Consider the following 72,089-nt stretch of genomic DNA (forward strand, 5'->3'; position numbering starts at 1 on the left):
TATGAAAAAATTATTAAATTATGATTATTTTACATATATAATAAAAATATTAATCAATATTAATATATTATAATCGGGTTGTCGTGTCGGGTTCGAGTTGAAAGCCTCAACCCTAACCCGACCCATCGTGTGAGGTTCGTGTCAACCCGTATACATAATCGGGTTATACTATTTGACCCAAACCTAATTATTTTGTGTCGGATCGTGTCGGGTTGTCGTGTCGAATTGTCGTGTAGGGTCAGTTTTTGTCGGCTCTAATATAAACATTGTGATACCAGGGGGATGATGGGTCTAATAGTTTTCCGGATAAATTAGTGTAGAACTCTCAAACATGTTTAGGGCAAAAACATTGCAAACTAGTTTCCCAAATCAATAAACATTTTTCCTCAAGATATGAATTAAATCCAACTTTAGTATAAGTGGGAATGTCAAACCTGGCTTCCCGGATAAAGTCCTTATTTGCGACGATTTTGTTACGGATTTTTGCTGGTAAGTTTACTCAAGTAACAAAAAATATATGTTGTAACAACTCTTGTAACAAAAAATTAGTGGTCAACGCGTGTGGGGAGACTTTTTGTTACATTTTTTTTTTTTTATGTGACAGAAAATAGAATTGTTCTTGTAACAAAATATAGCTGTAACAAATAATGCGGTGCAAATGTTTTCTGACAATCACATTATCTTTTTGTAACGGTTTTTGTTACGATTTTTTGTTCGAAACAAAAAAATAAAAGTATGCTTATGATGAAGCATAACCGTAAGAAATGATGTAGTGCAAAATTTTTATGATATTCACAACCTGTTTTTATATATTTCCTATGAAAATTATCATAAAACCTATCAAACAAAAACGATCCAACCAAATTCTAAGGTCTCCTATAATCTGTCGGAAGCTAATGACCGTCTCACCTAAAAGCTCGAACTTGTTAGGGAAACTAAGCCATTAGTTACATATCCCGCAAACGGGAGTCCTCAACACGCCCCCTCAGGTGCAAGTGGGTCTGCGAAACTTGCACATGCATATGCCACAAATGGGGACGGGCGGGACTCGAACTCGAGACCTAGCCTAGGCTTTGATACCATGTCGGAAGCTAATGACCGTCTCACCTAAAAGCTCGAACTTGTTAGGGAAACTAAGCCATTAGTTACATATCCCGCAAACGGGAGTCCTCAACATAATCAATTACACTAACAATCGTGTCAACTACACATAAAAGGACAACATAAAGTGCAAAAAAGCCAATATTATATACTTATTCCCGAAATGATAAATCTAGTAAGCCCAAAAGAGGTAATTATACTACACAATGTTCAACCAATATAGAAAACATGCAAGGCATCAGTCCAAATTCGTATATACGGTGGTACGCGGATGCTCATGCAGCTACAAAAGTACGGAGAGGAACTCAGGTGTGGTGAACCAATTGCACTAAGTAAGTATATTATATAAGAATTCAATTGTGAAATGAATAGTACAGACATATAAACAAAACAATCTTAGAAAACAAGCATAAAATAAACACGCGAACAAAAGGATAACTACAAAAATCAAAATACATTGTTGAATATATTGAATTGAAAAATCAAAATATATTGAACTCGACGTTAGGGGGGAGGGGGTGTTTTTAATTTGGATTCTATTGAATTTTTTAAGACTTAAAAATGTAAACGGATTAGTTTGACTGATTTTATTTTTATTTTTTAATTGATTTACAGGGATTTTAAAAGACTTAAGAGATAATTTATTCATTCACATTAATTTTCATAACTTGATAAGATTGTTGAATACATTTTTCTTTTGAAATTGATTTATACGATTTAAATAAACTATGGTGCTGAGACTATTGATGCAAATATATATGAAACACACTTGTGTATGAATAAATTATTCAAATTATTTAAAAAAAAATACCAAAAATACATTAGTTTCCATAAAAAATACTCTTCAAATTATTAGTATTTTCCATAAAAAAATTATAATTATAAAAATTAAATAATTTTAATAAAGAAGGTGGTAGTAATGGACATTTGTTATATATATATATATATATTTATCAAATAAAAATACTATTTAAATAAAAATTTAAATCAATATTCTATTTCAAATAACAACCCAAACAAACCAAAAAATGTATGGATTGTTGAATACATAATAATTTCTAAGACTTTTTCAAATATGTGTTAATAACTCGTGATTTTAAATGATTTTTGAAAATTTGGATTAAATACCTTGAGATTTCTAAATAATTTTAAAAATATGGATAGAATACACAAAATTTTAATAATAATAATAATAATAATAATAATAATAATAAAAAAATCTATAGATTTTTGAATAAATACATCCCCTAAAGTAGAAAACCAAAGCCGAGAATCCAATCGATGCTTCATATTTAAACCAATCTCATCAAAGCAGCGATTGTCTTATTTTTGTCAATCTACAACATAGATGTTAGGAAGAACCAAATCAAAATCACTATAATTTGTATGTTAACCTTAAAAGTTAACAATATATATTGTGACTTTAGAATTTTATGATTGATATATTTCGAATATCAATGGCACCAATAGATTTTCAAGAATTCAAAGAGAAAAAATATGTGACATGAACCTTATGGGCAAGACAAAATATTGGCCTAATTATTGGATGGGTTTAGAAAAGCCCGTTACAAATCCAAATTGGTTATATATTAATTATATTATTATATCTTTTTTAGGTGTAATTAACAAATATTTAACAGTGTAATAGTTATCCTTCATTTGTTACTATATTAAATTCCACCTAAATTTAGATAAATTGTAATATTAGTTACGATTTGAATGATAAATGGGTAATAATTATTATATTAGTAAATAACTAGTACACCTAATAACATTAATTAGGATGGTAACAACAATAATAATCCGAGTCGACAAAATCCATGAACACACATAATAAACCTTTTAAATATTGATAAAATATTTCCAAGAACCTAAATATTTTAGGTTTCTTCAATCCTGCCTTCATTTTTTTCGCATTTACTATTATTCCGATCACCTATCATGGCTAACAACAATTCATCCAATCCTAAGCGCTCAAACAACGAAAGAGATATAGATGTTTTGAATATGCTTGCAGCCTTTGGCAAAGAATCGGTCACTGATGGCCGAATAAAAAGGAGGATACGGAGGCTCGAGGATGAGTACTATGAAATGGTACAATCCAAATCAGCAAATACGAGTGAGAATGATATAAAAAAAAAAAAAATGAAATTGGGAAAAAACTTTGGGGAGATCCAAACCAAAGAATGTCAATAACTAAAAACAATCAAGCCTCCCCCGAAAGATTGGAGTAATCTCCCTCGAATGGCGGCTGAGGTTTCTAGTTTTTTTTTTTCAGAACAATGAGGATTTGTATAAAGAAGGGCTACGAGGATTAGGCATCGCTATTCTTCAAGGCTTGGAAGAAAAATGGGAAGAGCTAGAAATTGAGCAAGCAGCCATTGAAGCCAAGCAAGCTCAAATAAGCTATGATTTCATTAAATCCAAGTCTAGTTTGAGAATTAAAGACAATTAAATGAAAAAAAAAAAATATTTATTTTGATATTATTGCTTTTTAATCAATATGTTTTCTTGTTGTTAAGATGTTACAAGTGGAATAAATATTTTGATTCATATATGCGTGACAATTACCATATGTTAAATTAGTAAATGCAATTTTTCTTTTTTTTTTTTTTTTTTTTTTGTTTTGACTTATAATTTTATTCATGTAAGAACGAAATACTAATTTTGACATTATTATATTAATATGTTTATCCATAACCGGTAAAAATATTGGTACTTCATTTCTCGAATGCTAGATGATTAAGAAATGTCCGGAAGTTAAGTCGTATAATAAGTCTAATAGGAACTACACATTCACAAGAACATTACTTTATTTCCATTTTCATAGTCTATCAAATCGATCTTCTTCGATCAACTTTTTACTTAAATATCCTGACGATTTTCTTGATCTGTTTCTATATTGCATTTAATATGTATTTGTACCGGGATCACAAAAAACATACCATATCGTCAATTCGATGGTTGGATACAAATTCATGCCAAGCTACAAACTAGGATATAGTTTATGTAAATTTTTACTAATTATTCATAAGATACACATCATAAATTATTTAGTAAAGATATAGTGTTAAACAATATGTACGCTTTTATATGTATTGAAATCATGCACCTATTTCTTTATATTTGTATTTGTGTTTTGTTTTGTTATATATATTATGCTTTTGATATCAAAGTAAATATTGGATGTTATGTTTGTAAAAGAAATTTAGTACATGTAATAATGAATATATATATATATACATATAAGAATATTCCAAGTTTTTTCTAGTTTTTTCTTCTTTTTTTTTTGAAAATTTTAAAATTCAATCTCTTCAATTCCCTTACAAAAAAAAAAAAAAACACTGAAAGACAATTAATATAGTTACCAATAAAAAAACTTTCTATCTATATATATTTTCAATAATTTTTTTTATTTTATCTCATATTATATTTTAAAAATAATAAAAAAATTACACTACTCAAACAATGTGATAATAATAAAAATTTCACTATTTTTAAAATTGATTGTTTTTAACCCTCGTATACAATTCTCTTGTATCTAATATACACTTGATGTATCAACTAAATGCCACCATTATTTTGAAAAACTAAAAATAAAAAAAGAAAATTATTTGTTATATGTTTCAAAATTAAACTATATTCGATATATACATTCTAAATTATTAAAATACATTCTCATGTATGTAAATTTAATTGCCTTCTAGCAGTATATACATATATAACAAAATTATAATATCTTCCATGTATACTTCTTTGGTTGAAGTCAGGGCTTTACTGATGCAATATCAATCTTATGATCAAACATGTGTACAATTTAAAATCATGGTTTAGTAAGGGTACGTTTGTAATGTCGTACTCCCTCCGTCTGATGCTATGGAATGGATTTGGATGATCAAAAGTTGTTTAGGATTGATTAATGAGTCTTGTATCTATATATTTGTGCAACTCTATATAATAATTATCATAAAGTGATTTAAGGAAAATATATAATAATTATCATAAAGTGATGTAAGGAAAATAATGTAGACTGTGGGCATTTAACCATATTCTCTAAATCAAATTGTTTATATTCTCCCTTACTGTTTTGATTTCTTTGATCAAGCTTCCTCTAATAAAGTGGTATCAGAGCCTCTCCAACATCCATCCATTGTGACATGATGAATGGCATGCTGCCTATCCACTTTCCGAAACTATCCAAAGAAAACTATGACAATTGGAGCCTTCGGATGAAAGCAATATTGGGTTCCCAGGATGTTTGGGATATAGTTGAAAAGGGGTACGACGTACCTGAAAATGAAGCTGCACTAACCGCTGTGCAAAAGAAAGCTTTACAGAAAACCAAGATGAGAGATCAAAAGGCTCTCAGTCTTATCTATATGTGTTTGGATGCTAGTATATTCGAGAAGATATCCACAGCAGCAACCGCAAAAGCGGCCTGGGAGGTTCTCCGCAATACTTGTCAAGGAAATGACAAAGTTATCAAGGTGCGTTTACAAACCTTGAGAGGTGTGTTTGAATCACTCAATATGAAAGATGCCGAGTCCATTGAAGAATATGTGAGTAGAGTGTTATCGGTGACAAACCAATTGAAGATATATGGTGAAACACTAGATGATGCTCGGGAGAACAAAAAAATCTTGAGATCTTTAGATTCAAGGTTTGATTATGTAGTCACAACCATTTTAGAATCATAAGATGTAGACAACATGACTGTTGATCATCTCTTGGGATCTTTGCAAGCACATGCAAAACTAATAAAAAAACGAGAAGCACATGTGGCCCAAGTTCTTCAAACAAAACTCAACTTACAAGATGGTGAGAAGTCAAAGCCTGCTGAAGGTAGAGGTCGTTACCAAGGACGTGGAAATGGCTACCAAGGACGAGGGAGAGGAAGGATGGATCGAGATGGCGAAGTCAAAACACGTTACCAAAACAATAGAGGACGAAGTGGTTGTGGCTATGTTCAAAGAGGCCGTGGACGAAAAGCAGGTGTGCAATGTTACAATTGCTGCAAGTTTGGGCATTATGCAAATGAATGCAGATCAAACAAAAACGAAGTTCTAAATCAAATGGAGGTCAATGAAGAAGAAAATACCACGATGTTGCTCACATGCAATAAAGAGAAGTATGATGACTTGGAGGCATGGTATCTTGACTCTGGTGCGAGTAGCCATATGACAGGTAACATAAAATTATTCACCCACCTTGAGGAGACAATTAGAGGTAATATTTCCTTTGGTGATAGTTCGAAGGTTTCCATGATGGGAAAAGGGAATATACTCATTTCATTAAAGAATAGTGATCATGAGTTTATTTCAAATGTATATTATGTGTTTGCATTGAAATCAAATATTCTAAGCATTGGACAGTTGGTGGAGAAAGGCTATGTATTTGACATACGGAATAGAGTTATGAGCATGCAAAATGGCTTAGGAAGACTCATTACAAAGGTTCTAATGGCTTTACAAAATGTCCACGTGAATTTGCTCTGTATGTATTGAGAAAACAAAATGGTGGGATCATGTTTGTATGCTTGTACGTTGATGATTTGATTTTTACAGGCAATGACCCAACCATGTTCCAAGAGTTCAAAAGATGCATGAAAGAGGAATTTGAGATGACAGATTTAGGGATTATGTCTTACTACTTAGGCATTGAGGTTAAGCAAAGTGATAGAGGTATTTTTATTTGCCAAAAAGCATATGCTGAGAAAGTGTTAAAGGCCTTTGGGATGATGAAATCAAATCCTATCAATACACCTGTTGAATGTGGGGTGAAATTATCGAAGAATGATGGTGCTGAAAAAAAATTGATCCTACCGTGTTTAGAAGGACTGGTCAGCCGTTTTATGGAATCACCAAGCTGAATTCACCTAAAGGAAGCCAAAAGGGTATTGAGATACATCAAAGGTACACTGGATTATGGCTTGTTTTATTCTGTTTCTGACGATTTCAAGTTGATTGCCTAAAGTGACAATGATTGGGGAGGCAACATTGATGATCAGAAAAGTACGTTTGGTTATGTGTTTTACATAGGTAATATTGTTTTCACTTGGAGTTCCAAGAAACAATCCATTGTGGCGTTATCGACGTGTGAAGCTGAATATGTTAGAGTAGCTTCATGTATATGTCATGCAACTTGGCTGAGAAAATTACTAGAAGATCTGGGATATTCTCAAATTGAAGCTATAGTTGTTCCTGTTGATAATAGATCTGCGATTTCCTTAACCAAGAACCCTGTTATTCATGAACGGAGCAAGCATATAGATACAAAGTTCCATTTCATCCAGAAGAGTGTGAACAAGAAAGAAACACAGTTGAAGTATGTCAAGTCCCAATAACAGATAGCTGACATATTCACAAAGGCACTAAAGACACAAGATTTTTGTCGACTGAGAGAATACCTGGGTTTGCGAATGTTACAAGTTTAAAGAGGGGTGCTGAGATACTAAACTTGTAATAATTAAATAATATATCAAAATAATTATAATAATTGGCATATTAAGATTAGTCAGAGTTATGGCTAGAATTATGGTGCCAATTATATGCAATCACTCAATGACTGATTTTGTGGCTTATGTTTAGGGTTGATTAATGAGTCTTATATCTATATATCTGTGCAACTCTATGTAATAATCATCAGAGAATAATGTAAGGAAAATAATATGGAGCTGTGGACATCCAACCATATTCTCTTAATCAAATCGTTTATATTCTTCCTTACTGTTTTGATTTCTTTGATCAAGCTTCCTTCTAATACTTATATCTTATGCATGTGGAAATATTTTTATGTGTGAGCCTTTTGGATTCTATTGTTATTTGTGTGGTGCGGTCATGCTAGGAAAGGGCACCATTATACGTATGCATGTTAATATATCGTTACACTTCACAATAATAGTAGTTAGTTGGACAACCGATTGAATTATATTGCACAGTCCTTCAGGGATTAGAGTTGGCTATTATAGCCCTATAATTATCATAAAGATTTTGGTCTACTCATTTGACTAATCACTAGTAGGGAATACTAGTAGTTCAAGATCATTGGTCAACTCCAAATACGATACCAAATGGGTGCACAAAAAACAATAGCGTTTTTAAGTTCCGTTTGGGTGATTCCTACAGTGCACGAATTCCACTACTATACATAGGATAGATCATTCCGATAGGTCTATCTTCTCTACCATAAACTCTCATGATGTAGTTATGTGGTGAATCACGATACTTGATTGATTGACAGATTTCTATAATTCAAATGTTGATGGTTATGCCGTTGATGTTACAGCTGGATGTTTGTATTGTTGTATCAGACTTTCTATATTGTTTACTGAGGGATATTATCCTTGATTCATTCGTCTTGGACTAGTATTAAGTCCATTGTTCTTATCTTATAGCATTGGGTGTTGGTTACTTTTGATACCACAATCTTAGGGAGTTACACCAACTAAGTGCCTTTTTGTCTCCAATGACATTAGAAGCATCATCGATGAGATGACATCTAAAGCTTTGTAGATAAATTTGAAGGGAAATGTCGATAACTTCTTAAATGACCTGTTGGAGTTTCAATACTGATTTTGGTGCAAATACTTCGAACATTAGTTTCTCGTCACGTTCACCAGAGACTGGACCTGAGCAACCATCTTTTGAGAAAATTGAGTTAGAAAAAACCTTCTTTCAAGGATGAGAAGATAATTGTATAAGCTTAAACAAAATGGACTCATATATATGTTATGGCGTCTTTCGCCAATTTATTCTAAACTTCTATCTTTATAAATTCTTTTATTCGTGGAATATAACCTGTATGTTTTTAAATGATAATGGACTCAACATTAAAAATAAAAAACCAAATCAAAGACACCACACTTGTATTTTAGCCAATCTCATTTAAGCCGTGAGTTTCTTATGTGTTTTGCAAGTCTTGAACATATATTGTAGGAAGATCGAAGTCAAAATCGCTATACTCAGTATGTTAAATGGTCTTTTGCAAAGTATTATCCTCCCATAGTTTAACATAGACCTTATGAGATAGAAAAAATATTGACCCAATAAAATTTTGGGTTTTTAGAAGCCCATTAGCAATACAAATTGCGTTGTATTGATTATGTTTTTATCTAATTTTAGGTGTAATTATTATTTATCAATATAATAATTGTTACCCATTTATTACGATAGTAATTTTTACCTAAATTCTACTAAATTTGTATTTATTCTTTGAATGATAAACGAGTAATAATTATGACATTGTTATACCTAAAACTAATTAATACTATAAAATTTATCCGAATCGACATAATTCACGTATAAATATTCATTGAAAAACCTAAATAACTCAGGGTTCATGAATTTTGCAACATTTTTCCAACTTTCACTATTATTCTCTGCTAGCCTCTATATATGAACAACTACAATACATCAAACCATACTATTTCAAGAAGAGAGAGATATTAATCTATTAAACATGCTTGTGGCATTTGGTATAGTTGTGTTCTTTTGTGGATTTTATCACAGATTTTTACTATTCTGATTCTTTTTTCCCTCAAAAAACATCAAATCAAACAATTAGTTTTCTTTTTTTATATTATACTATAAATTTATTTTACATTCAAAACATCACATCAACACCTATTTATATCACATTAAACAACTATTCAAATTCAGTTTTTTACTATTCAAAAATCCAAACCCAAAATCCCAAATCCACAAACAAATTAAATAGAGAATATATAGGCGGGAGGGGAAGTACTATAAAATATTACATTCCAAATCACTGAAAAGGAGTGAGCATAACAAGAGAATATATTTGAGATTAGGCAAAAGCATTGGAGAGATCCAAACAAAAATTGGAGTATGCTTCAAGGTTTGTATTGTTTCTTTCGATGCAATGAAGATAAGTATAAAGAAGGGCTGCAAGGATTAGGTCCAAAAAGAAGGCTTCGAAGAAAAATGGAAAGAGCTTGAAATTGAGCAGGCGGCCATATGCGCAAGAAAGGCTCAAATGTGCTATCCTTTCCTTATCAGTAGTTATACATGGACTATGTGAACTCGGACAATTTTTACAATCTTAATTTATTTTAGGTGTAACCGTGTAATAATTATTGTTCCTTTATCAGTCAAGGCACAGTGTTGTTTGGTTATGGTATGAAATTGATTTGAAATAGTGTGTTGATTTGAGTTTTTATTTAAATAATATTTTGATGTGATATTTTGTGAGAAAAAATAATATATTTTATTAGAAATTGTGTTGGGTGAAGAGTATTGATTTATATTTAAAATAGGAAAAAAACAATTTAGATCTGTAAAATTTAATAGAAAGGATCAGGTGTTGCTGAATTCAATTTGGATTATTGGATTATAGTTTTTGAAGATGATGAGCTGTGTAGGTGGTGGCAGTGATGCTGGGTCTGGTAGTGGTTTTTAACAAAATTTTTTAGTAAGAAACAATAAACTAAATCCAACTACAAAGGATTGAAGGCCACGAATCGATGGATTAACTCCAAAGACTCAATTTGAAATCTAAATGCATGGAAATCACTTCATAACACTAGAAAATATTAAAAGTGAAATATTTATTCAAGATTCAATTGTCTCATTATACGAGTAGGACATTACCTTTAATAGAGGCCTTTGAAGAAGATTAAAGGAAACAAATAATATTAGGAAACAATTTAAAAGGAAAATCTAAACAAGGAAATAAACATAAGGAAACAAATAAAAACCACAACAATGTATAAGGAAACTCCAATAAAGGAATTCTACAACATGGAAACATGTAATAAAAAAGAATCTTTCTTAAATTAATTTTCCATATATAATTGTCGGGTCAATGCCGTGATAGATTTTTTAAACTAGTGAGCTTGTCTACGGTTGATGATGGGTACCACAGGCATTTGGATTCTTTGAGTTGGACATTTGTGTCAATATCTATCTCTTTGCTTGTGTTTTATGGTTGGTAAATAATTAGATCTATATATAATTAATGCAACACAATTTGTATTTCGAAAACGGGGGCTTGTCAAAACCCATCGAGATATGGGCAAGATTTTGTCTTTGCCATAAGGTCCATGTGCAAATAGTTTTTTCTTCCTAAGTTGATTTAAATAAACATATATATAATGAAAATTCAAAATATTAATTAGAATATACCATGTTTATTCAAAAAAGGGAACTTATATTTATGAAATAAATAGCATGCTACAATGAACTATCGAAAAAGAATTTGCATGTATTGACATGAGTAGACTATTCAAATTACTTAATCTCTATTCAATCTCAGATGGCCTAGCATCGGCCCAACTTTGGGGGTATCACAAATACGCCCTCTAAAAATTGGCAAATAAAATCAGTAACCAAATTCAAATCAACAATCACACAAATAATTGAAAATAAGCCAAATGAAAGGAGAATCAAATCTAATTTGTGGAAAAACCCGGCCAAGGCAGCAACATATTGATAAACCATTCTTGGCAATGTCGTCAGCAATGGCTAGCTTCTTGATTGTTTGATCACATGGTTGTGCCCATCTTTATTCATTATATATTATATATATATAGGGTTTAATTTTAGGTATGAGCTTGACGCAAATGGGCTTGATATAGAGCCACAAATTACAAATCTCTATCTTGCTTGAAATGATAAAACTCCAAATGAAAGAACTACACATAATGCTGCAACCTCCAATGCCCCGCTCGGGGCACTCGCGTGTTGCATAAACCGATAAGTCTAAGCAATGCCTAACTTGAATATCATTAATGATTTAGCCTATTTTATTCACTGGATTATCCAAACTATATAACTTTTCAAGATTCTTTGCTGTAAGGAAAGCAAAGGAAATATAATCTACAAGCCTCTGAAGTTGATTTATTTGTCTTATTCATCTATCGGTGGTGATACTCTAATGTTTTTGGTCTTGTGAGATACTCAAGTAAACAACAAGTTTACTTTGAGTGTCACTTGTAATCATTGACTACTAGTAGGCTAGATTAAAGTACATTTTTGTGTTTTCAATTTTTTTGTTTCTTAAACTTGTACATCAAACTCCTCATTCTTCTTGCCACTATGATCATTGAATGCATCAGATATCCCTTCCAACATTTTCCTCAGATGAAGCATGGCTTTCTCCCTAAACCCTTACCGATAACATATTTAGAAGAACCAGGCTCAATGCACCACAATTTTTAGCTTTTTAACCTATCTCCCTAGTAAGGGTATATACACCTTTACAACTGACACTCGAGCGTTACATTGTCTACACGAGCATACACAGGAAAACCAAGTACATACAAATCAGAATAATCACCGAGTGTTTTGGACCATACCTAATAAGAGTCTTCAAGCCAATATGAACAAAGAGAGATCTAATCCACAACTATCAAGTCAAATTAACGGCTTGAGTCCAAAATACTTTTGGTAAACCAGCATTATGAGACATGCAATGACGTCTCTCTAAAAGAGTCATATTCATCCATTCGTCAACTTTATTCTTTTGTGGCATTTCTTACTATGCGATGTCTTGCAGTTCCTTCATATGCACAAAACTTGTTACCCTAACTTTAAAGAAATTCCAATTCATTATATGTTCTAAAATGCTTGATCTATTTTCTTGTTTTATTATCAAGAACTGCTTTGGACTACTTGAACATTGAAAAGGCTTCATCCTTGTGCTTCAGAAAATATTCCCAAGTACATCTGGAATAATAATCGAAAAAAGTCATCATGTACTAGAAACCTCCTTTGGACAATGTAGGAGAAGGACTCCAAACATCATAATAAATATAATCCAATATGTCCAATGTGTTGTGAGGAGCATTTGTAAACCTCACCTACACTGCTTTCCATAGGTACAATGCTCACAAAAGTTAAGCTTTCTAGTATTCTTACTTCCAATAAGCCTCGCCTGCTTTAAAGTAAACATATTTGCCTCACTCATATGCCCAACACACATATGCTACAAAAAAATATTATCTGACTCAGTATTTGATAATGAATCTATAAAAATTGATGGAAAGCCTATAATATTCCTTCCACGAGGTAAACAAAAACATTTATTAATTTTCCACAAATCACACGCAGAGAACCACTATAAACTTGTATAGCTCCACGTGCACATGAGTAATTATAGCCAAGCAAATCAAGACACCCAAGGAAATATGATTTTTCATCAACTCTCGAACATGTCGAACATTAGTCAATGTCCTCACAATAATGTCATGCATCTTAATTCAATCTATCTCAATTCCAACCATCTTATAGTATCATCATTGTCCATCGATACAACTCCACCTTCAATTGGATGGCATGAGGAGAACCAATCTCTATTAGGACACATATGATAGGAACAACCTCAATCAAGTACCCAATTGTTACCAAGTGACCCATTTGATACATAACTTTTGCCTTGCCCAAATTTTCTCCAGACAAGCTAAGAGAATATTAGCATTCGAGAAATTAGTAATAGTTATCTTTCTTTTAAGTTTTGAAATTTTATTTTTCCAGTAACCTTAATCTTTGCAGTAATAGCATTGGTCTCACCGTCTCTAGATTTAGATTTAGATTTTCCTTTATTATTTTTGGAACTTGTTATGTCTCATGCAACCGAACCAAGGAAAGAGTGTCACAACAATATACTATTATAACAACAAAATGCTCAAATGAATGAGGTAAAGAACAAAACAAAATTATTTTCCGATCCTCATCTTTAATCTTGACGTCACGTTCTTCAAAGATATAGTAATCTTGTCAAAGTAATAATGATGATTCATAAAGGGCTTACCTTCCCTCACATGAAGAGTGTAGAGTTGCTAATTTAAATACAGTTGTGTCGCATGTCTTTCGGAAGTTCAATATGGTATGCATTATCGTTTATGCTCTCCAACACATGAAATGAACCAAATCCATGAGGAGAAATTACCGGAACTCCGGAAAGCATTATCTACGAAAATGTATCCAAACCTAATTGCCGGGTTGAAATATTACACATTTTCTTCCGCAATTAGCATAGCGTGCGTATGTTGCAGCCACCTTATCAATTTTCTCCCATACATTGACATGTAATTCCTCGATGAAGCGATATAGCAATTCGGATAATTAATCATATATATAATTTTATGTATTTAATGTAATATTTGTTTTAATTTAGCAATGCATAATTTTTGTAATTAATATAATATTTGTTTTAATATGGCTTGTATAATTTTATGTATTTAACTTTTAAATTCATTTTCTTGAATAATAAATAATATTTATTTATATTACAAACATATTAAGTAATGATAAATAAATGTAAATTATAGTAAAAATTAGGTGTGAATTGTAAATTTAAAAAGTTATTTAAAATAATAATATATAAAATGAAATGTTTGAATAATATTTTTTTAGAGTAAAAATTAATATATAGTTGTGGGTCAAATATTTGTGGTTCCATGTATTGTTGTTGTGCATAAGAGATGGTGAAGAATAATGGTGAAGCAGTAAATACATACTTGAAAAATTATAAATTAATATTAAAATTATTATTTGGAGAATTAGACCAAATTTATTATAAAAAAATATATTAATTTTCAGCCCTAAAATAAGATACATATAAGACATTTTTATATTTTAAATATATATAAAAGACATTTTAATATTTATGTATAGAATGTTTTTTAATATTTAAGAATGTATATATATCAAAGCTATTTTAATTTCGATAGATATATATATATCGAAGTAATTTTATTTTATTTTTCAAAATATTGGTGCCATTTAGTTGTTGCATTAATGGTCTATTAAATAGTTAAGTAAATTGAAAATAAAAAAATTATCACTTGACTGCATTAATTGTCATCTGGTGTTCTTTTTTTTTTTTTTTTTTTTTTTTTTTAGGAAATTGAAATAAGAAGGTTCTAAATATTTGCAAAAAAAAAGATAAAAGAGGACAAACTCCATTTAATCTTCAGTATATATTTTACTATTAAATATATTCCCTTCGTCGTGGTTGGTGTACCTTTTTTTTTGTAAATGAAAAAATAATAATATTTTTTTAGTTCATAAAACTGTGTAAAATTATTTTTACATTTTTGCCTTTGAAAATACAAATGAAATAAATATTTTTATAAAAGTTGGTATGTAAATATGATTATTTTTACTATAATTAAAAATTAATATCCTGATGGGACGACCGAAACGAATAAAAATGGTATATTAAATTGGGATGGGGCGGGGAGTATTAAATTTCTTTTTAAAATATGACATTCAAAACATATTTTTATTTCAAAAGCACAAAAAAATAAATAAAATTAAACAAAACAAACCAAGTTCAAACAACACGCCTACAATTTAAATACACATAAAAGCTTACGTGATGTATAGTTAAATTAACACAATGTATGTACTGAATACTTTATGATGTGTATTTTATGTATAATTAGTAATAATATAATTTAAAGTAGATATATAGTAACAAATTAATTTCAACCTCATAGGACATTGTTTTGATTCACACTTTCAACGCCAAAGAATAAGGGATCATAAAATTATATTCCTCAGTTGTAGCTTGGCATGAATGTTATCCAAGCTCGAATAGACGATATGGTATGTTGTTTGTGATCCCGGTACAAATACACATTAAATACAACGTTTAAATGCATCAACGACCTAAGGATATTTAAGTAAAAAATTAAATACAACATATAAATGTATCAAGATAATCCGTAAGGATCTTTAAATACGAAGCTGATCTGACAAGATCAAATTGAAAGATTATCGTAGTTGAATAAAGTAGTGTTATTGTGAATGTGATTCGTGTTAGACTTTTCATATTAATTACCTACCGGACAATAACATTCTTAATTTTCTAGTATTCGAGAGGTGATATAATAGTACTATTTAACACGTTACCATGTTATGGATAAATTAGTAATCGTTTAAAAACTACTAGTTCATTTTTACCTAAATAAATATCGAATGTTAACAAAAAATTATTTTCACTAATTTAACTCATGGTAATTGTCAGGCGTAGACCAATTAAAATATTCACTCAACTTGTAGCATCTTAACAACAAGAAAAATATATTGATTAAACAGAACTCATATCAAACTATATAAGGTTTTCAACTAATTATTATCTTTAATTTTCAAACTAGACTTGGATTTTAGAAGAGCATATTTCATTTGAGCCTTTCTTGCGTCTATGGCAGCTTGCTCGATCTCAAGCTCTTTCCATTTTTCTTCCAATCCTTCTAGAATTTCGAGGCCTAATCCTTGCAGCCCTTGTTTATAGATGTCTTCATTACCTGGAAAAAAACTACAAACCTCCGACGTGATGGAAGGCAGCGAACTCCAATTTTTGTTAAGGTCTCTCCAAATTTTTTGCCCCATCTCAAATATTTTCATATTATGCTCACTTTTTTCTTGTGATTCGGATTGTACTATTTTATAGTACTTCTTCTTGAGCGTATATATTCTACGTTTAGTTCGGCCATCGGTAATTGATTCTATACCAGAGGCTACAAGCATGTTTAAGAGCCTTGTATCTCTCTCTTTGCGGGAAAGTGTATGGTTTGATGTATTGTACTTGTCCATAGAGGATAGTGAAGAATAATAGTGAAAGTCGAAAAAATGTACATGTAATGAAAAACTTCTAAATTATTTAGATTTTTTAAAATAAATCAGTATTTATGCACATGAACTATGTTGGTTTGGAGGATTTTACAGTTTTAATTGATTTTAGGTGTAACAATATTTTAGGTGTAACAATGTAATAAATATTTTTTATCATTCAAAGCATAAATAAATTTAACCAAATTTAGGTGAAATTTAATATAGTGATAAATGATTAATACTAATAATTATTTTGGTACCTAATAATTGCACCTAACACCTAAAATTAGATAGGAATATAATTAATACAACACAATTTATATCGCTAATGGGCTTTTCAAAACCCATCAATTAATTGGGCCAAGATTTGTTCTATCCAATAACGTCTATATCAAATATTTTCTTTTTAAAATTCTTGAAAATCTATTACCATAATTGGTATTTGCAATATATATACATATCATGACAATTCAAAAGATAACAAAGAAAATATCATATATATAGAAATAAACTTCTATTTATGTAGTAAATAACATACTATACTGCCCTCAATCTTCAATAACTTTTAATATGGTGTTAGTATCAATGAAAGTATTTAACATAAAAGGAATAATAAAATAAGTAAAAATTACTAATTATGAATTAGTCTTATATTTAACATAAAAGGAATAATAAAATAAACTGGAATATATATAATTTTTTAAAATTAAGTATGTTTTGTTTGTGTTTGACTATTTGTGATTTGGATTTTAATTTAATTTATATTTTGCTTTTATTTTTGTGAGATTAAATAATGTATTTGTATTATAAATCGTAGATTAAATAATAGTGATTTTAATTTGATATACAAACCAAACACACAGATTAGTATTGTGATCTTTACGAAAAAAAGCTTATATATACTTGCTTTTGAATAGAGATGACGGATTTGTTTATTTGCATTTTCCCTCTTTATTTTTTTCCACTTATTGTTACTATTTATCTATAATAATTTATTATTTACTGAAACAATAATGTAAACACAATATTGATTAATGTAAAAAAACATATATAGAAAATGATGAATATTTCAAAATAAAACAAACCATACAACATTAAATTATTCACGAACATTAAAGTTCTTACATAAACTAGATACATAATTCAGATGAGATCAAAATACCAAAATAAAATAAAGTTTTCAAGTAAAATAAAATGTTTAATCTTTTATCTTCGCAATCATTTAAAAAAATAAATTATTTTTTCTCCTAAAATATTTTAAAATATAAGAAAAATTGTTTTACCCAAACAATATGGCAATTCCTCAAAACACTTTCTTAATTTTCAATAAGTAACAACAAAAATAAAATTATTCCTAACACATTAAAACAACACAACTAAATAACATTGGAACAAGTAGTATATGGTGTATATATATATGCCACTGTTCCACTAAATGTATAGCAATTAGTTATAGTTGGGTATCGACTCCCACAACTATTTTTTTCCTATGAGGAACGTAACAAAAAAAAATTAGTAGCTAATGCTCAAACAAACTACCTCTAAACTAACAAAGTATTACTCATCATCGAAAGTTCGTTTTGTATCACTATAAACTATTGTATCTATCGAAACACAACAATAAAAAATATAGCAGCCAACTATATATTGAAGAACTTATCAAGTTAATACTTACATAAGAAATGGTTTGAATATCAAATCGTACCAAATTTCCCTTTTGTTTATACATTACTCTGAAAAAGTCTATTCCGTACCGCTGTGCAAGTAGGTATCTCGATCATCTTTCTGAATCTTGTTGATCTCTTGTTGTTAGTATTCTTTCTAAATTCTCACCATTGATATCATCTATGAAATAAGATACCATTAGCCATGAAATTGTCAGTTCATTATATCGAACATATAGACTTCTCATGTTTCAAAACATAATATATTGGATACCGGGGTACTGATCGATTAAGTGGTCCAACTCCTCCGAGTTACATCCACAACGGAACTGTGAAACGTTTAGAGGTAAACACAACTTTACAACATAGTTGTCACACGGTTGAAATTGCAGTGTATATTTGTGCACAAATTGATGGTTGAATGAGTGCAATAAAGAAAAAAAACACACAAGGTTCGTTTACCCAGTTTGGTTTTCCAACCTACGTCTATGGAATTCCAATTTAGGACTCTTTGGCTTTAAGGGGTTTTTGGCTTTTTGCATAATATAACATTATATAAATGCAACATATACTTCTCATTGTTAATCAAAATATTTTGGAGAAATGGATTTTCATTATAAAAAATTCTATGTAACAAGGAATGAATTATTCAAAAAATCTTTGTATCTTGTAAATTACTTTCTAAGAACCATTTAAAAAGCAAATCAAATTAAAAATCGAACCAATGAATTGTAGTTATAACAAATTTTCTATTTTTTTTAAAAGATCAAGAAACTATAACATCTCTCAATAGGTTAGTTCTCATGAAAATAGGTAATCTTTTTAAAAAAATAAAATTTTTGAATTTCCATGTTTAGTAAGAAGGATCATGTATATAGAATAATTCAATCGCAAAATATTTGAAAAAAAAATTGAATATTGAGCGTACTGATGTTTATCAGCCTAATTCTTGATTGTTATGAACATAGTTATCTTCACTTGCTTCATCAGTTTCTTCGGTCATTTCAACATTATCGATGGACAGATATTCATCGGTCACTTCAACATTATCGATGGGCACATATTCATCGGCCTCGTCAATGACTTCATGAACTGCTTCACTCCTTGGAAAATTTCATTGAACACATATTCATCGCTTACTTCATTCACTTAATTCGCTTCTTCAATCATTTGATCATTATCTTCTTCATTTACTTCATTAGCTTGTTCAATCATTTGACCACTATCTTTGGGCACATGCTCCTTGTCCACTTCATTGACCAATTTATTTTCTGCAGTTCTATTTTTCTTTATTAGATTATTACGTACATTTTTTATTGTTTGTATTTTTTTATCTTTATTTTACAACCAATCTTAACTCATAGCCAGGAGCGGCTCATAGCAAGCAGGGGGAGCAACTGCTGAGGGCCCTAATCAATAGAGGGCCTATATTTTAAATATTATTTATTACTATTATTATTAAATTTTAACTTTTAATTTATATTTTTTTTCCTTTTTTATAATTATCCTATTTAATTTTAAAATTAAATTTAAATTTCTAATCATATATAAAAAAATTAATTTATTTCTAATCGTCTACACTTCTTTGCCTTACACCCTATAGTATTGCCCTCAGCAATTCGATCAAACCTGCCTCACCTTTTCTGTTATATCTTTCACCATCCTTCGGTCCTTTTTACTTTTCGAACTTTTAGACGGACCGTATTTCATCTTTTTTTCTTAAATTGACATTGTCAAGACGGTCATTCAACCTCTTGTTCAATCAACGTCAATCAGTAATATTATTAAAAATACATTTTAATCAGTTATTTGTAGGGCCAATAATTTATTTTCGCTCACGGCCTAAAAAAAGTCCGAGACGGCCCTGCTCATAGCATTAATAATGAAATAATAACCTACCTAATTACATAACAAAAACAAATGAGTTACATTAACAATCAAATGTGCGAATTTTCCTATCATTTTTCTCTATGCCTAGGAAATTAAAATAAACTAGAATAAAAACATCTAATGAATGATATATAACTATTCTATAAAAACTACTTTGCGCAGATAATATGTTCCGAAGTTGCTGCCAATTTTAGTATATTGACACTCAAATTTAATTAGCACCAAAAGCCGTAATAATATATTAAAACTTATACTAACTTGACAGAGAATATCATCTGTTAGAAAAAAAAACAACTTTTATAGGGTAATAATGTATGAGATGTATACTATAGATTTGCAATGAAAGAAAAGAAGCAAGATCGACACAGTATAGATAAATAACTTGCAGGAATTCTAAAGGCGTTCTTGATGTCTAAACAACATAAAACATACGCATCATAATTGTAATTCAAAGATTGTTTTGGCATCCCCTAGCTTTTTATATGATAAATGAGTTCACCGACTCTTTAATTGTAACTTCTCCAACCTAACCTCGAATCTCATTTCCACGAACAACAGTAACATGGATGGCTAGTTCATCTTCTCCCTCCACGAGCTCGCAAATGCATCTATCATCTTTCTCAATACCGTTGAAGGTGCATAATTTTCTCCATCCTCCGGATATTGCAATCCTTCCGTCTTTCCATTGTTTACATCTTGCCATGAATCTTTTTCCGGTGGGATCTATGAAATGAGCCTTTTTTGAAAAATCTATATCATTATCTTGCAGTACATCCATGGGAACAAACTGAAACAAGAAAAGAAAGATCATGTTGTGTATACGGCAATACAGAGTATTGAAACAATAATTTAGACATAATATGTACTAAAATATAGGAAGACGAACATTTCGAAACAAAACAAACCCTGCAAGAATGAAATATTATTCACAGATAATAATAACTAGCTCTTACATAAAGTAAATACTTAAATTAAACTGAGATCAATATGCCGAAATAAAATAAAAACACAAGTAACATAAATAGTTTGTTCTTTTATCCGTCTCACCATTCGTAATAAAAAAAAGTACCCAAAATTTTCAATAAAACTACAATCTTTTCTCACAATATATCACAAAAATAATAAAAATGACTTCCCTAAAACAATATCACAATTACCCGAAACATTTTCACAATTTTCAATAAAAACAAGAAAGATCTCAGTATCTATAAAATACTAAAAAACACTACAAATTAACTTTAGAGTTAGTAGTATATCGTGCTATATATATATGTGTCATTGTTCAACAAAAAGTATAACAAGTAGTTATAAATAGGTATTGCCTCCCACGACTAGTTTTTCCTAATAAGATTCGTAATGAAAAAATTAGTAATCAACAAACTACCTATCAACTAATAGAAGTACTTTATTACAATCTAAAGCTCGTTCTATATTTGCTATAAACCATTGAATGCTTCAAAACACAACAAACGGAAATATTGTGGCCATCCAAATATTGAAGAACTTCTTATGTAGAGATACTTACATAAGAAATTGTTTCGAATATCAAATCTTACCAAATTGCTCTTTCGTTTATCCATTATTCCAGTGACAAAGTATGGGTTTCGAGGTTGTGGAGCTAGACCAGCCCTGAAAATGTCTATTCCGTAGCGTTGTTCAATCCGATCTCTCGGCTGTCTCTCTGAATCTTGTTGATCTCTTGTTGCTTGTGTTCTTTCTAAATTCTCACCACCAATATCATCTATGAAATAAGATATATATCATAAATCATGAAATTGTCAATTCATTATATCAAACATATAGGCTTCTGATATTTCAAAACATAATATAAATGCAACATATATTATCATTGTTAATCAACATGTTTTGAAGAAATTGATAAATTTCACGGTAAGAAATTCTATGATACAGGGAAACACAATTACGCAAAAAATGTTCATGTCCTGTAAATTACCATTTTAAGGACCATTTAAAAAGCAAATCAAATTAAAAATCTAACACATTATTTCTAGTTATAAGAAAAAATATTTTATAATGATCAAGAAACTATAACATCTCTCAATAGGTTAGTTCACATGAAAATAGGCAATCTTCATTGTAAAATAAAATATTTAAGTAGCCATGTTTATTGCCAAAGATTTTATAGATTGACTTATTCAAAAGCTAAGTAAATTTTGAAAAAATAGCATATAGGACGTACCGATGTTCAGCGGCTCAATTTCTTGATTGTTTTGAACATGATCACCTTCACTTGTTTTGTCTTCAACCTTTTCCATTCCAGAAGGGCCGAATGCGTTCACATCGAAAAACCCTTTAGTAAAATATTCGAAGAACAAGAAATCTCCATCATCGAACTTCATATCCTCGACAAATTGAGTCCATCCTTCAGCCAAACACCACTTATTTTCATCTTTTCGCACAGATGCAATCCATGACGCATCATGGTGACCAAGAAGATATACTACCTCTGGCAATGGTTGATCCAACTGTTCTATAAATTCATTGGGAATCGGCTGTTGCAATGCATATGTTCCATGTTACATTATGCAATTAATTAATCTCTGTTTATATGAAGATTTTGTTTTTTTTTTTATGTAATTTTTTATCATGCAGTCTTCACTATTTTTTGTTAAAATACATTATTAATCTCACCAAACATTACATCTAAGACACAATTGAACAATAAAATAAAATAAAAAACACTCATTTATTCAAGATATTCTTGACAAATATATATAGTTAATATAATGCTATGAATATTTTATAAATTTTAGTCACATGAATAACTAAAATGTGCATATAATATGCATAACTTCAACAAACACAAGATTAACTATTACAAAATATTGTGTACCTTTACATTAAAATTTAAATATGGTAAAATATATTTTCTAATTATTTTGATGTGTTCACCAACATATAATGATGAAATGAAAGGGAAGGTATTATTTTTTGTTTGTTTGTTTTTTTGTTTTTTATTTTTTATTTTCTTAAGTCAATAGAAAAAACTATATAAGTTCATCTTAGTATCCTATATGTATATATACGCACGTGTGGATCTGCTGCATTTCCTCGATTTATTTATTTATGATAATTCAAGGGTAGCTATTCTATGAAATTTATTTTTTTTGTAAAGAAATAACTGTGAGAAAGTCTTATTCCAAATGACCCGAACAATTATGGTATAAACTTTCTTTTTTAAAAAAAATAATAAAAAGTATAATAAGTTGAAATAATAAAAAGACGTAAGGAAGATAGAAATATGGATCAAATATATTTCTAAGTCTGTTAAAATTATGTAGATATTGTTATGAATGTTCAAGAGAGGATGAGTAAAAGTTAAGTGAGGATAAAAAAACAGTCGGACAAGTAGAAAAACTAGTGATAATTTAAGTATTATTTATTATAATAAAGGTAATAAATCTATGAGTGGAAAAAGTTATTTATATGAATTGTGCATATATTTAGCATCATCCAAGAAAAAAATAATGGCATAATTTCGATAGACGGATAGAATCTATATATATACACATGTATGAAGTTAACGGCGCGCACATATATATATATAGAGGAATGAGTGAAGCAATAAAGGGTTTTATGGTCATTTTGCCAAAACTGTATTTGCAATTTTAAATAAGATTTACATTTCAAAATTTATCTTAAATGTTCTTGCAAGCGTGAATAAAAAAAAAAAAGAAACCAAATAGGATAAAAGGTTTCACGGTCATTTCTTGAAATAAAATATAGAGGGTATTATAGTCTTTTTATAAATGAATATTTATTTTAAAATAATGTATATATTCACTAAAGGACAAAGTATAGTTGATATTGGAAAAAAATAAATAAAATTAAAGAAAAAAATGAAAGAACTCCTAGAGTTTCTTCTTGCACAAGATTTGCGATAAAAATTATCATTTAAAGTTACGAATACGAAATCACATTTATTTGTATAAGGTTCAAAAAAATCGCACACAATACATTTAAAAACAAGAACCAAGCATACAAAATTCATCTTTCATTCCAAATATCATTATCAGTGTAAATTGAATTTTCAATTCAAAGATCTCTAACTTTCTCACAATAGAAAATAGAAACCGAATGAAATGAAATATAAAGGCTTTTACAGTCATTTTTTAATTAAAATATAGATTTTTAAACTATAATACATACATTCAATATTGAGTCAAAATACAGTTGATATTGAAAGAAATCAAAGAGAAAAAAAAAAATGAAAAAATGACTTAGAAAGTTCATTCTTGCAGATAATTTGCCGTAAATATTGTATTTTGAAGATTAAATTTATGGCGAAAATAATGAACAAAAAATCACATTCTCTTTTGGAAGTTTTAAAAATCTCAAATAAAAAAAATTAATAACTTCAACAACCGAACAAATGCCAAAACCCTAACTTCATTTAAAATCTCTTTAGAGGCGTAGGTTGAATCTTAACTTTATCGATCTAAAACTTGTTAGAAAAAACAAAATTGAATGAAATAAAATAAAAAAGAAACATACCAGTTCCCTATAGTAGAATCTCTTATAATAAAACTTGAAAAAGGCAGGGCACTTTATATTTGTCGACATGGACAGAGTTCTGTTATATCCACCGAAAGAACAATAAAGAATGTCGAAGACTTGCAGATAAATTGATGGAAAGTCAGCTTTCCTTAGGTGAAAGGAGATTAAATTTTGTAACGATTTCAAGGAATATTATTATAGTAGATCTTCTTTCTACAAGTATGAATGCAACTTCTATATATTAACACAGAAAGTTGCAACTTATATATGAATGGAAAAAAATATTATTTTTAATCGATAAACCCAATGTTATTTTTATAGAAACAAACAATTAATTAAAAAAATTATATATTTCATCTGAAGAGTAAATGCAAATCCAACCATTAGCATTAAATGAATAATTCAAATAAAGTAAAATTTAAAATATATTAAACAAATTACTACTTACCTTTATTATTTTAAGAATAGCAAGTAAAATTTTGAATATATATATATAATTTTTAAAAGACTATATACATAGTTACCAATTATTATTGTTATTTTAAAAATATAAAATTTTCATATAGTAAATTTTGAATATATTTATTATCAAAAATTCTTGTTATCAACCATAGGTGGATGTGTTTATTTAGGTGTACATGGGTAAATGTGCTAATAAAATAAAAATAATATATTTTTTTATTGAGGTATTAATCTTTTTTATCAATATATATGTATTTTATTTTTTTGTAATATTAACCAAGCCGTATAGTCGAAAAGTTTTGTTCGGTGAACACACTCATTATTTTTAGTATCAAATGAAAAACAAAAAATAGAAAAGAAATTATGAAGTAAAAATTACTAATTATGAATTAGTCTTATTTTTAACATAAAAGGAATAAAAAAAATAAATTGGAAATTGATGTATATATAATTTTTTAAAATAAGTATGTTTTGTTTGTGTTTGACTATATATTTGTGATTTGGATTTTAATTTAATTTATATTTTGCTTTTATATTTGTGAGATTAAATAATTTATTTGTATTAGAATAGTAGATTAAATAATAGTGATTTTAATTTGACATACAAACCAAACACACCGATTAATATTGTGATCTTTACGGAAAAAGCTTATATATACATGCTTTTGAATAGAGATGACGGATTTGTTTATTTGCAATTTTCCTCTTTATTTTTTTCCACTTATTGTTACTATTTATCTGTAATAATTTATTATTTACTGTAACAATAATGTAAACACAATATTGATTAATGTAAAAAAAAACATATATAGAAAATGATGAACATTTCAAAATAAAACAAACCATGCAACATTAAATTATTCACGAACATTAAAATTCTTACATAAACTAGATACATAATTCAAGATGAGATCAAAATACCAAGATAAAATAAAATTTCCAAGTAAAATAAAATTTATAATCTTTTATCTTCGCAATCATTTAAAAAAATAAATTACTTTTTCTCCTAAAATATTTTAAAATATAAGAAAAATTGTTTTACCAAAACAATATGGAGATTCCTCAAAACACTTTCTTAATATTCAATAAGTAACAACAAAAATATAATTATTCCTAACACATTAAAACAACACAACCAAATAACATTGGAACAAGTAGTATATGGTGTTATATATATATATATATATGCCACTGTTCCACTAAATGTATAGCAATTAGTTATAGTTGGGTATCGACTCCCACAGCTATTTTTTTCCAATGAGGTACGTAACGAAAAAAAATTAGTAGCTAATGCTCAAACAAACTACCTCTAAACTAACAAAAGTATTACTTATCATCGAAAGTTCGTTTTGTATCACTATAAACTATTGTATCTATCGAAATACAACAATAAAAAATATAGCAGCCAACTATATATTGAAGAACTTATCAAGTTAATACTTAGATAAGAAATGGTTTGAATATCAAATCGTACCAAATTTCCCTTTTGTTTATACATTACCCTTAAAAAGTCTATTTATCTTTATCATCTTTTTTAATCTTGTTGATCTCTTGTTGTTAGTATTCTTTCTAACTTCTCACCATTGATATCATCTATGAAATAAGATACCATTAGCCATGAAATTGTCAGTTCATTTTATCAAACATATAAAATTCTCATATTTCAATAAATAATATATTGGATACCGGTGCACCGATCGATTAAGTGGTCCAACTCCTCCGAGTTACATCCACAACGGAACTCTGAAACGTTTAGAGGTAAGCACAACTTTACAACATAGTTGTCACACAGTTGAAATTGCAGTGTATGTTTGTGCACAAATTGATGGTTGAATGAGTGCAATAAAGAAAAAAAAAAACACACACAAGGTTTCTTTACCCAATTCGGTTGTCCAACCTACGTCTATGGGATTCCAATTTAGGACTCTTTGGCATTAAGGGGTTTTTGGCTTTTTGCATAATATAACATTATATAAATGCAACATATACTTCTCATTGTTAATCAACATATTTTGGAGAAATGGATTTTCATTATAATGAATTCTATGTAACAAGGAATGAATTATTCAAAAAATCTTTGTATCTTGTAAATTACTTTCTAAGGACCATTGAAAAAAGCAAATAAAATTAAAAATCGAACCAATGAATTGTAGTTGTAACAAAATTTCTATTTTTTTAAAAGATCAAGAAACTATAACATCTTTCAATAGGTTAGTTCACATGAAAATAGGTAATCTTTATTGAAAAATAAAATTTTTGAATTTCCATGTTTAGTAGGAAGGATCATGTAGATAGAATTATTCAATCGCAAAATATTTGGAAAAAAAAAATGAATATTGAGCGTACTGATGTTTATCAGCCTAATTCTTGATTGTTATAAACATGGTTATCTTCACTTGATTCATCAGTTTCTTCAGTCATTTCAACATTATCGATGGGCAGATATTCACCGGTCACTTCAACATTATCGATGGGCACATATTCATCGGCCTCGTCAATGACTTCATGAACTGCTTCACTCCATGGAACAATTTCATTGAACACATATTCATCGCTTACTTTGTTCACTTAATTCGCTTTTTCAATCATTTGAACATTATCTTCTTCATTTACTTTATTAGCTTGTTCAATCATTTGACCATTATCTTTGGGCACATGCTCCTCGTCCACTTCATTGACCAATTTATTTTCTGCAGTTTTGTTTTTCTTTATTAGATTATTACATACATTTTTTATTGTTTGTATTTTTTATCTTTATTTTATGACCAATCTTAATTCATAGCATTAATAATGAAACAATAACCTACCTAATTACATAACAAAAACAAATGAGTTATATTAACAATCAAATGTGCGAATTTTCCTATCATTTTTCTATGCCAAGGAAATTAAAATAAACAAGAATAAAAACATCTCAAGAATGATATATAACTATTCTATAAAAACTACTTTGCGCAGACAATACGTTCCTAAGTTGCTGCCAATTTTAGTATATTGACACTCAAATTTAATTAGCACCAAAAGTCGTAAATATACCCTTCTTATATGATAAATGAGTTCACCGACTCTTTAATTGTAACTTCTCCAACCTAACCTCGAATCTCATTTTCACGAACAACAGTAACATGGATGGCTAGTTCATCTTCTCCCTCCTTGAGCTCGCAAATGCATCTATCATCTTTCTCAATATCGTTGAAGGTGCATAATTTTCTCCATCCTCCGGATATTGCGATCCTTCCGTCTTTCCATTGTTTACATCTTGCCATGAATCTCTTTCCGGTGGGATCTACGAGCCTTTTTTGAAAAATCTATATCATTATGTTGCAGTACATCCATGGGAACAAACTGAAACAAGAAAAGAAAGATCGTATACGACAATACAGAGTATTGAAACAATAATTTAAACATAATATTTACTAAAATATAGGAAGATGAACATTTGGAAACAAAACAAACCCTGCAAGAATGAAATATTATTCACAGATAATAATAACTAGCTCTTACATAAAGTAAATACTTAAATTAAACTGAGATCAATATGCCAAAATAAAATAAAAACACAAGTAACATAAATAGTTTGTTCTTTTATCCGTCTCACCATTCGTAATAAAAAAAGTACTCAAAATTTTCAATAAAACTACAATCTTTTCTTACAATATATCAAAAAAATAATAAAAATGACTTTCCTAAAACAATATCACAATTTTCAATAAAAACAAGAAAGATCTCAGTAACTATAAAATACTAAAAAACACTACAAAATAACTTTAGAGTTAGTAGTATATCGTGCTATATATATGCCATTGTTCAACAAAAAGTATAACAAGAAGTTATAAATAGGTATTGTTCAACGGAAATATTGTGGCCATCCAAATATTGAAGAACTTCTTAATGTTACTTAAAAGTATTTTATCTTTTAATCCTATTTTATATTTTATGATTTATAGGTTTTTTAAATTTTTATTAGTGTAATTACTTATCATGATCTAATTTTTAATTAATTTTACTTATATATTCTTAATTATTTACTAATCAGACTCCTCATAAATTCTCGTATCTATAGTAACTCTTCACTAAATATGAGACGGAAGGAGTATTACTTTTAATCCATAAAACCAATACTTTTTTTTTAGAAAAAAATATTTATTAAAAAAAAATCATATATTTAATATGAAAAGTAAATGCAAATTCAACCGTTAGCATTAAATGAATAATTCAAATACAGTCAAATTTTATACTCTATTAAAAAACTTACTACTTACCAATTATTATTTTAACAATACTAATTATCAATTAGGATTTATATTTAACATAAAAGAATAAATTAAAAATTGATGTATACATTTTTTATAATTAAGTTTCTTTTGTTTGTGTTTGAATATTTGTGATTTGAGTTTTGAAATAATTGGCTATAATTTTACTTATTTAGCTTTTGTAATTATAAATAATAACAATCATATTTCACTATACTTTCCTTAAACAATAATAATTGGATATATATCCTATGAGATCGAGGTTGAGACTTATTTGGTATGTGTGAAAATATTTTACCGAAGCTGAAAATTTGCATTATATATTCATTAAAATTAAGAAGTATATATATATAGACAATTTAAAACTAACTCAATAAGACCAAATGTAAATGTAAAACTAAATATCTAAAATATTTAACATCACCATCAAATTCAAGTCGTGTAGCAAAAATCAATTTGAGTTTGCAAAGACAAGATGACACAACCACAATTTTCCATCATGTCAGACTTAGAAGTAGTAGAGTCTAAAATACAGAACTCTCACCGGAGCCGAAAAATGACGGGACTCTCATTAGAGTCGGAAACAACGGGACTGTCAATGCAATCGAAAACAATGCTTTGCATTGAACCATGACAAACAATGAAACGCCGAACTCGGACGCAAAATTGAGAAATAAATATGACGGACGACCAATTGCTGACGGATTTCAAAATCAGAAAACTTCCATTGACGCCATAAAATCATGAATAAAAATAATAAAATTGAAGACCTCCTTGTACATTCTAAGTTGAATGTACCCGAAGAAACGCGTGTCGACTATGTTTACTCTAAGGGACAAAATAAGATCTAATACCATGTGGATATATTTTACGGAAACTTGAAAAATTTCACTGTATTAATCATCAAAATAAGGAGCCCACTACCAGACTTTTCCCTTTTTTGCCTTGGAATTAGCTTCAGAATTAATCAATTCCGAGACTGTAAAAATACATATATTAAATTAATTGATTTATTTTGCCTCGAAATTTCTGAGACTATCCATAATAGTTTTGGATTTTCCGAAGCTATATTAAATATACAATTTATTATATCAAATGGTCTCAGAAATTTCGAACCTATTTTGATTAGCTCGGAAATTCTAAGACTTTTAGTCTCGGAACTTCTGAAACTATTTTGGTTAGTCTCGGAAATTCCAATACGTTTAGTCTCGGAACTTCTGAACCTATTTTAATTAGTTTCGGGAATTCTAAGACTTTTATTGGTCTCGGAAATTCCGAACCTATTTTCATTAATCTTAGATTTTCCGAATCTATTGTAATTAGTTTTGGAATTTCCAAGACTATAGTAGTCTCGGAAATTTCAACCCCATTTTATAGTCTCGGAACTTCCGAATCTATTTTAATTTGTTTTGAAACTTTCGAACCTATTTTAAATAGTCTTGGAAATTCCAAACATTCCTTAGTTTCGGAAATTCCGAGTCTATTTGTTAGTCTCGAAACTTTCGAACCAATTGTAACTAGTCTCATAACTTTCGAAACTTTATTAGTCTTGGAAATTTTGAACTTTTATTAGTTTCGCAACGTTGGAACCTATTTTAATTACTTTTGGAATTTTCCTAATCTATCAAACAATTTAAATTCACTGGCCACTACAAATTAATTAATTTTGATTATAATTTTATTAATAAATTTGATTTTGATTTTATTTAGATATATATTTATAATTTATTTATTGTGTAACAATATATGAACAGTAACTGATTAAATTGTTACAATATAAAAATAATTTAAATAATAAATTTAATAAGTTATTAAATTATAGATAAAAATACATTGTGTCAATTTTATTTTAAATAGTTTCATAATATTCAAAATTTTCTCTAAAAACAAAATCAATAAAAAATCCAAAAAAAATTTCAAATATAAAATTTTATGTCTAAACTACCCTACCTTAATTTAAAAAATTACAATATTAATTTCTTTTTTTAAAAAAATCAACTTTAAAAAACCGAAAAATAATTAAATATATAATTTTCCACCTAAACTACCCTATCGTAATTTTAAAAAATTTCAATATTAAATTTTTTTCTTACAAAAATTTCAAAATTTTAAAATTCCCAAAAAATATTAAATATAAAATTTCGTGCTTAAACTCTACCGATTTAGAAAAAAAAAAATCAATATTAAAAAAATTCCTTTAAAATAAAATTGAAAACATAGAAAACCCCCCAAAAAATTTAAATATACAATTTCCCACCTAAACTACCCTTTCCTATTTTTAAAAAATTCAAATATTAATTTTTTTTTAAAAGAATATCCAAAACATAAAAAATTCTTACAAAAATTCTACAAACACCCACCACCTACCACCCCAAATTAATTTTTAGCCTCGTTTATTTCTCCTCCTTTATCTTCCACTATATTCTCTCATTCTCCTTCTCCACCTCTACTCAGTGGTCGAAGCTATCTTATCTCCAAATTTCCGAAGTTATCTTGCTTCGAGAATTCCGAAACTATCCAAATTAGTCTCAAAACTTCCGAGACTTCACAAAACAACGCTAAAAATCAGTCACGGGACCGTTTCCGACAATATGGCCGAAGATATGGGAAATAGGTTCGGAAACACTTCATTTTCCAAACAAATTTTCCGAGGCGAGACACCAAATTTCTGCTACTGGCCTATATATTGGTAACATAAAATATATTCGATAAGACCAAATCTAAATATAAACGTACTAAATCTAAAAGTGAACATAGTCTTCGAAAACTATTTTGGTGTGTTTTGAGAATAAAAGAAATTTGAATTATAATGATCGTTGAATATGATATAAATTTAAGGGTCAATATTCAAATGATGTAATCATACATGTCAAGCGTTGTTATTTATATTATTATTATTATTATTATTATTTCAAAATAAAAAAATTAATTTTAATATAAAATATAAAATATAAAATAAATATTTAATGTTATCAATATATTTAAAAAAGAAAAATAATATTCTTTCCGTCCCAACTCAAAGTTTCATTTTTATCCTTTAATTTGTTTCACTAAAAAAAGTCTATAACTATATATTAATATCAAAATAATTTTTAATATCTACTTAAATTAAAAACATACCAATATACATACAAACAATTACTTTATGTAAAGTTAAAAGGGAAAAATTTTCAAACCTCTTGCACACTTTCACTAACCAATAAAATACTATTATTTCTTAATCTACTGCAAACTTTCAAATGGCTCATTTTGATTGGGACGGAAAGAGTACGTGAGTGTAAATGAATAATAAAATATATAAAAAATACAATCAAACAAATTCCCTCTCTCTCTCTCAATAAATTTTTATGTTACTAATATAAATAGGTTAAATTGCACAAAATCCACATGTGGTTTCATGAAATTGCATCAAATCCCTTATACTTCTAAAACTGCGTTAAACTCCCTCGTGGTTTCATAAACTTTGCCTCTAACCCCCTCAGCGGTCCTTATTTAACGGTATTTGACCTAAATGCGCCCAAACTGCAAATAAATTTTAGAATCTCAATTTTTAAACCCCTAAAATTACAAATATATATATATTTATATATATTTAGCCTAAAAAATAGTAAAAATAAACTCTTAAAAAACCTAAGAAAAATAACTATTTTTGAGTATATTTACTATTTTTTTAGGATAAATATAAAAAAATAAATATATTTGTAATTTTAGGGGTTTATAAATTAAAATTCTAAAATTTATTCGCAGTTTGAGCGCATTTAGGTTAAATACCGTTAAATAAAGACCACTGAGGGGGTTAGACGCAAAGTTTATGAAACCACGAGGGAATTTGACGCAGTTTTAGAAATACGGGGGATTTGGTGCAATTTCATGAAATCACTAGTGAATTTTGTACAATTTAACTATATAAATATAATATATATTCATTTTTACTCTCTCTCCCAAGTTGAATGTACCCGAAAAATAAGTGTTGGCAGACTATGTTTACTCTGTGAGGAAAATAGGTTCTGATAGTATGTGAATATATTTTGTGAAAATTAAAAAATTGCATTGTATAATCAACAAAATAAGGAGTTTATATATATGCAACATAAAACAGACTCGGCAAAACCAAATCTAAATCTAAAACTAAAACTAAATACTTCCTCCGACCTATTGAAAAGTTGCTATTTTCGATTTTTATCCATCTCATTAGAAGGTTCTCATTTCCTATTTTAGTTACTATAACACATGCACTTCTAAAATAACAAATACCATTATATTTACATTTTATTACAAAAATCGTATTTTACATTTTCACAAAAATAACAAAATTAACACACATTTCATACCTACCAACACATCTAATACCCTACCCACCCCACCCTCAATCATTACTCTCTCACTCACCTTGGCTCCGATTAGGGTTTGTAACCCTCGCGATTCTTTTTCCCGTTGTTGCCATTGCAATTTCTTTCCGGCTCATTTCTCTGGTGATGTTGCTCGCCCATGCTCTCTTGCGATGGCAGAGGGCCGTTCCCCCCTTGACAGGGATGGGTTGCACTCTGTAGATGGGTTTTCTAAGTTGTTTAGCGACTCCGATGATTTTTCCGAATCCACCATTGTCGATGCTTTTTACATCCCTAATTTATCTGGATCTACTACCGCGGACACTAATCCCATGGTGGTCAATGGATTCGCCCCTGATTCGGAGCGGGAGGTCTATTCCAACGCTGCCCTTGTTCGAGCCAGACGATTGATGTTTCGGATACCTTCTCCACCAACCAAAGGTACGATCAAAGCGGCTCCATTAAACTGCTCTTCTACCCGTGAAGTTGTCATCGATATGCTTCGTATATACTCTCCTCTCGCTGTCGAGCCCCCGGAGTACCGTGTTGGAGGTTAGCATATTTCATTTTCTTTCAAATTAAGGAAATAAATCTTATTTGATTTTGTTGCCCTAAAACTTTTTTTCGAATGTACTATGAGTATGCTTGCTGATTTTTGTTAATGAACTTACCTAATCTTCGTTTGTTGTTTTTTGTAGACAAAACTAAAAATCATTTGTGTAAATGATTTACTATCTTACATGTTGGCTGGTATGATCCCTACCTCTGAGGTATAATCCGATATACTTGTTGCGAAAATCCGTGGCTTCGTTGATTGTCCTTGATTATGTGTGTGAGAAAAAAAATTTGTGGCAAGTCATTGTTGGTTTTTGGTGTCAATAGCCTGAGATGATGAAACTGTTAAGCCACCGTTGATTCAAATCAATAGGTGCCTTACTTTTGCATAAAAATGAATTTTTTGGAGACTTATACTAGTTTAAAGTCATCGCTCGTTCAACATGAGCACGGTCCCTTATTGAATTCAATACATTTATAAACAATGTATTGAGTTCAGGCATTTAATGATCTATCCATTGAGAGAATGCTTTAAAGTTGTCCATTGTATTCGATGATAATTTTATAATTTCAGAGCGAAAGTCCCATGTCCCTAAATTACCTAATTGATCATGAACAGGACCAATATTCAAATGAGATGGCGCGAAAATATTTACTGCCCCGCACTCGATGATGATTTTATAATCTGAGAGTGTCAAAATTTTCGGTACAAAACCTAACAAGGTAACACAACCATAACTGAATTTAAAGAGATTAAATTACAACTACAAAGTGCTATTTCAATACAACATTTTGGTGAGTTGTAATAAAACTCATATATACAATAGGGAAAGTAGGTACGAAAAATTTCCTATGGCTACTAATTACAAATGACATTAATGCTTACAAATGATGAAAAAACTGTGTTTCGGATCAGTAATCGATGGCAGTGATTAGTTCTTCAAAACCTTCTGTTTAATTTGCTTCTATTAAGGTATCAATGGATGCCTTGATCAACTCCCGGTCAATCTCTAAGTTTTTCGGGAGTGTCTTGTTTCTTAACATCGCGACTCACGAATATGGGGAATCTTGTAGTTGTTACCCCATTACATGCCATTATTTCCCTAAGACAACCTTGCAAGCTTAGGAAAACATTGTTTAATATTGTATGAGAAAGTTTGTCAAAAGATTTTTGCATTGCCCGCAACAATTCATTCACATTTGATGCTATGGTTGAAACTTATAGTGGTTGTAGTGCTCGAAACCACCCCAAATCCTTTATCTTTGTGTCCGGATTGTTTGGTGGCTGAAAAGTAAAATGGATATCAAATCCATCGCTGCTTGCAGTGCTCCTAAAGTCCGGATCGTTGTCATCAATGTGTGGTTTGACATTGTCTTACTGTATTAAAATTATTTTGGTTGTTGTTGCTGGCCATTTCCCTTTAATCATTGGGAATAGATGCATATATTCTAAAATGCATCATTGTGAAAGTCATACTCAACTATATTCATATGTTAAAGTTGTAATACCTCGTTGATCATTAGTGCCTTGGTGACTTCCTTTGGGATTGAATCCAAAGGCTTCGTTTCCAAGGTGCTAATAGGTCCTTTTTTGATTTATTTTTACTTGGTACTTTTTTTGTGAAAGAAAAAATACATATTTTCCAATAAAAAAATACATTGCCTCTCTTCTCCATATAAGGGCCTGTTCACAACACATAGGAGCATTGTCTCCGTAATAAACATTTTGCTTTGGTAGGTCCTGCAAGGATCAAACTCATGGGGGTGAGATAATATTTTTCAGTATTATATGTAATACAAAACTATTTTCATCTATGTATACAACATAAGGCATGCACTTAAACTTGATGATATTCATATCTTGGCCCACTTCGACATGATTCAAGCTGAATTTCAGTCTACTGATTTTGTTGGCTGCTTTTAGTGCTAGTTTTATAGTATTACTATGGTGTCTGATCAGACCATCTTCGGCCCATCTTCCAATAGTGTACTTGCTTACACACATTTCATATGCCACACTATGATAACTGTCACACTTACTGTAGGTAATTTTTTGCATGGCTATGTTGCCGAGAATGTGTTTCTTTTTACACTCTTTACCTATTTTATGGTTGTTTGAATTCATTGGCATACATGATTCTTGCTGTTACATGGCTCTTTTCCATATTCAACGTACTACATTGCGTGAAATACCGAATTTGGTTGTTGCTTCATTGATCTTTCCATGTGCTGGCCTTCGATTCCTGCTGTTTTCTAACAAAAAATGTGCTATATTGTTGAGTTCCTCATTCGTTAGATTCTCCGTTCTCGTCATTTGAGGTAATGAATTTTATCTAACTTCAATTCATTGCTATTAATGATGTATTCATAGATATAGTTTGAGAGGGAAATGAAATTGTCATTTGGAGGCATATTAATATTTCGTTAGGAGAGAAATTGAGAGTAATTGCCTGTTATTTTTTGAAGTGAAAAAATTAAAAGGAAAATGTAGCTGGTGTGCACTATCTGTGGCCACCAATTTGTGAAATAAGGTGTCTGTTTTTGGAAAATTTGTGTGTTTGCAGTAATTAAGTGCATTATGGTGGCTGTATTTTAATTAATTTCCATAACTATTTATTTTGCAAATTATTGTTTTTGCGGTAATTATTAGTGTTATAAACAGAAATATGTCTTAAGATTATATACGTATTTTTTTGTATTAAACAGTTATATATTTTAAAATTATGCTTGTTTAAATTGATTATGTATTAAACAATTGTATATATTAAAATTAGATTATTGTTTGTATTAATTAATATTGGTTTACTTTCTAACACCTTATCCAATCACTAGGGGTATTTTTTCTTTTTTCATTATTTTTGTGCTAAATTTATTTGGTAAAGAAGTTTCAGTGTAAAGTTATTCTAATTTATCCCACAATTCTTTTTAAGTTTTAACTTCACGTACTTTTCTAATGAGTGAATTAGAAAAATGAAGTATTATACAAGAATAAGTTATTTAATCTATTTCCACAATTTTCTTATCGGTTACAAACCCTTCAAAGTTTCCATCTACTGCCCCTAAAGAGTTTTTGTGTTATTAAAATTCATTTTATTTTTTGTTTCCGTATTGCCAAATTTGTTTTAACATTGAATTGAATTAAATTTAAGAAAAATGAATTTTTCATGCTTACTTCAATTTTCAGAAATATATTTTTCTTTTAAAATTTTGAAAAATAAAATAATACCACAGGAAAAAAAAAAAAAAAAATCAAGGAAAACAAAGAACAATTCGCACACACAAGGCACTGATCAATAATCAAGTTGACATCAGAAGATTCACTAAGGGTGTTTTTACTTTACATGATTAGGATGAATAATATTATTTTATTCACCATAATCAATTTTTTACTATTTATTATTATAGTCCAAAATTAAGTAAAGTCCAGCATAGTAGCATAATTAGAGATTATTAATCCTCCTCTTTTAGGTAGCTTTAAATAATAAAAGATATTATTAATGTTAAAAAGACTATTTAGTCTTCCATTAATAGTTCACTTAGTATTATATTTATTTTTATTATATGATTTATGATATTTTAGAAAAAAAAATTATAATATTATCCAATAATCCATTAAAGTAAACACATGGTGTGTTTGTTTGGGGGTTTGGATTTTGAGTTGGGATTTGAATAGTAAAAATTTTGAATTGTAATAGTTGTATGACGTGAAATAAATAGGTGTTGATGTAATATTTTCAATGAAAAATTAATTTTAAGTATAATATAAAAAATAAAAATATGTGTTTGATTTGATATTTTTTGGGAAAAATTTTTGGATGAATAGTAGAATTTTGCCAAAATCTTTAAACGAGGTTATCATATAATTATATAATTCATTAAAATAATATTATGTATTATAATCTTATTTCATAAAGTAAACACACCCTAACACTAAAAGGGTGCATGGACATTGCTAGCAAGGGGTTGGAACAACGTTTTTTAGCACAAAAAAAAAAAGACACAGCGCTTTAATCTATTGCACATGGGGTAGGTTAATTTAATAAAAACTTTTTAAATGATTTTCACATAAGAAAATAATAGGCACACATAAAGCAAAAAAATAACAAAAATAACTACAATAAGTGACTTCCCAGAACAAGTAGTCACAAAATATTAAAATTGGAAACAATTAATGACCTTTCCAATATAAATTAAAAGTAGCCTCGAGTTTAATTTTTTGTGAAAACCACAATGAACAACCTTTATGTGTTGGAACTTATGAGGAATTTAATCATAAGTTCAGGATCTACCGTGTTGTAATAATTGAGATGAAAATAAAGCAAATTAGATTTAACTTTATTCATCAGCATAGTCGGATTCGGATCTGCAAATTGATAAAGGATTTTATGTTCTTCAAGCCTATGGCGCAACTCCTCATGAGAAAAACCGCTAGAGTTTCCACCGTTACTCCCACAATAAGATATGGAACGTAATGGTTATTGTGTCTAGAGTTGGGATCACAACCCTATTTATATCTCTTATTATTAATTGGTCTCATCACCCAATTAATAAGTTACCGGGTTTCTGAACATAGGACGCCCGTACTTACTAAATAATTTAAGCCAAATAAATTAATAAATCACTTAATATAGGCTTAATCCGACTGATAGCCCAAATAGTTACATTTAACCCACAATTGGATTTTTAATCCAACAATCTCCCACTTGGATAAATGTACACTGTATAACCTTACGAGCTCATGAAATTTTGCTATCAGATTCTTTAATGTATATTACCAATCTTATTTATAAGTCGCATCAATGCAGATCAAAGCGGCCATCACTGCATGTATCGCAATGAGACCGATCATAGTCACAACACTAATATAACCTAAGATTCAATCAAGTGCGGATAGAGAACATGGAAATTTCATGTAATGTGATCTTAATATGCTACTTCCAATTCATCCACCTTAACTCTAATTTAGAACAACTGAATACTTAATTAAAACTGAATATTGCACATTGAATATTGAACATTGAATACTGAATTGTGAAGTGTAAACCAAAGTAACTTTAACTGTATTTGAACATTACTAATCAGCTCCCACTAAACTGAAGTATGAAAATATGGTTCCACTCTCAAACGAACAACATGCTCACTATAGAACTTAAGTGGAAACCCTTTAGTAATTAAGCGGATCAACAATCATGAAAGCTGTACGAATATGTTCAATAACTAATTCGTGATATGAAGTCAGACTATTAAGTAAAAGACGATTATTATCATCAAATAATGTACCAGTTCCAAATAATTTTGAATTCTGAAAGAGACTAAAACTTTATATCTGAATTAACAATAATAACCGAATTTTTTTGAAATAGAGATCGAAATTAAATTTCAACTAAAGATGGTACCAAAAAAACGTCTTATCCAAATCCAAATAATAACCAGTACCTAATAATAATCCAAAATTGTCAATGACTTCAACTTAAACTTTCTTGTCATCACCCATATAGATTATCTTTCAATATCAATTGATTTCGACAATAAAGTATCTTGCATAGACACATTGATATGTGTTGTTACACCAAAATCAATTGATGTCGACAATAGCAATAATCTTGCATAGACACACTGATTTGCGTTGTTACACCAAAACCAGCCCCAGGTGTGTCTATGATCTGAAATTAAATTAATTTTAAGAGTAAGATCAATAGGAAAAACATGTCCTCCGAAAGATCAAACTTAAGTGCCCTCAATTTCGTAGCAGTATTAGACATGTTCAAGATGTACTCTCTTATGCTACATTTGTCGTTATACTTTATGGCAATGAGACTCTTAAGAAGAATACTAATTTCCGCCTTATCGCCTTTTGGTAAAGCATTTCTTAGTTTCGACAAAGAAATCATTGGCAATAATGATATCATCAGATATCGTGCCCCTAAAGATTTCTGGAATGCTTTTCTTTATGATCATTAGACTAAGGTGATCAGACATATCCTACTTCTCAAACAACTGCTTTTCATGAGCAGCGTTTTTCTCCGTATGAGTGGGTTGGTCTATTCTTAATGTCAAGTCAAAACTCATGCAACCAAATGAATCAATATTGATTTTTTTTAGTGTTTAAAGTTGTCCCTAGACATTGTTGGGAATGAATAAATATTCACATAAATATTTATGAAAGCATAATGAACCTCAATAATAATCCATTCTCATCCGAAGACACTAAGTGCAACATCAATGATCAATTTTTGGATCAATAACATTAATTACTAGCAGTCATCTTGTTGCAATAATCATATACGGATAATAAGTAATGTCAAACAACAACCAATCTTTGGACTGACTTACTATTCACATAAGTTAAATCCATATAATCATCTCATACATATTATCACAGATGTATATTTCATTCTATCAATTACCAACTGCCTTTGGGCCGAAGAATAATCACATGAATTAAAATACACATAAACACTTACGTTATCGAGTAAAAATCTCATATAAGAGAGGTTACTTTGGCAACGTCAAATACATGATCTTCACTGTCAAAACGCAGCATGCACTAGTAATGAATTTATAATTTTCTTAAACTAAATTATAATAAGAATCATGTTCAATGTATATGAGTCTGATTCCATAAAAATAATAATAATAATAAAGAATTCTTATTAGCAACTGAATGCGCATGTCTATAAGCTACTGAATGCTCCGTATGTGAATTTATAAAATAAATTAGCAATCTTATCACAAGTTATCGAGCAACATCAGCAAATGTCGTTGGACAAATTGTTGATTCACTAGTGATAAATTTGTTTTGGAAATCGAATGTTGACAATAAAATAGTGTGTTAAACAACACCCTATCTTTGGACATATTTATTATTCACACACAAATAACTAAATTATCATCACCATATTCAATGTCACCAAATATGCATGAACTACTTAATGGTTGAATTGCCTTTGAGTCAATCAGCAGCCTTATCAGTCACACACAACTTTCTAATATATAAAATAAACTGATTTACACACATAGACTGCTTTGGCAATATAACTGTTTCAATTCATTCATAAAATATATTATATTATATTTATTACTAATTAAATTCATCTTAAAGAAATTGATATGTATGTCTTATGAAAGTCATAACAACATCAATTAATTTCTGGACTTATTAAAATAATCAAGTAGTCCAAGAAAGACTAAATGCAGCGGAATTACACAGGCAAAAATATGCCACTCAAATAGACTATAAATTTAATATAATGAATATTTATAGTCGATTTTGCGCAAATAGGTATTGTCAAAAATACATGTTATTGTATTCCAAATTTAATTTAATCCTCAAATGGATCATAATTAATCTGATTTTTATAAAATCAACAATAAATTAAATAAATGTGGTCTGCATTAGTGCAAACAATCTGAATTTCATAAAAATAATTCAGTAATAATTAATAAATAAACAAATTCTGCACGTACTAATCCGATTTCAAGAACAGACATGCAAAGTTTCATATACGATCAAACTAAACTTAATTAACTGATTTGATAAAACAATTAGTTGATCTAAAAATTCGTGCAGAACAATGCAGACATGCAGGGTTATTTAATTGATCAATATATATGAATATTTCGAGAACATATATACAGTCGTGCATATGGATGTATCCATGTCTTCAATTAATTTATTTCAAATCGAGCATACAACATGGATTCACAATAAACCAAATAAATGAATGAATACAAAATTCTACACTGATGAATAATATATAATAAATAATAATCAATTAAATAACCAATTATGCAGACATCATAACCGATTACACATCAATTCGTCTGATATACTATATATATGTATGCAATTTCAAACATTATACATGTATCGATTAATGAATCTTGCAATAATCATACATATATATATATATATATTAATTGCAAGCAAATTATTAAGTTGCAAACGCATATATGATTAACGGACTTAAATCAGATTTTCGTCTTCCAATTTAATCCCATAAAAATTAACGGATTAAATCAGATTTTCTTCTTCCAATTTAATCCCATAAAAATTATCTCAATGATTCAATATGGAAATGCTCTTATATCAATTGTTGAAACTTATCAAGAATTTAACCCTAAGTACATAATCTACTGTGTTGTAATAATTGAGATAAAAATAAATCAAATTAGATCTAATTTTATTTCTCAGCATAGTCGGATTCAGATCTGCAAATTGATAAATGAAGCCTATGGCGCAATCCCTCCCGAGAAAAACCGCTAGGGTTTCTGTCATTACTCCCACAATGAGACCTGGATCACAACCCTATTTATACCTCTTATTATTAATTGGCCTCATCACCCAATTAATAAGTTACCGGATTTCTGCGCATAGGAGATCCGCACTTACTAAATACATCTAAGCCCAATTAAAAATTAATAAATCACTTAATATAGGCTTAATTCGACTGATAGCCCAAATAGTTACATTAACCCACAATTAAATTTTTGATCCAACATTATGTTCACTAAAAGCCAGTTTCAACTATTCTACAATATCGACATCGATTAGAAACAATAGAAATTTCATATTCTTTTCCTTTACACTTTATGTGATACCCCAGAGTTGGGCCGGTGCTAGGCCAACTCATGTGTATGAATGAGCCGATACTAAGTCATTCAAGAGTGATTAAATATTAAATGGATTAAATAAACTACTCATATCATTAATGTGCATATTCTTTTTTCGAAAGTCCTATTGAAAGAAGTGTAGAGTTAAGCGTGCTTCCCTTTGGCAAAACAAAATTTTTGAGTGGTAACTTTTACCTTTGTTTTCTCTTTAACAACACAAGATTTAGGGTTGTTCTATCAAGAACAGTATCAAACAATTTTGTTAAATAAAAATTCATTGGAAAAACTAACGATCTTAGAAGGTATTAACAAAATTAAACTTTGATGTTTTGAAAAAACTTTGTTTAAGAATATGAAGTCCTAACAAAAACAGAGAGAAACATTTCCAAACTTTCACTACTAAAACAAATTTGTAGAAAACAAAATGAAAAATATTAGATTTTGTCAAGATTTGCGAAAACTATCAGAACAACATTGAAAACTCATAATTTCTAAACCTTTTTGTAAACACAACAAAAAACAAAACCGAAGGCTATGAGTACAAGTATTTTGAAAAACCCTAAAGATGTGATACCAATGTTGTATTTTGATATGAAGAACTTGAAATATAAACAAATCAAACGCAAAACTTAAAATGCTCGTATTGCATCAAACCAAAAGAATGCAACACAAAATCAAAAAATATTTGATGCTTAGTACACCCTCAAAATACGAAAGGGACCGTGGGGATACTACATCAGCTTTGGCACGGCCAAGAACAGCAGAAGAAACCACAAAATCCGCCGAAAATCGAAATCCTACTGAATCGCTCACAAACTTTTAGATTCTCTCAAATCCTAGTGTGAAACAACTCAAAACTCTAACCTAAAACTAAGATCGAACTATGCTATTAATTATGATTGAAAGCAGTGCAGAACATAATACATAAACACATACAACCCTAATCACAATTCGCTAGATCATAATATATGTTCTGCTTACTAACTTTCCTCATTCGCTCATTTCATCCATGAGAACCTAACTATCTAATAACATAGAACACATACACACCATTATCTGAACCTCCTCACCGCTTGTCTACTGTCATCCATATACAAATATATAATCCGTTTCCCTCCATCCGCTCGTTTTCGCTCATCGCGGCTCTCGCTGCACCCATCGCTCGCCCACTACCTCCACTGAATGCGTCATCAACCGCTCATCTTTACTTGCTTTTTTTTTAAATTCTATTTCAGTTAACTCTTCGGCTCGCTTGCGAACAAGTCAATTTTACTATTTTTTGCAGCGCGTCACTTGCACAAAAGTCTTTTTTAAATCTTGCAACTTAAAATCCTTGTGTTCGACCTGGAAACTCACCAGAAAAAAAAAGTATAAATAATTGTGATAACACGATCTAGGGTCTACAAATTTATTTTCACTATCTATATCTAAACATTTCCAATAGTACACATTTCACTCAAGAAGCTCATAAGAAATTCCCTGTTTTAACTTTAAAAAAAATCAAACTTTCACGTATCACTTTCTCGTCCATCAGATGGGGATTGAAGTTGATCATAATAAAGTGAAGGCAATCCAGGAATTTGGACCCCCACGCAACCTCAAGGTCTTGCAGAGCTTGATGGGAAAAATCAATTTCTTACGGCGATTCATCGTCAACGCCGCTGGAAAAATGAAGTCGTTCTTCGTGTTGCTACCTAAAAGTTCGGAGGTTTTTGAATGGGGAGCAGTGCAACAGGCCACTTTGGAATAGATCAAGCAGGCTCTTACATCACCACCGGTGCTGATGCTGCCGATCCCAGGGAAATAGCTAAAACCTTACATTTTGGCAACGAAGGATACCATCGGCAACCTCCATGCCCAAGATGATAAGTTGGATCAAGAAAGAGCAATTTATCATCTAATTAAGGCTTTGAATAAGACGGAAATTTGTTCTTCATGTATCTATAAATTATGTTTATCTTTACATTATGCATGCATGATCTTGGACTTTAAATAATACATAAAGTCGACTTGTTGAGATATTTATTTAGCAGGTCGGTCCTCCGAGGCCGCTTAGTCAAGTGGGCTATGAAACTAACATCGTTTGCATTAAGATATCAGCCCCTAAAAGCGGTGAAAGGACAGGCCGTTGCCGATTGTTTTGCCAAACACCTCAGAATGATCGAGGCCGCCTCCGCGGGATACATCGGACTGGAACCATGGCAAGTTACACTCGATGGTTCAAGCACCGGAGGAGCAATAGGGGTTGAAATCATAATAACTAGTCCCCAAGGAGAATTTGATGTTTCTCACATCAGCTCCCATATAGAATAACGAACAAGCTGGCGGAGTATGAAGCTCTCTTGTTGGTGTTGCGTTTTTTCGTCGCAAGACAAGCTAAAAACATTCTGATCCGGGATGATTCCCAGCTAGTCATCTGACAAGTAGTGCAATGACCCACAACTTCAAGAAATTCTCTGGGAAGTGCATGGTCTACTCCAACAGCTTACAACGGTGATACTAGATGTCGTTCCCCGAGAGAATTCGGAGGGAAAATGACCTCGCTCAATGGGCATCCGGGTATCGAATGGAGGAACCAGCCACTAAATTCGAATGCCTAACTACCAGCAAGGTTGCAAAATGGTGCACAGAGCTTCTTGAGGCATTGACAGACCCCGGAAAAGCTGGTTCGAGACACAAACGGGAACACTTTTTGAAATACACGCGCATCAACAACAAACTCTATCTCCGACGAGCTGATGGAACCTTGACGTGATGTTTGGGGCGAAATGAAGCAGTGAAAGTTATGGTGGAAGTACACAAAGGAATCAGAGTTGTACACAGGGTTGGCCCAATTATGAGATGGACTATCCTCCAATATGGTTGCTTCCGGCCCCTGATCTCGTAGGATTGCATCGATTACGCCCGGGGATGTCCATCTTGCCAATGTCACGTTCCTTTACAACACGCCCCAGCCAAGGAGCTTCATTCGATTCTCAAACCGTGACCCTTTGGAGGATAGGCGATGGACGTCATCGGTAAAATTCCCCCACTGTCATCAAAAGAACACACATTCATCCTCGTGGCAACTGATTGCTTCACAAAATGGGTAGAAGTTGTCCCATTGGATCAGGTACGGCTGAATCACGTTATTTGTTTAATTAAGAATAATATTATTCACCAATTTGGCATACTAAGGACCAACACGACCAATGAAGGGACAGTTTTTACTAGCATGAAGCTTAAGGCCTTTTTAGCACAATGTGGCATTCGGTTCGTACACTCTTTTCCGTATTATCCGTAAGCCAATGGGCAAGCCGAGGCCACTAACAAGACGCTAAGTACCATCATAAAAAATGCGTTGGAGGATAATCCGAGGGCATAGAATGATACTTTAGAGGAAGCCTTGTGGGCTTATCGGAACGCGAAGTCCACCACGATCGGAAGTACACCCTGTAGAATGACAATGGACAAGATGCGGTCCTACCCCTTGAGATTACGGTACCTTCTCTTAGGATCTTGAAACAAACTGAAATACCAATGGACAAGCAGGACCGAGCATTTTTTCAAGAGCTGGACAGCCTAACAGAGGAGCGCCTTCAGGCCCTCAAACATCTCCGGTAGAAGAAGAAGGCCGAACGAACCTTCGAACGACAAGTTCGGCCACGGTCTTTCCAAGAGGGTGACTTGGTTTGGAAAGCATACTCCCGGGAGGTCCCAACGATCCAAAGCTCGGAAAGTGGTCGCCCAGTTGGGAAGGCCTCTATATCATCTCGGCAAAATCATCAAGCTGCACATACAAGTTGATGGAACCCGAAGGCGAAGAATCAAGAACTTTCATCAATGGAAATATTTGACCTTTCTACCCCTCATCGTGGGATACGGGAGTACCGCCGAATTGATTATAGATTGAATCAAGAGACTCAAAGATAGATTCACTAGGGCATCGACAAGCTATGGAATGCGAATGAAATGCATTGGAGTAGTTGGTGCATGACCAATTCGTTCATAGGCATAAAAAACATATGGAACTTGCTCAGAGCAACCATCCATACAAAAAATAAAAAGTCAAAAGATACAACTATACACAAGTAAAAAGACCAGAACGAAAGTAGAAAACAAAAAAATAGAACATGCCCGCCAGAGCTACTCATCATCCCGCGGCACCTGAAAGTCTAACAAAAAGCTATCATCAGCCGACAAAACTCCGGCCGCTGCAACAAGCTCCCCAGGGGATGAAGCAACCAGCCCCGAAGGCAGACTGGCAACGAACTCCCGATCATCAGCAGGCTATGGATCTGCCGGGCGAAGAGCCACCAAATCCATCATGATATTTGTCCAAGACTGTCAATGGCCCGCATCTGATCATACAACTCAAGACGGTGGACAGCTTGAGCTATCAGGCTCTCAAACATCATTTCAATCTCTGGAGGGATCTTCTCTAGCAGCGCCCGAATTCGCTCCAGCTCAGCTCTCAACGCAGCCTGCTCTCCTTAGAGGCTGTCGATATAGGCCTTCTCCTCCTCCGTCTTGCGCTTCTTCTCTTCATAAGATTCGGTACAAACTTTCCGTCAATCTTCCAACAAAACCATCTCCTCTAATTTCTCACCAGTAACCTTGCGGAAGGCCTTGCTGGATTGAAGACGGTCACAAACTTCGCCTAGCCTGTCCGCCAAGGCCTCTAGCCGACGCCTCTCAGTTGAGTCTGAGCCCTTGTTTGCCAGTTTCGCCAGCTGCATAGATTCAAAAGCCCCTGGACTGTCGGGTAGGGATGACAAGTACCTATCAAGTAAAGTTTTACCTAACGCCACAGATGACTTCTGCGGTGGGGATCGAGGCGAAGGGCTAGGTGAACCCCGAGAAAAATACTCTTCCACCTCTGATGGAATGGTTACACTACAAAAAAAATAGTATATTTGTAACGGAATTCCGTCACTAAAGATCACGTAGCTAAAGTAATTCCATCATTAATTCTGTCTCTAAGTAACAGAAAAAGTGAATTTAATGACGAAAAAATCTCGTTACAAAAATTATATTTTCTTGTAGTGAATTATGGGGACCATGGTTCGCCGGATCGGCCGAGTCCGGTCCGACTCGGCTGATCCGGAACCAGAACGGGCAGGACCGTTCCGGTAAGAACAAAATATCCGATATTTTCAAAAATCTTTATGAAATTTCATTTTTATCATTTTGGAAGTGTAATTGTTGCTATTTCTCCTTCAATTCCTTAAATTTCATATCTGGAACTTGGGAAATGGGAAGTACTTGCGTTTGTTTGCGTTGATAAGGAGCGTCTGTGGTTGAGAAAGTTTGGAAAGAGGAATAAGGTTGGGGAAGAAGATGGGAGGAAGAACGCATGTGTCTTCTGTGGTTGAGGGGGTTTGGAAAGAGGAAGAAGGTTGGAGAAGAAGATGGAAGGAAGAACGCGTGTGTCTGGGGAAGAAATTTAGTTATTTTAATTAATTTGTTTATTTAATTGATAGATTTAACTATTTTATTTTGAATTGTATTTAATTTTTATTTAATTTGTAAAAATTAATTATTATTTAGAATTAATATTTTAGATTAATTTATAATTAATTGTAAATATATTATTTAAAATTATTTTTTAGACAAGATTTTAATTTTAATTTACTATCAATTATAATATATTTGTTAATATAATATACTTTAAAATTAATTATATGATTTAATATATTTTACTGACTTATCATAATTTTTCTAAAATAAAAATAAATATAAAAAAATTATATTGACCGATATTTGACCGATACGCATACACCGCGATATATCTGGAACGGTAAAGGCCGATCCGCGACAACGATCCGCGACGGCGAACCATGATGGGGACAGAGGGCGATGATGATGACTTCGTGTGGAGTCGGAAGGGGTAGAATTGGTAATTGGAGTCGGAGATTGGGTAGTTTGAGGTACGGAGGGAGGAGCGATAACCGTAGGAAGTGGAGATGGCATAATCCTCTTCGAAGAGACCTGCCACGACATGCAATTTCAGGACAGGATAGGGAACAAAACACGAAGTAGTAAGATGAGAAATAGCTGACCCGACGCCATCGGAGAAACCGGACGCGTCTTGCTTTGTTTTGCTGATTGAGATTTTGGGATCATGAACGCAATAGACAGGCGAGCAGATTTACGCACGCCCGGTGCAGCAAACGTGGCAGTCGATTTTTGATGGTTCTTCGTTTTTGGTGTAGGGATTGTGAACAAAATACACACATGAAAGCCAAAACACTACAAATCAACAGAATTTGAAAAGCCAAAGCACATGAAGGCCAAAGCACGTGATCTTGAAGGGCCGGCGCCGGCCATTGCAGAAATGAGGGACGGCGAAGACACCCGTGAGAGGAAGAGACCGGAAATGAGCAAAAAGGAGGGCGACAGTTTCGAACAAGAGGAGATGTTTTCTTGTGAAAGCTCTGATAAGAGATTGAAAAATGAGATGATGGTGGAGTGAAGAAAGCAAAAAAGGATTTGAGCTCACCGGGACGCACGCAGGCCTGTTTGCTGGGAAAACGGTTTTTACAAAATTAATTTTGGACTATAAAAGATTTTTTGCCCAAATTTTTTTTGTGAGGGCCATTTGTTATTCCAAAAATGAATTCAGCCCAAAAATCCATTAAGAGATCCAACAGCTTTGGAATGGACCGGCCCAGAGAAGAGATAACTTACCTGGACCAAAAGCCCAACGAAAGCCCAATTTCTTGATGATGAAACAGGCCCAGAGGAATGGCCCAAGGAAGACCCAATTTGGATAAGGAGCACCATGAAAGAAAAGGGGAAGATGAGGGACAAGAAACAGAAGACGCGGACCAACACAGCAGCAACAAATTCAGTACATTTTATTCCCTTTTTGCTGCGATTTTTTTTTTTTTTTTGCCTTATTTAAATTCTTATTACTAAATTCATGTCAATTTCCTTTATCCAATCAATCATTCAAGTTATTTTAATTCCTTCGATTAGTATTTTTACAATTTTTTCTTCTTCGGTCCAGCACCTCAATCCTTGCAAATTTCAAATCTATTTATTTCTGTGTGGGACTTAACTCAGTTTTTTGAGTAGACCGAGGAACCCGATTATTGTTGATTTGGATTGGCATAAATTATTTGGGTTGTCATCAACGAATTTCAGCGACAACAATTATATATGACAAAGATTGCTGAAATGAATTTAAATTAAAAGGATGGAATCGTTATGCAAATGAATTCGAGTGTCAAAATATGAATTCATCAACAATGAAGACATGAATGTGGTTGGAAATGAAAAAATAAATAAAAAATAATATAATAAAACCTAGTTTTATGACATGGGTTACATGGTATAAAATTGTAATGTGGTAGAAGATGAAAAAATATATATAGGATACTTAAATTGAACCCGTGAATATAAAGACTCTGGTCATTAAATGATGACGGTTAATATCGATTTTGAAGATTTTACCAATTTAGTTAGATTGGATTGACAAAAGAAGGGATATATAGACCTTATTTGAGACATTGAACTACTATACCCCATTTCGAAATTTGGAATGATCTTCAAATTTAAAATATATATCTATATTAAGTCAATAAAGACTTTGAGATTTATCTTTAAAAAATGACAAGTCTAGAATACATGTTCCATGTGGTGTACAAGTAAATTAAATGTGATCGAAAAATTAGCATTTCAAATATGATACGTCTTCCATCCAATATCAATGTATTCATCTACTTTTTCGTTTCGAAATATTAGTGTTTTGTATATAGGTAGTACAATAGGGGGATTAATATATAATTTTTTATGTGATTTTTGTAATGTAAAACAATTATGTTGACGACATTGTTGTAATATTTTATATTTGTGGGGACAAAATTACTAAAAAGAAATGGGAAAAGTTTGTTTTTTTTTTACTCCATTACATGATCCCTTATCATTTTAAGACCATAACCAGATCATGTATTAGATTAGTCTCAAAATTTATTAAAAAAAAACAAAAAACAAATATTGGTTGAAATTGTCATCGGGTGCTGAAGTTGCTGGCGTGGCAATCGTCATGACATGCCGGAGATTGCAAGGATGATGATGGGTAGTGTTTTAGGACCAAACTATTTAGATATTTAAAATTAGGATAGATAAAATCAAGAATATATATTTCTTAAAGCTACAAGTACAAGTATTTTGAAAAATCCTAAGATACAAAAGAAATAAAGTGGACACAATTTAAAATTAAAATGTTCTTGTTGAATCAAACCAAAAGATATGAACACAAAATCAAAACGCTTCTCTCACTTATAGGAATTTAGAAAATTTTGTTTCAAACTCAATTATAGGATTTCACCTGAACACATGTTATCTATTATGTACATTTTTTTTTTTTGCATGTATTTTTATTTGTATTTTACAACTGTTGGGATATGAAGCCTGATTATATCCTAAAATATAGGGATATGATTTAGATATTATATTATAGATTTTAGAAATATGATTTGGATATTATTGGCATAGGCTTAGCCTATAAATATCCATCTATTCTCACTTTTAACATATGTCTGCGTACTTTATAGTAGAATTCCTGACTTGGTAGCGCCCCAGACGTAGATCATCGTGATCAAACTGGGTTACCAAATTCTTGTGTTATTTTGTCTTTGTTATCTCATCTTGATTTCCTGGGAATTTCCGTAACAACAACAAATAATCTTAACTCATAACATAAATAATGAAACAATAACCTACCAAATTACATAACAAAAATAATTTATTTACATTAATAATCAAATTATGTGCTACTTTACCTACCATTTTTCTATGCTGAAAAAATAAAAAATATATACAGAGTATAGAAATAGCAATAATATATTAGTAGTCTATTAAAAAAAAAAAAAATTGTCACCCAACCATGCTAAGTAATATTAATGCTCTTCTCGAAAAGCTGTGTTACTATACTAAAAGTGATACTCACTTGGTACAGACTTACAATATCTTCTACACCAAAATAACTTTAATAGGTAAGGTATGAGATATAATCCCGATTATCCATGAACTAGCAAAAGCAAGTCTGTCATAATAAAGATAGAAAGTTGCAAGAATGTTAAAAAGAGTTCTCGATGAAACAATATAAAACTTACGCATCATAATTGTAAAAATCAAAGATAGTTGGGCATCCTCCTAGCCTCTTGTATGATAAATGAGTTCGTAGAATCTTTCATTATAACATCTCCAACTTATCCTCGAATATCATTGCCACGAACAACAGTAACATGGATGCCTAGTTCTTCTTCTCCATCCACGATCTCGCAAATGCATCTATCATCTTTCTCTATATAGTTTAAGGTGCATAGTTTTCTCCATCCTCCTGATATTGCCACCGTTCCATTCTTCCATTTTGTACATTTTGCCACTAATCTCCTTCCCGTTGGATCTATGAAATATGCCTTTTTCGAAAAATCTATATCACCGTTATCTTTCACTAAATCGTTGGGAACAAACTGAGACAAGAAAAGAAAAATGGTATGTATACAACAATATAGAGTATTAAAACAATAATTTAAAGACAATATAGATTTATGTACTAAAATATACGAAAATATGAATATTTCAAACACAACAAACCATGCAATATTATAATTCACATACAATAAATAACTAAGTTCTTAGATAAAATAAATATATAAATAAAATGAGATAAACAACACAACCAAATCGCTTTTAAATCAGTAGTATATCATATTATATATATATATATGCGCCATTGTTGTACTAAGTGTATAGTAAGGTATCGACTCCCAAACCTAGTTTTTCCCAATGAGAATTGTAATGAAAAAAGTTGTAGCTAATAATCAAACAAACTGCCAATAAACTACAAAAGTATTTTCTTACAACCTCAAGCTCCTTTCTCTATAAACCATTGTATGTATCCAAACACAACAATAGAAAATATTACGGCCAACTAAATATTGAAGAGCTTATTAAGTAAATACTTACATAATAAATTGTTTCAAATATCAAATCTTACCAAATTGCCCTTTCGTTTATTCATTATTCCCGTGACAAAGTAAGGGTTTTGAGGTTGTGGAGCTAAACCAGCCCTGAAAATGTCTATTCCATAGCGCAGCGAAAGCAGGTCCCTCGATTTTCTTTGTGAATCTTGCTCATCTCTTGTTCTTACTGTTCTTTCTAAAATCTCACCATCGGTATCATCTATGAAATAAACCACCATTAACCATGAAATTGTCATTTCATTATAACGAACATGGAGACTTCTCATATTCCAAAAGATAATATAAATACAATATATGTGTCATATTGTTAATCTACATATAATGAAGAAATTGATAAATTTCATCACACTGAAGTCTATCTCAGTGGAAAAATATATATAATAATAAAAAAAAACAAAACAAAACAAAAGTTCTGCAAAAAAATCTTTTTATTTAGTAAATTATATTCTAAGAGAGTTTTAAAAAGCAAATCAAATTAAAAATCCAATCAACTATTTGTAGTTACAAGAAAAAATATTTTAAAATATCCATATTTATTATGATGGATTGATTACGTACTATTATTCAATCGCTAAATATTTGAAAAAAAAAGAGTATTGAATGTACCCATGTTTTGAAAATGAGTATCTTCAATTGTTTCATGAATTTCTTCTGTCCTTTCAATACTATCAAAATGCAGAGATTCATCAGTCCCTTCAATATCATCGTTAGGCTCATATTCATCGCTTTCTTTATTGACTTCATTGGCTTCTTCATCGTCTTCATTATCTTCTTCGATCATTTCAACACTATCTTCAAGCACATGTCCCTTGGCCACTTCAATGACTTCCTGACCTTCTTCAGTCACTTGAACATTATCTTCCGTCACAAAAACATCCTTCATGGTTTGCTCGTGAACTCTTGCTGCCTCATCATCATCATAAAAATAATGATCCCATTTTGCGTAATAATCCCCTTCTTCATCAATATTGTTTGAATTTCTTACATTTCTTTTATTGTCACATTCATCAGCAGCCTTATTGTCCTTATAAGTAGTCTCCCATGAATCTTTTTCTATAACCTTTTCCATCCCAGAAGGGTCGAATACCTTCACATCGAAAAACCCTCTAATAAAATATTCAAACAATAAAAAGTCTCCCTCCTCAATCTTCATGTCCTTCACAAATTTACTCCATCCTTTCACCAAACACCACTTATTCTCATCGTTTTGCACAGATGCAATCCATGGCATGTTGTAGTGACCAAGTAGACATATTGCCTTCGGCAACGGTTGATCCAACTGAGTTATAAATTCATTCGGAATGCTCTGTTGCAAGATATATGTTCCATGTTAGAGTATGCAATATTAATATCTATCTACTTTAAGATTTTGTTTTTCCCATTTATTATTATGCATTATTCTCTATTATTTGTCAAAATACACTATTCACGTCACAAACCATCACATCTAACTCACTGTTAAAAAATAATAAATAAATAAAAATAAAAACTCAACTATTCAAGATATTCTTGACAAATATATAGTTAATATAATCGTATAAATATTTTATATATTTGATTTATAAGCCACATGTATAAATAATTATGCATAACTTTAAGTAACTCAAGATGAATATAGTACTGTACAATCAGACAATATTGTCTACCTTTATATTAAAATTTAAATACCGTAAAAAACATTTCTAATTATTTTGATGTGTTCAACTAGACATAATGATGAAATGAAGGGAAAGTAAAAATCAATAGTAAAAAAAATGTTTATTCTCACGGATATAATGATGAAATAAAAAAAAAAAAAAAAGAAAAAAGAAAAAGAGGAAACAATCATAGTAAAAATAGTATATAAGTTTATTCTTCTATATATTTGGTCATGCCGATCTGTCGTTGCATTTCCTCGATTGGCTTAATGTTGTATATAGAGAGAGAGGGCGACAGTTGCGGTGCTGACTTGAGCCTATTGATTTTTCCAAACATCAATTAAGACTCCATATAGCACATGCTCCGTGCAATAAGAGCATATGATATATTTAAACTGTATATTTTTCAGAATTTTAATAGTTGCTTTCTGAAATTTTGAATTGATGTTATTTTTAAAAAATCAATATCATGCTAATTTTTTCAATTAGCACCGTAACCAAATCCGAGAGATATATAGGCGAAGCAACAAGGGTTTTATGGATCCTTTGCCAAAACTATATTAGGAATTTTAAATCAAACTTACATTCGCTTACAAAGAAATTAACTTAAATATCCTTGCAATTGATAGAAAATTAACTTAAATATCCTTGGAATTGATAAAAAATGAACAAAAAAATGAACATAATCATTGCAATTGAAAAAAGTGAACGAAAGAGGAAAAACAAAAAAAAGAAGGGTTCTATTGTCATTTTATGAACAAATATAAAGAGGGTATTATAGTCCTTTTGTAATTATTTTACAAATAAACTATAAAATGTTGAAAGAATGTATATATTCACTACGAAACAAAATAGAATTGATATTATAACAAATTAAATGGAAAATAAAAGAAAAAAAACTAAGAGGATCTAGAAAGTTCTTTTTTTACAAACGATTTGCTGTAAAAAATTTTATTCTAAAGATTAAATTTTATGACGAAAATACTTAACACGAAATCACATCGACTTGTATAAGGTTTAAACAAATCGCAAATAATACATTGAAAAAGAACCAACCATACAAATGCCAAATTTCCTTTTTCATTATAAATTTATTTAGAGGTATAAGTTGAATCTCAAATTCATAAATCTAAAGATTGCTGACAACAAAAATATACAAAATTGATGGCAAAAATAATGAAGAAGAAATCACACTTCCTTGTGCAAGTTTTGAAGAGATCCCAAATAATACACGAAGAAAATGGTAAAGTTTAACTTCACCAACAAAAAAAAATGCCAAAACTCAAACTTCATTCGAGATATCTCTAGATGCGTAGGTTGAATCTTAGATTTATAGATCTAAAGCTCATTTGCAATAGAAAAACAAGATTGAATGAAATAAAGCGGAAAATAAACATACCACTTTGCTATAGTTGATTTTCTTAAAATAAAACGTGAAAAAGGCAGGGCACTTCATTTTGATTGGCATGAACTGAGTTTTGTTAGATCCACGGGAAGAACAGTAAAGAACGTCGAAGACCTGCAAGTAAATAGAAGGAAACTCAAATCTCCTTAGACCAAACGGAGATTAAAATTTGTAACGATATCAATGAATATATATTATAAATCTCTTTTTTCCAAGTGTGAACATTGCTTATATATATTAAGTCATAAAACAACTTATTGTATATAGAGGGTAAAAAATATTACTTTTAATCGATAAGACCGATGTTAATTTTTTAAGGAAAAAAATATTTATTACAAAAAAATCGTGCACTTTATTTAGAAAGTAAATGCAAGCAAAAATTAATATTACCTTAATAATTCAAATAAAGTAAAATTATAAATTATATTTAAAAAATTACTAGTTACCAATTATTATTTTAAATATAGATAATTCTTGTTGTATATATAATTAACCATGGATGTGGCTAGGTGATGTGTCATTTTCTCTATTTTTTATTTTTTACTAAAAGTATTTTGTGGATGTTGGAAAATAATAGTAGTATTTGAATACGAGATAATAAATAAAATAACAATATATAATACAATAAAACATTCAAGAAACCAAGTAGAGTGATGCTTTCCTAGAATTGATGACATGCTATATGACTGTAAAATGAGGAATAAAGCCAAATTGATGATACCCTATGTGACACACATGTGGTGAAGCAAAAGGCGGTTGCAGCTACAGTTTCGTAAAAATCTTCAGGGGGAGACGACGACAAACTATTGCTTAGTCTCAAAGAGTTCAACAAAGAAGTTCGGAAAAACAGTAACCAAGATGAGGGAAGTTACTTTTATATTAATTTACTCGAAGATGTACTTGTTATTGATGTTGATTCATTTTCTCACTTGTCTCATCTTTTTGTAGAGTTGTTTATGGAGTTTGAGGATGTCTTTCCATATGATATACCACCTGGACTACCACCATTATGAGGCATAGAACATCACGTTGACTTTGTACCGGGTGCATTAATTCCCAATAGGCCAGCTTATAGGTGTAATCCAAAAGAAAGTAAAAAAATTCGAAAAGAAATCCAAGAGCTTCTTGATAAGGGATGGGTTCTAGAATATTTATCTCCTTGTGTTGTATATGTTCTACTTGTTCCTAAAAAGGATAACTTATGGCGTATGTGTGTTGATTGTAGGGTTGTTAATGCAATTACCGTGAAATACTGACATCCAATTCGTCAAATAAATGATATGCTTGAAAAAAATTACATGGAGCGCAGGTGTTCACAAATATTGACTTGAAATATGCTTACCAACAGATTCGTATGCATCCAGGAGAGGAATGGAAAACAACCTTTAAAACCACGCTTGGGTTGTACGCGGGTAGTCATGCCATTTGGGTTGACAAACGAACCCAACACTTTCATGCGATTGATGAACCATGTGTTGAGAGAAGTTATTGGAATGTTTGTTGTGGTATACTTTGATGACATACTTGTCTACAATACGTATTTGGAGGATCATCTTGGGCATGTTAGGCAAGTTTTTTATGCTTTAAGAAATGTAAATTTTATGGTACGTTAAAGAAATGCATATTTTGTACTAATGTAATTATTTCCTTGGTTTTTTTGTATGTGGAGATGATCTTAAGGTTGATGAAGCTAAAGTTGTTGCGATCCAAGAATGGGAAAAATGCACAAGTGTGGCTGAAGTTCAGAGATTTTTTGGGATGTGTGGATTTGTTAGGTGTTTTTTCCCATATTTTAGAATGATAGCAGCCCTACTAACCTCCCAGTTGAAGAAGAATGTTCAATTTAAGTAGGAGACAAGTCATATAGCAGTTTTTTAGAAGCTTCGGGACAGCTTTAGACATGCTCCAGCTTAAGCATTACCAAAGTTTGAGCGGGCTTTTGAAATTCAGTGTGATGCTAGTGGAGTTGGCATAGGTGTCGTGTTATTAAAAGAAGGACGAGCAATTGAATACTATAGTGAGAAGGTCCATGGGGCAGCCCTGAATTATTCAACATACGACAAGGAATTATATGCGGTTGTGCAAGCCTTAAGAGTTTGGCAACATTACTTGCTGCCAAAGGAATTCGTAATTCACATGGATCATAAGACCCTCAAGAATTTGCATGGGCAAGAACAACTAAATCAACGTCATGCTCGGTGGGTATGCTTTATTGAGCAATTTCTATATATGATTAAGTATAAACAAAGGAAGAAGAATGCAGTTGTTGATGCACTCTCTCAGAGGTATGTTTTACTTAATCATACTCGTGCACATTTTGTTAAATTTTTCCATATTTGTGAGTTGTATGAGCATGATGTAGAGTTTGGTGATATATTTAGGAGATGTGAAAAACATGATTTTGATGATTATTATAACCATGATGGCTATTTGTTTCATGGTGATAAGGTGTGCATTCCTAGATGTAGCATTATAGATGTTTTGATTAAGGAGAGTCATGGTAGTCATATGCTTGGACATTTTGGAAGACATGCTACTTTTGATTTTCGTAGTGTTCATTTCTATTTGACACATATGCATAAACATGTTGATTCTTTTGTTGATTAGTGTCTTGCTTATAGAGTAGCGAAGAGTATTTTGAAGCCCTATGGTATTTATACTCATCTTCCCACTTCAGAGGGACCTTGGTTGAACATTTCTATGGATTTTGTTCTTAGTTTACCTCGGACATCACGTTCTAAATACTCAATTTTTGTAGTGGTTGATAGGTTTTTTAAAATGGCACACTTTATACCTTGTATGAAAATAACGGATGCGAGTCATATGCAGAAGTTGTTTTTCCGAGAGATCGTGAGATTGGATGGGCTTCCAAAAACATTTTTTCGGATTGGGATGTAAAGTTTTTGTCCTATTTCTGGAAGATTCTTTTGCATGAAATAGGGACGCGCTTGTCTTTATCTACCACGTGTCACCCCCAAACGGATGGCCAAACGCAAGCGCTGAATTGCACATTAGGTAATCTGTTACATGCTATGGTAAATGATACTAGGTGGACATAGGATAAGTGCATTCACCATATTGAATTTTCTTGTAATAGACATGTTAGCTCTACTACTCATTTGTCTTAATTTGAGGTTATTTATGGTTTTAACCCCTTAGCTCCTACAGATTTTTTGCTACTATATAGTAGTGAGCATTTGAATTTTAGTGACAGGGATCGTGCTACATCAATTAAGGAGATATGTGCCAAGTTACAGGAGAATATTGACAAGGCAGACGCGATGTATCCACAATGCCTACCATATTAAGTTTGGTGTGAACGTGACCTTCAATGTTTCTGACTTAAATCTATTTGACCATGCCAATGATATTACTACCGAGGTGGAGCCTAGCCTTGAGGAAAAGGCAACTGAATGGGGAGAGGATGACACGGTATCAGGTGACCGAAACCCGAATGTCGACGGACCAACTGTGACCCTTACCCATTCAAAGACATTAGTTTGTTTAAAGGTTGTGAGTTGTTAATGTTTATATTAGATTTACGGCCTAGATTAGATTCAGCCTGCTTTGCATATATCTCTTATATTCTACTTGTTGAACTATTGAATTACATACATTCCAAAAAAGTTAAATACCGTTCATGAGGAAGCTTTCTTCATATTGGAGAGAGTCCAACCATTCATTAGAAATATTTAAATCAACCGAGAGGGTTTATTGTTTGAGCGTTTGGAACCCAACTTGCGTGAGAGATGGAAGAAGCATTCGCAAGCCTCAAATAGCTCGTATGGATTCACGAAGGCGTATGCTCAAGAGAAGTATTCGTTGATTGATTCCAATTTATCCACTAGTTTGTTTATTCAATTTCGTAGCATTGATTCTTAGTTTGAATTGAGAATAGAAGTTATGGAATAGATCCTATCCATGTAACTATACCACCAAGACAAATTATGTCTTTGTAGTGGCTCCAGTGATGAAGTTATATCCCCAAAAGTAAAACGGCTTTCGCTATTTCTGCCTTATTTTGTTCCAACAATGTGATCTGTTTCAGCAATGGAGCATATATGTAGATTGATAAATATTTCCTTTGAAGTGATTGACAATTCACACTAACATATGTAATCCTATCATAAAACATTCAACTTATACTTTTTACATTATTAAGTTTCATTGACTCAACCTTAAAATTTTTGCATTTTTTAAGACTTGTTGATTTTCAGGGAATGATGATGGAGTATTCGTGCCGAAATTTTATACATAGTGTTCCCATTGAACCATTTGGAATATCCAAGGTATTTGGTTGGATTACCACTGGAATTGTCTCTAACTTGTGTATTTCAAGTCCATTGATTTTAGTAATTTGTACGTATTATCTCTTTGTAATGTTTTGGTTAGTGGATTTTCTAAATTTTATATTGATTTTTTTGTACTCAATAGTTAAAACCATACTCGTGATCAAATGTCTTGCATAATTGTTTCTACATCGGATATGTCAAGATTTATCATTGTAATTTATGTTCTTAGCCTAAGCTATCACAACTTGGCTATCATAGTAAATCATCACTAGAGGTCTCGGTTTAGACCAATATTAAATACCATCCAAGAATTGTTTACTATACATGCTAGCTGAGACATTGTACAAATGGTTAAGTACTTCACATAATGCGGACCAAAAGATTTTTCAATTCTTATCCCATTGAGAGATTGAAAGTTGTGGGCTTTAGAATTGTTATTCGAGCCTATTTAGAGTTGTGGACTTTTGTATTATCTTAACTGAACCACGTGTATCATTATGTCCTTTAAATTTCTCGTTCTCATTTTTTTTTTATTATTAAGGTTCTGCAAATATTTGTTTGGGGCCATAATTCCTAACATTATATTTTACTAATTTTTATTATTATTCACAATAAGTGCTCGGCGCATAACCATTAGATCTAGCTTTAATAAGCCATTATTATCTCTAGCTAAAAGCATCTTGTTTTTCAATAATAATGAAAAACATTATCAGCTACAAAGAGTAGTATAAAGTCATGTATTACAAATAGCGAACTAAATATGAGATTTTTCCTAAATTCTAGCATATGTAGAATATCTTTTAGCATTAGTTATTTGCCAAAGGTCATCGTTAGTACCATGTTTCCCACACCCTTGACCTCAAAAGTCGCATGGTTTCCTATATGTAATTTTCTTCCTTCAGTTTCACTATACGTCGAGAAACTTGACTTGTCAGAACAAATATGGCATGTAGCTCCACTATCAATGAACTACGCATGTAGACTCTCAACATGATTTCTCTTGTACACGACGGTAAAAAGATTATCATTTCTGACGTCACAATCAATAATGTGGTACAACTTGACAAAGTGAAAACTCTTATTTCTCTTCTTCTTTTTAGACAACATAGTCCTTCCTTAGGTATTCTGTTTTTCCACCAAAAATAGTTACCTATCAATTTGGATTGTTTAGCACACTTCATAGAAGACACTTAAACCAAGTTAGCCTTGGCAATACTTTCTCCATTGGCGTTGTGTTGTTTCTCATTGTCCTCCTTGATAAGGATTCAGACAAATAAATCTTCAAGCCTCATTTGTTTTAACTTAAGCTTCAAGCCCCGATTGAGCTTTCTTGAATTTAAGGGCAATTTTTTTTTTTTTTTTTTTATCATCACATCCATGATGAATGATCTAGGGAGTACACAATGTTCATCGAAGACATGGTGGACAAAATGATGAAATGTTCCACATTTTCAACGACTAAACAACCCTCTAACATGCCCTTTTCCATAAGCTGATAAAAAATAATATTTTAGATCCGGCATACTAAACTTAAACTTGTTCTGCAATCACCCATTGACAAACATAATTAATAATTTGCATTATATAAAATAACAAGTAAACCAAAGTTCTCTCGTAGACCATATAAATTCCATGAGCCCATAATGTGTCATAACGACTGAACCATTGAGAATATTACAACGTTGGATCAACATGCGTTTGGTCATTCCATTGGCATTGATGGAGACTATAGTGAGATTTCCAAGAGCATCAACAGCATTGAATATTTGCTCATATGCCATCTCGCAATACAATATTAAAAAATGATAATATAATATGTGTTGCTAATGTTGAAAAACAATATTTAATACAATGCAACATAATAAATTAAATAATAATAAAATAATACAATAAAATAATTAGCAACAAAGTTGAGTGATGCTTTCTTGAAGTCAATTATATGCTATTGAGAAATAAAGAAAATTTGGCCTATAGGTAGAGGATATGCTATGCAGAATAAGAATATGTTGCGGATGGCTGTAAAATAAGAAATAAAGACGAGTAGATGATACCCTCTGTCCGCAAGACAATTGCATCTCAATATTGCCTCTGATGGTGATGTTTTGTCTACAAAGGTAAAACAATTTTTGCTCCAGGCTAAATGGCACCACAATAAGTCGAAGCTATAACGAACAAAAATGAGAAAGGAACTGAGCTTTTCCAGAAGGCTAGGATGGCTTTACGGAATATTAATAATGGCCAAAAATATTTGAGAGAATAAAAAAATGAAGAGTTTGAATGTTTGAGTTTGTGATGGAGAATGAAGGAGAAGATCATTTATATAGGTACCTCCACTCGGTCCCAACACAATTGACATATTTTTCACTTTAGTCTGTTCAATCTTACTTGACATGTTTATATTTTTAGTAAATTATATTAATTTCAAATATATTTAAAAATATAAATCAACTTAATTAACTCCATAGTACATCATACATTAAGTATGATGGTAACAACAAATAATAGCATAGTTATTGCTTGATAAAACTGCGTATTTTTTGAATTTTTATGTGAAAACCATCACAATATTTGATTTACGGCATACTTTATTGATTTTTTTCATTTGATATGCTGGAAAGCCCGCTTGTAGAGATTATTGGTGTTTTCAGCCTTTCTAAGCGATATTCTGGCCCAGAATTGTCTAAGTATGAAAGACGAGCGAGGGTCCAACTAGCTGTGGCAAGCAATGCTATTTTCGCTTGTGCCCGAGCCAGTCCAGCCAGCATCCACCTCTGACGAGCAAAATCCTAAAGTATCAAAATTTTTCTAACTAGTGATCTCCAAGTGGTCAGCCATGCAGTTACCGGCTAGCAACGACAACACTGCTTAAGTTGCGCCGATGCCCTTCAACTAAGGGAAGTTTAGCAAGACAAGCAAATAAGATATGTGCCTGGCCATATCAGTCTAACAAGCGAGCGAGCTAGCTGGGAGTTAGAGCAGTTCGAACCGGTCAACCGCCTAACTGCCCAGCGGTTGCAACAACCTCTCAACTTCTTCCAACTACTGCTCTGTAACCGCTCAACTCTTGCCAACCGCCGATCCAAAAACTCTATAAATAGGGCCAATTTTTTTTTGTAATATACAACTCAACATACACTACACTCTGCATCCAAGTTGTTTACTTGCTTTCACTCTGTTCAATTTCCGAGAGCTCCAATCTGTAATGAAGTTCTTTTAGTTAGAAGAGGTCGGGGAAGTTGAGATTCTCTCCTCCCTTGATTGCCCAGTTTAGTTGCTTTTGTAGACAGATTTATTGCTTTTGTTATCACTTTGTTTCAAGTTTTCTTATTGTTGATTCACTGCTTTCATAGTTGGTAAATGAATATCATGATTTCTCCATTTACAATTTTATACCCAAATTCAAGTATGTATTTAATTGTTTAAGTCTAGAATTTTGACTTGCTATGGAAAATTCTTCTTAAGAATTTATTATCAAAGTCTAATTTTGTGTTGTATTCATTAACAGATTTTAGATACACTACAAAAAAAATACTATATTTGTAACGGAATTCCATTCCTAAAGTTCACGTAGCTAACGTAATTTCATCTCTAATTCCGTCTCTAATATCATTAGTAACGGAAAAAGTGGACTTAGGAACGAAAAATCATCGTTACAAATTTGATATTTTCTTGTAGTGATAGTTCATTGTAGTTAAGTATGCGGGAGCTTTGTCGACCTGCTTAATTACTTATTTGAATTCAGTTTTGATTAAAGAGAGGTATAAGAAGGGTAAAGTCACTAATAAAATATATTTTGGATGATTAATTGGACATAGGCGCTTGTCTATCGGGTCTAAGAAATATCTAGTGACAGTAACTCTCTTTGCTTATAATGTTCTGAATTTGGGTAGCACTGAAGTCTTCTTCTATCATTCACATTATACATATAGGTTTTGCTATTTCACCTTCATCTTCGCTCATTTCACCTTCATCTTTGCTCATTTCATTCATGGGAATCTAGCGATTAAGGAAAACACAGATCACACACAAACATCTATGTTCATCCTATCTGTTGTTTTACTATCGGTCACATGTCCATTATCACCATCAGTCATCCCTCGTAAATCCTCTCTCATAGACATATGGACGGCTCACTCACGATGCCTACCACTCCGCTCATCCACACAGTCTAAGCATTCAGCGCTCGCAAACCGTCACTCCGCTCACTACCGCTGCCGCTCATCTTCAGTGCTTTATAAATTGTTTGGCATTTTACAGCTTTTGGATCCCTTGCCAGAGAGCCATCCTTACTGGTTTCCGATTCAGCCAGACTCAGTAAGTATTTTTTGGTTTAATTTCATGACTTAAATTCCATATGTTCGACCTAAAAATTCACCAGTTAAAGAGTATAAATCACTTATGATATAACATTTTAGAGTCTATAATAACATCACTTCCGTAAATTTCATATTTGATCAATTGACATAAGTATCCAATCCAATTTTAATTCTTCTAAAATCCCTAATATTGCCTAAAACAAACTTTTTTCTTTTCATATGACCTATTCAAAACCGTTCTATTTCTAGCTCTATCCTCAATTATCAAATATTTTTAGGATAAATTATTTTTTAGTCCTGTAACTGATCCCCTTTATCATTTTAGGACTTTAAGTGGACCATGTCTGAAAATAGTCACGTAAATAAAATTTGTTCGCTAAAATGGTCCACTGGTGCCGAACTTGCCATGCTGGCCCACCGTTGCTGATGTGGCGCTGACGGGGCTGACATGTAATCGCTACGTAGATGCCACGCCAGCTACACGTGGAATTTTTTTATTTTTTATTTTACAAAATATTTTGGTAAACTATTTTTTTACTCCCGTATATGACCTCCTTTATCATTTTTAGGTCATTTAAATGGACTATGTCCGAAAATAGTCCTGCAAGTAACTTTTTTTTCGCTAAAATGGTCCTTCTACATGGCATCTATGTGGCGATGACATGTCAGCCGCATTAGCACCACATCAGCAACGGCAGCCAGCGTGGCGAGTCCAGTTCCGGAGGACCATTTTAGCAAAAAAAGTTTACTTACGGGACTATTTTCAGACAGGGTTCACTTAAAGTCCTAAAATGATAAAGAAGGTCAATACGGGACTAAAAAAATAGTTTACCCTAAATTAACTACATTTTAAAATAGATCATACATTTTGTAAGAAATATTTTCAATTTTTATAAAATTAGTTATATTAATTATAAATAATTTTTTTCTTCTTTATTTTTATTATATAAAACTTTATTCTATAAATAAAATAATATTCATATAATATATTTTTTTCACATATTGTTTTTGAAATATTTAAATACTTATTTTAAGGTCCTGTTTGAATGGACTTTTGCTGGGATCTTTTGGCTTCTACTTTTAAAATAAGCAAGTTATACATATTTGCATTTGACTTCTGTCTAAATGTAGAAATAACTTTTGAAGCTGAAAAATACTTTTTCAGAAGGACCATAGAGGTAATATCTGAAATAACCACAAATATTTTTCAATTAAAATTATTATTTTATTCCTATTTATGGTAATAATATATAAAATAATTATTTTATATTTTAAATTTTAATTAAATTTTTTAAAAATATAATTGTATTTTTATTTTTATTTTATATAATATACTTGAATTAAAATTTAAATACCAAATTATAAATATAAAATTTTAAAAGTTTTTTAACTTTATTACATACAAACATTTTTCTTTTTTCAAAAAAACTGCTTTTATAAAAATTTATCAAAATATAAAATCAAACTGTCTCTGTCCCTGAGAATCATGTGGGATATATATGAACATCCATGTGCCACAAACAAGATTTACCTGATGTAAATATATTCAACTTGAGGATGGATGAAGGCATTTTTGTTGTTGTACATCCAAACTAACTCAACCTTATCACTTCACAATTGGCGTCGGTAAATATTCAATTCGATTCGGACAGTTTGTATTTGAAAATAACAACCGTGAGTACTTTATCTAGGAAGAAAAAGATAAAGTTTGACACAGTTAGAGATTTAATCTTGAACAAGGAGATATGCAGAAATTCGGGTTTGGATATTGGATTTGAATTTGGATATTCCTTTAAGTGCAAGAAATAGAAATAGATCCGAGGCAAGTGGAAAAGGTCGAGGTTGGGGAAGTTCAAAAAATTCGGTGAACGCACTAAGGAAATATCCAATACATTGATTTTGAGTGTCAGCATTTCATTGAACTTGTAGATCTTGTTCTCACGAGCGTCGTTCCACGCAGTGATTCAGGAATGTTGGATTTTTTGTCCTTATGGTCCACCCCAAAAGTAAATACACAAATACACACTCGTCTCGCTGCCCGAGCGCATTCGGGCCTGGCCCATGTCCCGACCTCACTGACCGTCCGGCTGCGTCCCGACTTAGCGACCTGTCCGACTTCACCGACCGCTTGTCTACTTCCTGATTCAGAGATCTGTCCTGAGTCGGACCGTCCGCCCGACTTCGTCCGACTTAGGCCGTCCGCCCGACTTCGTCCGACTTAGACCATCCGTCCGACTTCGTCCGACTTCGACCATCCGTCCAACTTTGTCCGACCTCGACCGTCCGCCCAACTTAGTCCCGGCTTGGACCGTCCGAAGTCATACCCACTGTCCGACCTTATACCTCCCGACCTTGACCCACGTCCTGATCCGACCAGACTAGGATCCGCGTCTTTTTCTTAGCCACGCCCCTGGCCATCCGATCTGGGGCTTTGATCCTGTCCGTCCATTCGACCTGTATATATATATATATACTTGGAATGTGAGAGGAACAATTCATTCGATACATTACTCACTCTCTCTCTCTAAAGCTTACCCTCTCTAGCCTCTCTCTCTCTCGACTTTTTTCTCTCACTCTCCCGTCCGACGGCGGTTCACGGCGGTTGTTTGTGCAGTGCCTTTCCTCCTGTGTTTGTGGAGTTCCTTTGGCACCTGTTTCCCCCTGTGTGTGTGTTGTTCGTGCCGAAAGGGGCTCGTTCAACTGTAGGCTTGTGGTTTCTGTTTCCTGTATGCCTGTTACTTTTACTGTGGGGGTGTTTTGTGGTTGTGAGTCGTGGTGTTGTGGCCGGTGTGCTTGTGTTAGTCGCGATTCGAGTGTGTATGTGTATATTTTTGTGTTTCGAGTGGTTAGGGGCTGAGCCTAGCCAAAACGAGTTAAAGTTTTTGTTCGATTTTCTTAATAAAGAATTTGATCCTTTTCCGCAATTTTTAATAACAAGGAATAAAAAAGTCATGCAGTGTAGGGAACTTTACTTCCGTCTATCTTTCCGATGGTGAGCCGTTGAAAATTCTAGAAAATGGTATAGTCCGAATCGAAACACTAAATGAAGGCGACTGGAGACTGGATGTGAGGCATGTCCTTAGTCTCAAATGGAATTTCATTTCCATAGGATAATTGGATGAGACATGATACTTGACAGTCACTGAATATAAGATGTGGAAGGTAAACCAAGGGAGCCATGGTGATGGCTCGAGGGATGAATGATGACACTCTCTACATGACGAAAAACACGCAAAATGGAATCAATTCTGTTATCATAAAGAATGATGCAAATTTATGGCATTCTCGTCTCAGATATAGGGAGAAGCAGATGAAAGAGCTTGTTTTAAAGGAGAGATTTTTGGGTCTCTAGTCCGTCGATATTGAAGTATGTGAGAACTATATCTTCCGGAAACAGAGAAAAATGTCATTATTGAAGGGTGGGAGAGACCCTTAGAAAGAAAAAGAAGTTGGTCTATACCATCTTTTGGGGACCGGTTCCTATGTCGTAAATATTACATGACATTCATTGACAATACTGCAAGGAAGGTACGAGTATATTTCCTTGAGTGTAAGTATAATACATTCAAAATCTTTAGGAAGTTGAAATCACTTGTAGATAATGAAACAAGGTTGTGAGTTAGTGACTGCGGTCGGTAACGGTGATGAGTACAAGTTGAATGATTTCAAGAAGTGCTGCACAAAGAATACAATCTGACTGGAAAAGACAACAGCAAAAACATCACAACATAATGGTGTAGCTGAAAGGATAAATCGGGTGTTGAATTAGAAGGCTTGATGTATGGTTTTAAGTGTGTTTTGCCAAACATGTTTTGGGCTGGTGTAATTAACACAGAGGAATTCTTTATCAATAGAAGTCATCAACGCCGTTGAATAATGATATTCCGGAGGAGACGTGGATGGGAAAACTAATAACCCTCTCTACCTTGCATATTTTTTTGTACTGCATATATCAAGGTTGATGCTGATACAATATTAGATGCAAGATTGGTGAAGTGCAAGCTTATTGGTTATGCTGGTGATGAATTTGGATATCAACTTTAGGATGAAACTACTTGCAAGATCATACGTGCTCGATGTGTTAATTTTGACAAGCAGGTGTTGTATAGGAACAAGTCCAGTGCCAACGGTAGAAAAAATCTAGAGACCGTTGAGTTCCAACATGAGACTGCGCAGATACGCTCAAAATAACCGGAGTATGGCTAATGTTGAGGTCAAACCGTCTACTCCCGTTGCAGAGAATATTAAGATCCCGACAGAAGCTGAATGTGGATGGCAACGGGCATTGAATAAAAAAATAACCAATAATCAAATAAAATCTAGTTATATGACTTGGATTAGATGGTTTAAAATTGTAATGTGGTAGAAGATGAAAATGTATATATAGGATAGTTAAATTGATGTCATGAATATAAAGATTTTTGGAGATTAAATGATGTCGGTTAATTTCAATTTTGAAGATTTTACCAATTTAGTTAGATTGGATTGACAAAAGAGGGGGTATATACACCTTATTTGAGACATTGAATTTCTATACTCCATTTCGAAATTTGGTATGATTTTCAACTTTAAAATATACTATATCTTAATTAAGTCAATAAAGACTTTGAGATTTAGTTTTAAAAAATGACAAGTACAAAGAAATTAAATGTGGGCTATAAATTTGCATTTTAAATATGATACATCTTCCATCCCATATAAATGTATTCATTTACTTTTTTTTTTCTTTTGATACATTAGTGTTTTGCATATAGGTAGTACAATACCGGTTTAATATACAAATATTTAATGTGATGTTTTGTAACGTAAAACAATTATGTTCATGACATTGTTGTAATTTTAAAAACTCGTGGGGCAAAATTATTAAAAAAAAAAATGGGAATTTTTTTTTCTTTTTACTCCATTACGTGACCCCTTATCATTGAAAACCATAACTAGATCATGTATTAGATTAGTCCCAATATTTAAAAAATTATTGGAAATGGTCATCGGGCACTGAAGTTTTTGGCATTGCAGCGTCATCAGTGGCGGATTTAGAATTTTGAATTCGGTGGGTCGATAAATTAATTTAATTAAATTAAAATTAAAATAAATAATTATATCAACAAAAACTTACATTAAAAAGAAATACCAAAATTCAAATTAATAATCACTAATACATCAAAATAACTATAAGTATTCACGACGAGATCTTATATTTTGGTATCGTCTATATTAACTTCCATAAACATATCTTTTTAGAAAGTAACGGAACAATCATTCAATAATTAATCTCTAATGCTATTCTGTAATTTGTAATTTATGATAGTTGTCGAAAATAATCTTTCTACTATTGCAATTGCTACAGGAAGAAGTTTCGTAGAAGATGTTTTATTTTATTTTATTTTTTTTGTCTCAACAAATTTTATATAAAGATTATTTAGATTTTTTAAATTCCAAAATATCTCAAACATCAATAATAAAATTATCCAATAATAATTCGAAAACCATTAATTTTGCTTCTGAAACCTCTGTAGGATACAATTTTGCAAGTAGATGTTATCTGTTTTTATTAAAAGAAAAAAATCGATTAAAAAAAAGAAAACAAGATATCAATAATTCATTTGGTGGTCTTGTAGAATATTGCAACCGTCGTTGATTTATAAAATAAAAATAGATTTAGTGATAACTAATATTATTTTATTTTAGTTTTTATAGTGGGTCAATTGACCCACTTGTCTAATACTGCATCCGCCCATAAGCGTCATGACATACCGAAGATTACAACGATGACGGTGGATAGCGTCTTGGGGCCAAACTATATAGATATTTAAAATTAGGATAGATAAAATTTAGAATATACATTTCATAAAGCTATGATGTACAAGTATTTTGAAATACCCTTAATATTTGTTACCGATGCTGTATTTTGGTATGAAAAACTTTAAATATAAATGAACCAGATACCATTTAAACTTAAAAAGCTCCTATTGAATCAAACCAAAAGAAATGAATACGAAATCAAAAAATACAGAAGCGAGGTCGGGATACCACAAAATCTTCAGGAAATGAAAGTCCTAATTGAATCGCTCAAATGTCACTGTGAAACAACTCGAAACTCTCACCTAACACTAAATATTGAACTACCCTATGAATTCTACGGCAACACCTTGCCGGAAACCATCAAACAATCACCGGAAATCTCGAGGGAAGGGAGTCAAGGATACAAGAGGAAACACGATCGCAAAGAAGAGAGAATTCTGGATGGAGTAATACACAATATTATACATATACATATTCAACTCTAATCACAATCCAACAGCTCACATCGAATCCTAGATCCAATGGCTGAAAGTTTATCTCGTAAGAATTGGCCTCTTGGATTGGGCCATAAACTTGGCCAAAGTGTTGGAAAATCGATCTTGTGGCTGCGATAAAAACAAAGTAAAAAAAAAAAAAAGACAGGGCTGGATGATCTTTTTCATTCTCTCGTTCTCTTCCATGAAAATCACCACCTTGATTTACATAATATCCTCTCAATTATTAACTCATCTACCTACCTCGAATATGTAAAATATAAATCAAGGGAAGTCTATCATCTAATTTATTTTCTAAACAAGGAAGAAGTAAATTACGCCCAAGATTAATTCATTAAATTAAATTATATCAAAACTAATTTATTTCCTAACACCCCCTCCTAAACTAGTAATCTTCATCCTTTCACCAATCCGAGATGGCTTCTCAATCTCCAAAAATCTTCTTTTCTCAATGTTTTGGTGAATATGTCAGCCACATGATCTTTGGACTTCACATAATTCAGCAACACTTCTTTGTTGTTAACACATTTTCAGACATAGTAGATTGAATTTTGCAAAGGACTATTCACTCACGGAATATTCACTTGGAAAAATCCATTGTTGTTTTTGGGAGGAATATTTCCTCGAATCTGAATTAGCTAGCACATGTATGACGATGGGTTTTATTCCTTTGCATTTTTCTTCACTAACAGAAAAGTAAATACATACCCTTCATCCTCCTCTTAATCCCACAATTGGATTTTTTTTCTTATTATTTTGGTCGTTTCTCTTGACACATTCTCAATGATGACACAGATCCTAGCATGTCTCATCCTCTTGCAAAAAGCTTCTCTCATTCAATTGTAACATGTGTTATATATTAATATATATATATATATATATTATAATTTGACTGGCATACAATTTTTGAAAATTTTGTTTCAAACTCAATTATAGGATTTCACCTGAACACAAGTTATCTATTATGTACATTTATTTTGCTTGTATTTTTATTTGTATTTTACATCAAATCTTAACTCATAACATAAATAATGAAACAATAACGTACCAAATTACATAACAAAAATAATTGACTTACATTAATAATAAAATGTGTGACTTTTCTTACCATTCTCCTGTGCTAAAAAATTAATATATATATATATATATAGAATAAAAGTAGAAATAATATATCAATAGTCTATAAAAAATTTATGGCACACAACCA

The 72,089-nt window shown here is 31.4% G+C and overlaps 2 protein-coding genes across 3 annotated transcripts; one reads left to right on the forward strand and one right to left on the reverse strand.

The window, feature by feature from the left end:
• Positions 1–33,812: 33,812 nt before the first annotated feature.
• On the forward strand, positions 33,813–35,325 carry LOC127256429 (uncharacterized). 2 transcript variants are annotated; one of them, XM_051282437.1, is made up of 3 exons: positions 33,813–34,346; positions 34,493–34,564; positions 34,969–35,325. In XM_051282437.1, exons 1-2 carry the CDS (start codon positions 33,968–33,970, stop codon positions 34,519–34,521), a joined length of 408 nt encoding a protein of 135 aa, XP_051138394.1. In that variant the 5' UTR covers positions 33,813–33,967; the 3' UTR covers positions 34,522–34,564; positions 34,969–35,325. The 2 variants fall into 2 exon arrangements, with proteins under 2 accessions (XP_051138394.1, XP_051138393.1); XM_051282436.1 differs by having other exon boundaries at positions 34,493–35,325.
• Positions 35,326–52,159: 16,834 nt separating this feature from the next.
• LOC127256087 (B3 domain-containing protein At4g34400-like) lies at positions 52,160–57,398 on the reverse strand. The gene is made up of 5 exons (XM_051281919.1): positions 57,321–57,398; positions 55,973–56,092; positions 53,543–54,242; positions 52,951–53,135; positions 52,160–52,423 (listed from the first exon to the last, which is right to left on the reverse strand). Exons 1-5 carry the CDS (start codon positions 57,396–57,398, stop codon positions 52,160–52,162), a joined length of 1,347 nt encoding a protein of 448 aa, XP_051137876.1.
• Positions 57,399–72,089: the final 14,691 nt, after the last annotated feature.

This window comes from Andrographis paniculata, unplaced genomic scaffold (assembly GCF_009805555.1).
Source record: "Andrographis paniculata isolate CXL003 unplaced genomic scaffold, ASM980555v1 Contig55END, whole genome shotgun sequence".
Taxonomy (NCBI): Eukaryota; Viridiplantae; Streptophyta; class Magnoliopsida; order Lamiales; family Acanthaceae; genus Andrographis; species Andrographis paniculata.

What these genes read in the sequence shown, in the direction of transcription:
- LOC127256429 (XM_051282436.1), top strand. Translation starts at nt 33,968, where the DNA reads ATGGCAGAGGGCCGTTCCCCCCTTGACAGGGATGGGTTGCACTCTGTA. An exon ending in CCCGGAGTACCGTGTTGGAG is followed by an intron (nt 34,347 to 34,492) that starts GTTAGCATATTT and finishes TGTTTTTTGTAG; the next exon opens with ACAAAACTAAAAATCATTTG.
- LOC127256087 (XM_051281919.1), bottom strand. Translation starts at nt 57,398, where the DNA reads ATGACTACCCGCGTACAACCCAAGCGTGGTTTTAAAGGTTGTTTTCCA. An exon ending in AAATCAACTATAGCAAAGTG is followed by an intron (nt 54,243 to 55,972) that starts GTATGTTTATTT and finishes ATCTTGCAACAG; the next exon opens with AGCATTCCGAATGAATTTAT. An exon ending in TACTCATTTTCAAAACATGG is followed by an intron (nt 53,136 to 53,542) that starts GTACATTCAATA and finishes TTTATTTCATAG; the next exon opens with ATGATACCGATGGTGAGATT.